The sequence below is a fragment of the Gracilinanus agilis genome, chromosome 2, assembly GCF_016433145.1.
Source record: "Gracilinanus agilis isolate LMUSP501 chromosome 2, AgileGrace, whole genome shotgun sequence".
NCBI classification, from domain to species: domain Eukaryota; kingdom Metazoa; phylum Chordata; class Mammalia; order Didelphimorphia; family Didelphidae; genus Gracilinanus; species Gracilinanus agilis.
Genome location: NC_058131.1, coordinates 158,063,205 through 158,135,293, shown reverse-complemented (window position 1 = coordinate 158,135,293; position 72,089 = coordinate 158,063,205).

Sequence of the window (72,089 nt, the reverse complement as noted above, 5' to 3'; positions counted from 1 at the left end):
ATAGATTGTTGTGGCTAATTTACATAGGATATCTCTGCCTATGAGATTGTTTGGGCATGATGGTAAAAACAAAAATTTATGATCGAATTCTATGGGACCCAACTTAATCATTTTTGGTTGAAATTTTGGTGCAGTTTGGGGTATGCCTTTTGCTCCTTTGACTATTAACTGATCCAAGCATCTCACAATCTCTAGGGAGATTCTTTAAGCAACTTATATCTGTTCCATTTATATACTCATCATTGATTTGAATTGTGATTAATGGTTCATTAGTGCTGTTGTCATGCAAAGGTAATATCTTTCTGTCTTCTTTTAGTGGCAGTGTAGTAATGGTTTCAGAATCTAATACCTCTCTATTAGGAGATATACTGTAGCCTGGTGATGAATCTACTTCCGATAAAATGGATGACCCCATGTGCACTTCCTGTTGGATGTCTGATTCTGCCCCTCCCTATTGCTGTTGGGTTTCTGTGTCTAGAATGGAAAATGACTTCTCTTGGACTACTGTTTGAGTTCTATCAGTTTCTCCCTTCACCCCAGGGCTTTGTAAGTTTCCTTTCATGGTTCCAGGGAAAGAACTAGGTCTATTTTCCTTCCCTCTCACCAGGACTTGAGGTCTCAGCCCTGTGTGTGAGGTATTTTTGAAGTTAAAAAGCCTGTCCCTCCTAGCCTCGGTTTCAAAATGTCAGCCATTTTTTCTCTCACTGGCCCCTTTGAAACTAAGGGACCCACTAGGCTTGAAACTTTCAGCCTTGGGGTTTAAGCAGAAATGTATCCCTCTTGCTGTTGTTATAATGCTCCCTGAGCTAGAGGTTTGAGTCTGAAACAGTGTTTCTCTCTTGTCCTCCATTTTGGTATCAGGTGTCAATCTTGGTAAAGTTACTTCTTTCTCCCTGGCAAAGCACTTCTCCCAGGGCTTGGCAATGTTACCAAGTCTTTCCCCTGAGCTTCTCACATTGTCCAACATAGCTTTCAATTGGCCATTTGCAAAAATGTTACTATGAACTGCTATTTGCAAAAATGTTACTATGACAGTCTAGTTCAATTTCTTCTACTCCTTCCTTTGAAGTCTGTGAAAATTCAGTGATTTCCACAAGAGAAAAATTGTCCCCATAAATATGTCTATGCAACTCTCTCAATTCCTTTTCCATCTCTAACTCAGCAGTGGACTTTTGTCTTTTCTCTAGTGTGGTGTATTGATTTCCCTCATTAATGTCTACCAATAATATTTGAGCCTCATTCTTCCCTTTGAGCTGTCCACTCTCTCTCTTTGTATTTTCCCTTGATTGGTATGTATTACAGATTAAACTTCATGTTACATTCCTAGGCCTGGCTCCCATTTTCAAATATCTTTCCATTTCATCTAGAGATGGTTTATCTGAATTTTTATAATCATGTTGGCAGCAAGCCTATAATTTTTGAGGTTTGCCGTCACATTTGCTGTTAATGTAGGTTTTCTTGTAATTATCAGTTCTATCCTTAGTAAAATCGATTTGTTTCCTAAATCTTCAGTCCTTAATTAAATGACCTGGCCTCAAACACAAATAGTATCTGGGAATTGAATTACTTGATTTCTTCTGATTGTAATAGGTGTTTTTTGGTTTATATTCTCTATTTTTAGTGATTTACAAAGAATAATTCCTAAACTCTTTGTCTCTCTCTCTCTTTGCCTCCTTCAATTTCCTCTTCAAATCTTGAATGGTCCTGTCTTTTTCTGAGTCCAGCTCATGCCTTATCTGTTGTTCCTTTTGTTTTGATTCATATATATGTAGAATGTTTCCTTATGTCCTCTAAAGATAGTTCCTCCCATTGTGGACAACTCTGCCTGAAGTAGACTTGAATTGGTACACTAGTTCCCTTGATAAATTGTCTTTTGATATAGGGTAAAGCTTCTTCTGCCTGGTCTCTATTGAATCCCAGGAGATTTTCTGAGTTTTCTACTAGCCTATCCAAGAACAAACTTGGGTGTTCGTCCTCAGCTTGCCTCATCCTTTCATATTTGTCCCACCCATTTGGTCTTTTTCCATGTATCTTTACCACCTCTAGTAGGTCTGTCCTACATTTAATCAGTTCCCTCATGTTTGCTGGTGAACTCAGGTCTATTTCTGCATGATCATGTGACCAATCCATCAAATCTCTATTAGATCTTGTTTCCTCAATAAATTTAGCCTTTTTACTTGGTGTAAAAAATTCATCTAGTATAAACTCCACGTCAGAGTATGACGGATTGAAAAGACTGAAAGTGCATTTTAATTCTTTTGCTGCTTTGTAAGGGGACAGGAACTTGGGGATCCTCCTCTTTAACACTTCTAGGTCTTGTGCCGTGAATGCTTTGTAGGTTTTCATGTTCACAGCTTTCCCACTGCCCTAAATTATGTTTGATTGATGATTGGGAACAAGGACACAGTGGCAGGTGCCATTGCTCCATTCTCTATCTGTGTAGTCTCATTTATCTCAGGTTCAGTTTATGTACCAGAATCTACCATGTTAGCCTTGGAAGTTTGTTTTGCCTTTGGTCTATAGGAGCTTTCAATGATTTCCAATTGCATAAATGTGTGATCATCTAGAGCCTGACCTTGTTTAATTTTGTTATTGATTTCAATCATCAATTTAAGTTGTTCCTTCATTAATGTGACCATATCCCCATTGTTGTTCTCGCCTTTGCCAAAGAGTAGGTGGTTTAGCTTTCTCGGTGCCATGAATCCTTGAATTATTGTTACTAATGTCACTACTATGGCTGGTAAGTAGGATATAAACTCTGCCATTGTCAGTGTAAGGTATTTGTATGTGTCATAAATCGTTAAAATCTTCATAAAATAGTCAGGAATCACATAAAACCACAGTCTAATTACTCCTTGGGTAAAGAAATATATAAACATGGAGATGGTGGTTAGGATGAAGGTTGCTCTAGCCAATCCCATTTTGCCTTTTACTATTTGAATTCTCTTTCCCTTTTGCCTAGGTTCTTTGTCTGGCTATGCCAAAAACTGTTATAAAAAAGAAGGGGTAGCTTTACTACTACTAGTTATCATATTAATCTGGGAAGCTGTTGCATTATGTCCTCCCATTGTTGACCTTCTGCCACAGAAATATCTTTGTATTCTGTGCAGCTTGCTAGAGACATCTGTTCTCTTGTGCCCAGGCTTTCAGAATTATCTACCCCACCCAGACTATGTATCTTGACATCCATCTCATAATCATTAGACCTTTTTGCTTTGGGTATCGCAGTTCATAAAGATTTAGGCTTTGTTCCCATTTGCAAATATCTCTCCATTTCTCCTAGGGATGGAGATTGGCTATATTTCTTGCATGAATGGCTACAGCACTGACCATCATGCTTATTTCCTTCAATTTTCCTGGTATTATTGTTATTGGACCATTTTGAATTGTAGTAGGTCCTCTTTGCACCTCTGTCTCTCTGGCTGAAGTTGTCATTCCTGCCAAAGTCAATTTGTTGTTTAAATCTACAAAATTTTACTATATGGCCTGACCTCCCACAAAGGTAGCAGCGAGGAGAAAAGGATTTTGGTTTTGAGACAGTAGCAGGTTGCCTGGATTGACTACGCCCCCTGCTGGCTTGGAGGGCAAAATTCTTAATTTCTTCTATTTCCTTTTCTTTCTTTGCCTGCTTGAGCTGTCTCTTAAGGTCTGCAATAACTTCATCTTTGTCTGAGTCTGACTGCTTGGTTGCCCTTGCTTCCTTTTGTTTAGAATCATGTATATAGGAAGCATGCTGTCTCACATCCTCCAGTGGCAATGATTCCCACTGGGGACAGTTCTGCCTAAAGTAGTTTTGTACAGGTATTGCTGCACCTTTCACAAATTGTCTACGGATATGGTCGATTGTTTCTGGGGCATGCACATGTTGGAGGCCTAAGATTGTTTCAGCTGCCTCTATCACTCTATCAAGGAAGCTAATGGGATGTTCTTCTTCTCCCTGCTTCATCTTTTCAAATTTTTGCCATGAATTAGGTCTCTTTGCATGTATACACATTGCTTCTAGTAGATCTGTTCTGCAATGTACTAGGTATCTCAAATTTGCATGGGCTGTAAAGTCTAGGTCCTCATGGACCATGGGTCAAGCAGTTAAGTTGGGGTTTGAGCGTGTCTCGGCTAGGAATTTTTCCTTTTCTGAGGGGGAGTAAAATTCCCCTAAAAGAAATTCCATGTCATCAAAGCTCGGGTTAAAAAGAGTAAATACCCTTTTTAATTCCTTGATACTTCTGAAAGGTTGTAGAAAAAATCTGGGGAAACGTCTTTTTAACACCTCCATGTCACTTGGTTGTATGATGGTCCTATCGACTATGGGTAAAACTGTGACTGTAGATTCAGCAGGTGGTTCGGTTAGAACTTGGGTGTCATTAGCCAGTGGTGTTTTGGTAGTGGTGGTGGTAGTGGTGCCTAAATATTTGGATTCCACAATCTTCAACTGGAGAATTGTGTGTTTGTCCAGTTCCTTTCTTTCCCTTATCTGCTTCAGGACCTGAAAGAGCAGTTTGATATTTTCCATAACTTCCCCAGAGTCAGTCAGAGTCATGTTTAGGTGTTGAGCTCGAGTCAATTAATTGCCACAAGTAAATCAGTACCCTTTTTGAAACCATTAGGAATTGCCCAAATATTAGGATTAGAGCCACAGCTGTTGGAATAAAACAAATGCATTCTGCTAAAGTCAAAGCACACCATTTATAATAGTCAAAAATTTCTAGTAGCTCCTGTATAAAATTGGGAACTTTGACAAACCAAAAATCTATAGCCCCCTGCATCATAGACCAGGTCAGAAGTGAAGGGCTAGGTAGAATGAATATAACTCTTGCTACCCCCATTTTGTTTTGTCCAGAAGATTGTAGGTTGTTCAACCTAACTATGCTCACTAGATATGCAATGGAATAAAAGGGAATATGATTTGGCTAATCAAGAGGCTTGTATTGAGGGCTCCGGGTGGTATCAACTGGGTCTTCAGGCAGGGAGGTTACCTCTTTAGTATAAGATAATTTAGGTCAGCCAGAGATTAGATGAGCCTGGCAGAAATGTTTTAAATCAGCCTTCCTACTATCTCTAAACTCCCTTGAGGGGAAAAGTAAAAGGCCCCTCCCTTCTGGAGACCCATTCCCAGCTTACAGGAAGTGAAAGCTGGTTCACTTCTTGCCCAAGATGGATGCCTGGTTTAGCCCTCAAGAAATAAAGGAAAGTTATTCTTTCTCTCTTTAGCCTTTGCCCCAGTAGTTAGTATAACGAACACTAGAAGCTCTTAGTATAAAAGCCAAAAGGGTTTATTAAAGCCAAGGGTGAGCTGAGGGAAAGGGGGTTAAGGTCTGGTAACTGCTGCTAAAGGAGAAGCTGGTTCTGGGGGAGGGTCAAAGAAGAGGGGAATCAGGCTGAGGGAACCGGCCCCTCAGCCAGGGATGAATTCACTGCCCTGATGTAGCAAGGTTTAGCATATTACTAGATGAGGGGATGGCTTGGTTTTAAGGTTGTCCCTGCCCGTCTATAGAAACTAATTCCCACATTCTCCACCCACAAAAATACCCTCCTCCCAGGGCCCAGTGGGGAGATCCAGGAATAGCAGGATGTCAAGGGAGAGGTCAAGGGAAACAGGCAAAGCCAAAAGCCCAAAAGCCAAAAGCGCCAAAAAGCCCCACAGTTGGTACTCCAGGGATATTTATAGTCCCAGGCTCCAATGATTTTGCCGTGAGACCAGAACTCTGGCTGGATCTGGCTGGATCTGGCTGGATTCTATTCCCTCCAACTACAAGGATTGCTTCAGGTGGATTTGCAAGTGCCAGAGATTCTTGCAGCAATCCTGCATTACACCTTTTACTATTTGAATTCTCTTTCCCTTTTGCCTAGGTTCTTTGTCTGGCTATGCCAAAAACTGTTATAAAAAGAAGGGGTATCTTTACTGCTAGTAGTTATTAATTAATCTGGATAATTGATCCAGATTAATATGATTTATTTTATTTTATTATAGATATTATATTATATATGTATTATATATATAATTAAATTATATATATTGTATATTATGGAGTATATATATTTTATTTATATTATTTTAATAATTAATTAAAGCTGTGCTTTGGATTCCCTTGATGGCTGGTGCAGGGACACCTGAGTCCTGCCACTCAGCTGGATGTTATAATAACTGCCCCTTCTTGATAACAGTACCCAGGCAGGATCTCTAAAGGTCAGTGGATAGGTAACTCTTTCAGGTCCCACCTGGGGTTGGATTAATTATTAGTATATTGGGCTCTATTAGCNACACACACACACACACACACACACACACACACACACACACACACACAAAACTACTCAGCTGCAAAAAAACAAAATGAAAGGGCAACTAAGTGGCTCCGTGGATAGAGAGCCAGGGCTAGAGATAGTCTTGGATTCAAAATCTGGTCTCAGACCTTTCCGAGCTGTGTGACCCTGGGCAAGTCACTTAACCCAAATTGCCCAACCCTTAACTCTCCTCTGTCTTGGAACTGATACTTAGTATCAATTCTAAGATGGAAGGTCTGTAATATAGGATTATTAACATTGCCATGTTTGCTTGGGGCAACCTGTCAGTTGCCCTGGTTGGAATGTTGACTGGCATGAATCATGTATGTATGATGCGTGTTGTCGAATTTCTTCCAAAGACAAAGTTTCCCACTGGGGACAGCTCTGCCTGAAATATGATTGTATAGTGTTATAAAAAGGAGTATCTTTACTACTAGTAGTTATTATATTAATCTGGGAAGCTGTGCTTTGGATTCCCTTGATGGCTGGTGCAGGGAAACCCGAGTCCTGCCACTCAGCTGGATGTTATAATAACTGCTCCTTCTTGATATCAGTGCCCAGGCAGGATCCCTAAAGATCAGTGGATGGGTAACCTTTTCAGGTCCCACCTGGGGTTGGATTGATTATTAGTATTGGGCTCTATTAGCCTTGGGTAACATTCATCTGACTGCATTGCTCCCTCCCAAGAATGGTGATGTAATAACTACTCAAGGAAGGTACTTAATAATCTTTATCTACAGAAGTTAATAAGGGAAAGGAATGATAAGGAACAGATTAGGGATAGGAAACCCTGTCACTACAGACTATGCCACTAATCCCTCAGGACTGTAGGCTGTTCAGTAATGCTGGAGCTCTTCTTCTTCACTTCCTCTGGCTCAGATTGGCCACAGCCAAACCAGAGTAAGCAATCTGCTTGGTTGATACAGATATTGATGATCCCTTTCAGCTTCTTACTGCTAGTTGTTATGTCAGTTCTACAGCCATCAGGAAATACCTCCCTTACCCACCCTCTGCTTCTCCTTCCCACTTCCTGGTTCCCCCCACCAACCCCTGGCCCTGGGATCCCTAAATATCTAGTGATGGTTTAGATGCCTAAATATCTAGGGGGAATTCAGAGAGAACCAGAGGATCCACAGTCAGACCCACAGGTCAATCAATGTCCAAGATCAGATTAATGTTTAAGGCAAGGGTTTCAGGCCAGGGCTCTAAACCAAAAGCCAAGGGTCTCAAAAGCCAAAAATCCCTTGTCAGAAGGCTGTCAGGGTATTTATACCCTTTGGCCAACTGCCTTTCCTCTTGTCCTCATGGCTTCTGGGAACATTCCTACATCTCCAACTGCCTTCACCTGTCAATCAAGGTGAGATTCTCAACTTCCAGAGTTTGAATATGACAATAGGCAGTGAAGCACCTTTCACGAACTGTCTCCTAATGTGATCTACTATCTCTGGGGCTCGGATGTCTCTTAATCCTAGGACTGTCTCAGCTGACTCAATGACCTTATCCAGGAAGTTACTGGGATGTTCTCCTTCCCCCTGTTTGAGCTTTTCAAATTTTAACCATGAATTGGGATGCTTAGCATGTAGCCACATTGCTTTGAGTAGGTCCATTCTACATTGGGCCAGATACTGCATATTTGCATGGGATGTTAATTCTAGGTCTTGGTGAACAGTAGGCTAGGCAGTCAAATTCGAGTTCATCCTATCCTAGTTTCATTTAAAATTTTTTCCTTTTCTAAGGGTGAATAGAATTCCCCCAGAAGAAATTCAACATCATCAAAACTGGGATTAATGTAAAAACTCTTCATTTCTTTTATCGACTTGAAAGGTGAAGTGTAGGATTTTGGAAAATGCCTACGGAGAATCTCTAGGTCATTGGGTGTGAAAGCCTTATATGATTTAACATGTATAACGCCCTTCCCAGCTGTAAAATTGTCCTATTGAAGATTGGGAGGACAGAGACGGTTTCAGTCCCTGTAGCTTTATCTTTATTACAGGTCACAGTTTAAAAAAAAATGAAGTCAGTTATGTCAAGGCAACAAACTTATTCTCATTATACAGTGGCAGAGATTTCTTTGAAGAATTTTCATGTAGAAGGAAAATACTCTGAATTTTGGGCACTAGCCTGTCAGAGACTATTTTATCAATGAAAACATACTAATTCTAAGCATTTCAGGGGAAATTCAAATTGCAGAGTTTTTCATGCTTTTGAAAATCTAGGCCATTGTAACTTGGAAATTACAATTTATAATATTTCCAAATAAAAGTATAATTCCAAAATAAGACAATCAAAGCTCAGGTAAAAGCTATTAATATTGATTTATTAAACAGATTAATAGCCACACTAAAGTGTCAGTGCATCCACATCATGGAGAATTATTTTCCTAAATATCCAATCCATGCAAAGTTAGCAATGAGTTACAACCTTTATTCAATTAAGATGTTTTTCTTAAGTCTCGTTGAGTCCCTTAAAAGTTTTATATAGTTTCCTAACAAAAAATGGTTAGGCCTTTGAAAGAAATGGGGCAGGAAAGACTTAGTGTGAGGAAATGTTTTCCTAGAAGTTTGGTTGAATACAAGGTTAATTAGGTCTGTGGCTCAAAAGTATAGTCTGTGCATCCCTTGGGAGGCTTGCAAGACCATTTCAGGGGTTCCAAATAGAATATTATTTGCCTATTAAAATACTCCCTCCTTTTCTAACTACATATCTGAATAATAGCTGATTTTCTTCTTGTGCTTCAACCAAGCAACATAAGAGATTGAATATAGAAACTGATATGAATCCAACTGCCTTCTGTTAACTGAGACGTTAAAGAGATTTGCAGAACTATGTTTTAAAAAAAGCCACTCCTATCACTGATTTTTTCAGCTTTGGAAAATAGAATTGTTTTACATTTTTAAAGTGTTCTTTTTTTCTTTTTTCTTTTTTTTGGCAATTAAATGGTTCAATGGCTAGAGTGCTGAACCTGGAGTCAGGAAGTCATGAAATATATTAGCCTCCTGGCTCTGGGCAAATCACTTGCTTTTTGTTTACTTCAGTTTCCTCATCCGTAAAATGGAGATGATAATAGAACCTGCCTCCCAGTGTTGTGAGAATCAAATAAATTAGTAGAGCACTGTGTATGCCGTAAATTGCTATATAAATGCTGATTATAACATGCAATGGGTTTATTATTTTAAAATAGATCAGTTTTGGTATCTAATATGGAAAAAATTGATAGATATATGTAAAAAAACAAAAGCTCATTGGGGTCCTCAATTTTTAAGAGCGTAAAAGGATCCTGAGAACAAAATGTTTGAGAACTGCCTACTTGGGTAAGCCTGGAAAGAATTTCTAACTGGAAAAAAAGTTACTTCTTATTATTTAAGAGAAAATGGGAGACTATTAATGTTGCTTCTAGCCTAACATACCATATTCTGTTTCCATCTAGCCTTGCAATTATTTATCTCTCTCCTCCATACCTAAGTCAGATATCAGTGTAGAAGAGCCTTATAGAGAAGTTGGGCATTTTCTATTGAAGATGAGAGGACTTTATCATGTAAGAGGGAAAAGATGTCACACTTATATTGGTAGTGATTATGATCTGTTCGTTTCTGTGCTGGAATTACATACTTGACTTGAACAAGTTTGCTGGGGTTAGTTTCAGTCAAATCTCATCCAGAATTCTCAGTTCATGAAATTTTGTCTTCGTGGTGTCCAAAGTAGTATAAGAATGAGGTCTGTCACCTCAGAAAGGCCTGGCCACGTATAAGCTATGTATGTAGGGCTACCTTTCTGGGATTTCCTGTTGTTCATCTATATTCACCAGGGACAGACTTCCATATTTAGATACAACATAGAAACATAACTATAGTATGCTTTTCCTTTGTGTTTTCTTTCTCTTTTTGGTGGAATGGACTTGTGATCTAATAGGCACAGAGGAAGTACTCCCTCTACCAATGCTGATCAGCAAGTGTTCTGCAGCTTACTTTCTCAGACAGTGCTTAAGGTCCATAGCCAATCTGGGTCAAAGGTGAGACTTGGGAGCTAGGTTTTTCTACCCCTCAGACTGGCCCTTTATCCCATATGCCAGAGCTGGCCAACTTTTTCTATGTAGGGCTGTGGTCAAATAAACTTTATAGACACTGAAATCTGAATATAATTTTCACATGTCAAGAAATGTTATTCTTCTTTTGGCTTATTTCAGCCATTCATGCAAAAACTATTCATATCTTACAGCCATCAGGCCATTATTTGCTAGCCCCTGAATTATGCCATACTATCATGTCAAAATGGGTTCATGTGAAAATGTTAAGATGCTACTATATGTGAATGGAATCCCAGTCTGCATAGTAAACTCTACAAATGAATCCTATAAGACTTTTAAAAAATCAATTATTTCATTGCTAAATCTTTCCCACTACTATTAATTCCTATAATATGAATGTCTTTGATGTATCCCTTTGTTCTCACTGTATTAAGGGGGTGATATTATGAATAGGGGTATGTAGCTGAGAACAAGGTGGAGTCTGTATAGCTATCCCCTTCTTACTCCTACCTCTTAACACTGTGAAACTAATTGAGGGCCCTCTTGAAAAACGGGGGACCCTGGGAGGATGTGCCACCCCTGGGTGTCTGAAGGAATGGTACCCCCTCAGATAATCTGATTCAGTGTTGATGCAAACTGAGGTTCACTGAAACTTCCCCCTCTTCACAGCATGTAGTCAGGTGTAAGATGGAGCACAGCCTGACTTGGCTGTTAGACTCCCTTCCTAAACAGTCTCCCAAATGGATCTAAATGCTATCTGATCTTTTCTCTTGTTTATTGAAACACAGGGTTAAAGGAATGGGTGCTGGATAATGTAGGACAGTGGGTGCGGGAGACCCTAAGATTTTCCCCCTACCAGGTCCTTCACCCAGGAGAAACTGAGTCAGTCTCAATCCTGAGTTTCACCTGCCCTTCCCCTCTAGTCCAATTGCCTATAATTCTATTCAGTATGTTAAACTATATGTGGGACTCTATATGACAAGGACCAATGAATGAGGGATTCAGGGAACTGCTCCCCAAGGAGTCCAGAATCCCTAAATGCTGGAAGGCACTTCTTGAAAATAGATGATGTCAGGCTGTTATTCACTCTCGGGTAGCAGGACTTCTATATTGATCAGGAACCTCAAAGATGTCTTCAGGTGGCCACAGAGCTCAAACCCTATGTCTTCCCTCACGTGCTCTTCACCAAAAATACCCCTTTTTAGCTCCAGAACTCCCAGAGGTCTCTCCTCTTCCAACATCATATGTACCTCTACATTGTACCCAAGTCTGGTGATTTGCTGTGTGTATTTTTTGTACCCCCACATTCATGATCATAGCATCTATCATTTTTCCTGGCATAAGAATTATTTTGATTGTATTTTGAATTGTAATAGCTATTAGAGTAAGTGTTCCTTCAGTTATTAGTGCTATTTGGGTTTTTGAAATTAATTTGTTGTTTATACTAATAATCTTTTACAAAATGGCCTCTTCTCCCACAAAGATAGCCTTCATTATGTCAGTGTTCTGTCTAGGTTGATATTGTGACCTCTTCATGTAGTTCTTAGCTTGCAGGGTTGCTAAATTTTTTATTTCCTCAATCTCTTTTTGTTTAAGTGTAGATTTTGCTTCTTTCAGTTGCTTCTTAAGGTCACTAATGATTTCATCCTTGGACTTCTCACTCTGTTTATTCTCTACCATCCCCTGTGATCCTAACTGGATATAGTTTACTATTTTCCTCATTTCCTCCAAAGGCAATTCCTCCCACCCAGGACACTGAGTCTGGAAAAAAAGACTTGATAGGTAAACTACTTCTCCTGATGAATTGTCTGTGTATGTGCTGCAAATTTCATTCCCTCAAATCAGTGAAGCTGAGAATGAGTCCCCCAGCTTCAAGGACCTGATCAAGAAAGGTATTGGGGTGTTCTCCAACGTTCTGCCTAAGTGCCTCAAACTGAATCCAGACATTTGGTCTTTTAGCTAGTTTTGCCATTCTCTCCATTAAATCTTGCCTACATTATTTCAAATAAGCATGGTTTTGTGGGTTAGATAACTCCATGTCGTCATACACATCTGGCCATGATGTCAGGTGATGATTTTCCCTGGAATCCCTAATAAATTGCTGGGCTTGGGCTGGGCTAAATAATTCTTCCATAAGGATTTCCACATCACAGTAACATGGATTGTAAATCTTGAGGGCATGCCTAAATTCTTTTAAGCATTGTTGGGGGGTTTTGAGTTCCAGTCTCCAAATCTCTTTTTTCCATCTTTAACCAGTTGTAAGAATCTATTAAATGAATGAGGTTTAATATGTAATTCGGTATAGTCTCTGTCCAAAGTCCATACAGCATAGTTCCAAAGAATATAGCATGATAGAGCTACTTAGTACCACAAACAAAATTCTTCCCATTTCCCAAGCCATGTTTCAATGTATCTGCTTAGCTAGTAAGGTTTTCTGCTTTGCTATTCTTTGCTTTTTGTCCTTGTGAGGCTTTTGTAGCTAAAGGGAGGAACTAATCCAAAATGGCTATTGTCTGACTGCTTTTCAGTATTTGGTTCAATAAAATGGCTTTTTTTTTTTTATTAAATCAGGTTCTTTGTTTGGTTTTGGCTCTCCACAAATGTATGGGGTGAGTATTGATGGTAGATGGTTGAGTATCTAGACTTCCCCCTTGTTAGCTTTCAATGGGCCAGATTAGCTATTCACTCACCCCCACCCCAGGGAAGACCTATGAGGGAATAAACTCAATGAGCTTCCCAAACTTGCAAAGCTATGATGGGGATGTTGAAGGAAGGTGTTGGGGGTTCATTTGTGACCTTAATGGATGGGATCCCACCCCCAGATACAGCCCTGTTGAGACAAGTCTTCCCCAACTCCTAAGTACAAGTAGCTTTACCCCTCAAAATGGAGTTGGGTAAAGTCCCCTCAGCCACAAGATCAGTCACCTCTCCCCTCAGTGTAATTGATCCATACTCTAAGTATCAAACTATCAGGGGTTTATTAAAGGATAAATTAAATTCAGGGTACAGAGAAAATGGTATAGGGGAATCAAGAAAGAAGGGAAAGGATGAACTTCACTCTCAGCTATGTTTTTTCCCCAAGAGAGAAGCTCTGTACTTCTTCAGTGGCTTGGTCACAGTAGCTAACTCTCTCTTTCCCCTACAGTCCCCTATCAAATATTTCTAACTAATATAAAAGGGAAGTAACAGGATCAATGAATTCAGGCAGGATCAGGGAAGGGACCCTGCTTCCTTCAAGCCCGCTCCCCCAGAAGTTCGGACTCTCCGGCTAAATTGGAGAATTGCTGTGCAATGTTGTCTTTGTTAATATTTGTGATCTCCCAATAGTCACATGTAAAAGTACAGAGGAACTCAATTCACTCAGGATCCACTCCCCAAATCCAAACATCCCAACCAAATAACCAACCCCCCAATTCCTTGTCCAGTTAGGAGAGAAGTGACAGGGCCTTCAGAATTCTTCTCTAGGGGGCAGCTGGGTAGCTCAGTGGATTGAGAGCCAGGCCTAGAGACGGGAGGTCCTAGGTTCAAATCTGACTTCAGACACTTCCCAGCTGTGTGACCCTGGACAAGTCACTTGACCGCCATTGCCTACCCTTACCACTCTTCTGCCTTGGAGCCAATACGTAGTATTGGCTCCAAGACAGAAGGTAAGGGTTAAAAAAAAAAAATTCTTCTCTAAACTCCTCTTGCTGCCGGCCCCTCCCAAACAGAATTCTGTCAGAATTCCATGGGGTCAGCTTCCAGGCCCTTTCAAGATGAGTGCTTAATTATCCTTGATTTACCCCAATTCCACACTTACACATTTGGACTCCCCTTCTACCAACATTCCGTGCCTCTTGCAACAATTCCATGCCTTGCCTTTATTCTCACATCACATAGCATTTTGCATTTCAGTGTAGCCTTATAAACATTTTATCCATGCACAAACATTTGACAGCTATTCATTTTAGTGTTTTTTAAGGCCCAGATAAATTTATTGTGAAAATGTAGCTATTTTATGAATAATCATAGTTATCTTCCCAGTTTGATTTTGTAATTACAGACTGACCTTTGCTTAGCTTTGTTATGGCTAGTTTCTGTGAGTCCTTTTTGGGTCTCAGGGAAAGTTTAACTTTGAAATTTTGAATTTGTGCAATATATCATGATACTCAACCTAGAACATTAGAGTGAGGTCTGAAGTCCCTTAGATGATGACTATTTTTTAAAAAAGAATAATATAGTAGGATCTTTAGAAAAGTCCTGATACCATCCATTTTCCTGAGGCTTCATTTTCATGATTTCCATTTGTTTTTCTTTACTTATTTGGAAATAGTTCTGCATTTAGATATGCTGTACAGAAATATCATTATGGCTTCAGCATGGTTCCCAAAGTTTCACAGATTTCACAAAATGAGTTACATTTCACAAAGTTTAACAAATATCTCTGCTTGCCAAGCCATAGTGTAGGAGGGGATTCTCAATGAGGGATGGGGTGTAACTGAACACCCCACTTGATAGATGTCAATGGCCAAAGTAGTGGAGTCCTCATCTCCCCACTTGGGAAGACCTCAAAGGGTGTAATCCTTGAAGAGACTCCCCAGAAAAGAAAGACTGTTAGTGGGGTTTTGAAGGAAGATGTTAGAAGGAAGATGAGACCCTAATGGACTGGGTCCAATCTTCAATGCTACTGATACTAGGACAAGCCCCCCCACCCCAGTGCCCTGTTCAAAAGCTTTTTTCCTTCAAGATGGAGTCTGTACTTGTCTTCCCCTCAACAAAACAAAAGTCACCTCCCACCCTCAAGATAAATGCTCCAAAATATGACTAACAAACTAACAAGGATTTATTAAAAAAAATTGAATTCAGGGTTCAAGGGAAAAGGTATTTGGGGATCAAGGTTAGAGGGGAAGGGAATAAGCTTCACTAACAACTATAGTCTTCTCCCCAAGAGAACAGCATTGGACTTTTTCTGAGGCTTGGTCTCAGTAGCTGACTTTCTTCCCACTACAATCTCCTATCATTAATCTCTAAACTAATATAAGAGGGAAGTAACTGGGATAAATGAATTAGCAGGATCTGGGAAAAATCCCCTAAGCCTGCCCCCCACCCCCTGGAGTTGGAGGGTGGGGTCAAACTGGAGCCTGCTGTGCCAAAAGTCTTCTTGGATGGTAAATTGAAGTTTGTAGAAATTGATGTAGGTAGTGGTGTTTTCCAGATAATTTCCAATATAGGGGTACAAAGGAGCAAGATTTACTCAGGATCCACCCAAAACCCAACCTCCCTTCCTCCCTGGTTCCCTGTCAGGTCAGGAGTGAAATGACAGTTGAGGAACTCCCCCTCCTCTGTGGCCCCTCATCCACATTCCAAATGTCCAACATTCTCCTAGGCTGTTTCAGAATCCATTCCATCTCCAACGGTACACTTTACCTTGGTTCCCTTTGCCAAATTCAATCCACACAGTTGCAATAGCCTACAAGGTCTTTCTCAATTCATGAACAAAAGAAAGAATGATCACCTACTCAAAAGAATCTTGAACTTGGCATTGGTGTGTCAAAGGCTTTTTTATTTCATCTTTGCAAGAATGTGTACTCAGGAGCTGATGTTACAAGCATTACAGACAGCAAGCAAATATAAAGAATGGGAGCTCCTTTTAGCTGGGTCCCTGACACAAAGATGGTTTCACCATTGGCTGGTTACTTGAAAGTTAAAATCTTATCACTACAGCTTGCTGATCAGAATGTGCAATTTAAAAAAAAAAACAACTATCCTAATTATTCAAGCAGGTTGTATAGCCTTTTATGGTATTACAAATAAAATTCATCTGGAGGCTTATTATCAGATTGATAAGTATTTATTAGTAAAGAGGGAAAAAGACATAGATAGATAGGTCTCAGCCTTTCTAACTTTAGGGAGAGATATGATTCTTTATTTAGTTGGCTCAGAAGGAAGCTTGCCAGAAATTGCCAGATCAGATAAGAACAGAGAGAGTGGCTAGCTGCCAAGACTATTAGTTCAAAGGCAGAAGAAAAAAAAAAAGAGAGACTCCATCAAGTGTCGAATTACTGGATGTGAAGGTCAGGTATGGGGGTAGAAGCCACCATTACAGCCACAATGAGAGAGTCAGCTTATAAGGAGCCTGGCTCAGAGTGAAAGAAAGAAAGGAAAAGCAGGACCCTTCATGACTGAAATGAAAGGGAACAAGTGGGAGACACACAGAACTATGATTGAAAGCTGTGGTTCCATTTATTCAGAATTAAGACTTACAATTTATAGTTTGCTCAGACAATTGAGGAAGAGTGACAATTGATCTATTCAGAGTAATTTGGGGGTTTACAGGAAGAGAGGGAAGGATGGTCTGGGTCATTTGGTCATGACACTACAAAGAACTTTTTTGGTCTTGTAATAAATGGCTATATTTGAGAGAGATAGCGTAGCAAGGAGTGATGGACCAAGATGTATGTGTCTATCAGTTCCTCTCTCAAAAACTTAAAAATAATGGTGCTAATGAAATGGTTTGAATGAATACTTGGTGCTGCTGTTAATAGTCAGAAAGCTTTGTGGGCCAGTAATTAACTAGAAACACCTGGGTAATGTACTAAGGATGGCAAATACCCCTAAGTCAGACTCAACTAAGGGATGAAACAATTCTCCCTTAGTGAGGTGTATGCCCCTTTAAGAAAGATTCCTTCAAACAAGGGAATGATTCCTATTAGTGGTTAGGAGGCCTCAGGAAGAGGTCCTTGGTATTTCCTGTCCTAAAGTAATGGAGTCTCTAAGTTCACTCCGGAATATTGAAACTATAGCCAGAACTAAAACTGAAATGAGGTAGGATACTCTAAGTTTGAACAAACTAGGGTTTATTTAACTTAATTAACTAAGGAAGGATGGATACGAGAGGGACAAGGTAAAGCTAAACTCTAGTTTACTCTTGCCTTCGGATCTAATCTCAGAAAGATGATGTGGCTTCCTGTTTGAGTCCTGGCTGACCCAAGGACCAGCCTTGGGTCAGAGATGAAAATGGACTAATTTGCTGATATAATAAATTTATCTCCTGCTGGTGAAATAATTGGTGTGTCAGAGTATTATTACAAATTGGCTTGCTATGATCTTGTTAGGGTCCGAGTGGATGACTGCCAAAGGAGCATGTGGAGACAATGCAATTCAAGCAAAAGGGAAGTCTTTATTGCTAGCATGCTAGGGGACCTCAGGGAGAGAGTTCCGGGGTAGTACAGTCAGGGTGGAGTTTATGTACCTCAGGGTTGGTGTTGTGGGGACACACGATGTTGCCCTGGAGATGGTGGAATGGTGACAGACTCAGGGGCCCTATAGTTCCTGGAGCTTCCCTCCGAACATTCTGTGGTTTGTGGTTTCAACTGATTCAGCAGATATGTAGGATGGAGGTCAGTCGGCCGGTTTTGGCCATGACCGTTTACTCTGCTATATTCCCCACTTCTGGTTGTCCATAATGAGGAATCCTCCATGGGCTACATCATCGTATGTGTCGGTGGAGACTGTGGCCAGGGGTTGATACCACTGCCGCAAGACTATGAGCTGGACAGTGTTGATGTGGACTTTAATGAACAGGACCAAGCGGTTAAGAATGCAGGGGCCAAAGGTTAATAGAAGGAGGAGGATTATTAGAGGGCCAGTCAAGGTGGAAACGAGCGTCATAAGCCAGGAGGAAGACTGGAAGATTTGCTGATACCAGGGTTTTTCTGAGGCAAGGGCCTTTTCCTGATCATCAAGGCTTTTCTTGAGCTCTGCTAGGGACTCTCGGGCTATGCCTGTGTGGTCAGCGTAGAAACGGCATTCCTCCTTCAAAGGTACACACAGGCCCCCCTCTTTGAGGAAGAGAAGGTCGAGGCCCCGCTAGTTCTGTAAAACTACCTCCGACAGGAAGTCAGGGATTTCTCTAATGCCTCCAGGGATGTCTCTATGCATTGGCGGTCGTCTCTTACTGCTGTGTGCAGGACTCGAAGGTCTACATCCTTGGTGATCAGTGAAGCTATGCCAGTGCCAAGGCCTGCGAGCCCAAATATGGTAACTAGGGTGAGAGCTACCACCGGTTCCTGAGTGAGGTGAGGGCGGAAAACCCACCGAGCCCAATTGGCACGGAACTGGTCCCCTAGGTGATAGAGAATCCTGGGTAATAGGGTCACTAAAAGACATGCCTCACTGACCTGTGTCAGTGTGGAGTTGGAAATATACAGGGTAAGGCTGGTGGTAGTGCATATCCAAGAACTCCCACGGGGGGGGGGGGGGGGGGGAAGCACCTGGGAAGCTCTGAAATGAGGTTGGGATTCCCAATGCAGGTACCCCAACCAATTATGGACTCAATAGTGATTCTGACATGCCAGTTCCCCCAGTCACAGGCTGAAGGGCTCTGCGAGGAGGTGTTATAAGTGGAGTTCAGGCCTACATCATAGTAAGGGGGCTGTGAGTTAAGGCAAAGCCAGCAGTTCTGGGTCATACTGGAAAAGGTGCAGTTAAGGGTATTGTAAGCAGCCTGTAGCATGGGCCACAAGGGGCCCTGGTTCAAGGCTATCAGGACAGGGACTGCAGGGTTTTGTGTGGGGCAAGTGGGGCAGGGGTATGGGTATGGGGAAAAATCCTGGATGATAGTAGTCAGCTGGTGAATGGGCCGTGGCCTGAGGACTGGCTTTGGGACTGGCTGTAGGGGGATTGAGCACCTTATTGGGGCCCATAGGTTGTCAGCATAAGGGGTTAGCAGCTTGGCCCTGTTGCCATTTGCAAGAAGGGTGGTCAGGTTGGAGTTTATTCTGCTCGTTGACCCAATGGTAAGGGTCAGTATTCAGGGTTTTCTGAATGGTAAGGAATGTACCCACATCAGGACCTGTTATGTATTGCCGGACTCCCCAAACTTTCCCTACCAACCATCCTGGGTCCTCTGGGGAAGCAATCATGAGCAAAAGAGGATGGCTATCACCAGCAAGATAGATTAGGGAGAGGTATGCATAGGTCTGCTTAGATCTGATTCCCGGGGTTGCTAAGGACTCGCAACCCCAGTGGGGGCAATAATATTCTCTGGGGTCTTTGCAGTTATACTGAGGGCAAAAATAGAGGTCAGGAGTGGTTCTAGTGCAGGGAAGCAATGAAGGTCCAAACAGGTCACAAGGGCGTAACCGGAACTGTGGTGCGGATGATGTTATGTACGTGGCCACGGTCCGGCCATCTGACCAGCACAGAATTACCCATTTAAAAGGTTGATGGGGGTTGGGGGTGCTGCAAAGCCAGGGCTAGGGAAAAAAGGATGAGGGGCACTACCCAAGGGATCATGCCTGCGACGTTTTGAGTGGGTGATGGCTGTGGGTTAGTCGGAGTTTCAGGGAATTATTAGGCCAGCTACAGGCAATCCAGGCAGTGGGTTCAGAATGTAATGCGAGGTGGCTAACAGAAATTTTTTGCTTCTGTAATTTATAACGGTCACAAAAAGTCAGTTAAACATCTTAGAATCTTCAGAAAGTCAGAACTTGAAACTATAAATAGAGGTGAAGTTCTAACTGATGGGGCTTTTGCCTTCTGGCTTTCGCTGTGGCTGGAGGCTTTTGCTTTGGCCTTTCAACTTGGCTTTGCTTCGGCCTTGGCCTGTACTTATCTTGTCTTGGGGAAATTTAGACCTATCTCATTTCTCTAGACCTCTCCATGATCTCTCCATCCATATCACTCCCCTCCCCCTGAATTTCCTTTGGGTTCTGGGTGGAAGGGAGGGCTTGGTGATTGGACATTGTGGGTTTTAGTTTCCATTGACAAGCAGAGTATCCTTAAATAAGTTACCCTTAGTTTTAGTGATTTAATAAGGACTTTACTTAAAAGGCAGTCAAATCTCCTGACTGGGAGAGCAGGCTCTCTCAGTCTAAACCTCTCTGTGACCCATCCCCCACCACCACCCCTCTCCCTAGCAGCAGTTTAGAAAATCCTGAACCTCTTTCCCTTTGACTAACCTGAGATTAATAAATTCCCTTGTTACCTACTCAAAGCCTCTGATGAATCATTGTATCAAAGATTGAGGCAAGGGCTAAAGAGGGAAGGAATCATTTTCCTTTTATTTCTTGAGAGAACTGGGGGCATCCATCTTGGCAGGAAGTACCTACCCAAGGCTTCCTCCAGCCATTAGTTTGACTGACAGGGAAGGGCCCTCTCAACTCCTCCCTCAAGAGACTTTAGAAACTAACAAGAGAAACCCTCCAGCCAAACCTAAACACTTCTTACTGGCCCTAATTTTCTCCCTGTATCCTCTGTCTCAAGCCTCTGGGAATAAACCTGTTTGAGCTGCCCTCTCCTACATACCCCATTTCCTTTATTTCCTATATATCTTCTCATACCTTCATTCCTCCTCCAATCACCTTATAATCACCAATATCCCTATTATCTTTCCTCATACCCAAATTGCCTTTGTTGACCCACTCAGATTACCTTATTTATTTTTTATAACAAGAATCAGGAGGATCTACAGACCACACATGAGAATGATGGACCCAGGGCCTGATCCTGTCAACCTCGAGGGCTGAAGGGGTGATGAAAAGGACAACAAACGGCCCCTTCCAGCAAGGCTGAAGGGCCCACTTCTGGTGTCTCCTGACCCATACTCAATCCCCTGGCTTATAGGAATGCAGATCATGCGGGGGAGCTAGAACCGACCTCATAGATGGGGCCAGAGATCCTGCTGCAGCTGAGAGAGAAAAAGAACAAAATCTCACAATTGTGGGGCCTGGCTGTTGTCAGGTGAGGGGAGGGATGATAGGATGGGAGATAGGGACCCGTACAATACCTCATAAGGGGATAGAGACGGGGCCCGGTATATTCCAAGCTTTAAACAGGGCTAGGGGTAGGAGTGTCACCCAATCTCTGCCAGACTCAAGGACCATTTTAGTCAAGGTTTCTTTTAGGGTCCGATTCATGCGTACCACCTGGCCAGAACTCTGGGGATTGTATTCACAGTGGAATTTCCACCTGACCCCTAGGGACTTAGTCAGGGACTGAATGACCTTGGACACAAAGGCAGGCTTGTTGTCTGAACCCAGAGAGGCAGGCACCCCAAATCTAGGAATGATTTCCTCAAGGAGCTTCTTGGAAACCACCTGAGCTGTCTTGGTCTTGGTGTGGAAAGCTTCCAGCCAGCCTGAAAAGGTGTTCATAAGAACCAGTAGGTACTGGTATCCATACTTTCCTGGTTTGACCTCCATGAAATCAACCTCCCAGTGTTCACAGAGGGCAAGTACCGCAAAGCCTGGTTCCAAGATGGGTGTCTTCTTTCACGGGTCAACTGGCAAGTCTTGTATTTCTGAGCCAATTCATCTAAAAAGTTGCTGGAGCTGTGGAACTGAACCTACCTTTCTGGAGTAGCGTTCACAATTTGGTGGCCCCCATGTGGGTAAGATGATGCAGATGGGTAGAGAGAAGCTGGCCCATAGCCTGTGGGAGAAGAAGATTGCCATCTGGGTCTTTGTACAGGGTGCCAGACCAGTGACCTGACTTAGCCCGGACCCATTCCAGGTTGGTGGGGGAATACTGAGGTGAGTCCGATGGAGGGGCGAGGATACTAATACCAGGGTCACAAGGCCCTGGTAAGTCTGTAGTAAGTGTAAGCTCACACAGTGGGGCTTGTAAAGCTGCTTCCCTGGCAGCTTCGCCGGCTTGCCAATTTCCTGTTGCCTCTAGGGACATACCTGACTGATGTCCTGGGGTACGTACCACAGCAACCACTCTGGGTTCCCAGACGGCTGCAAGGAGCTCTTGGATGTCCTGAAGGTGGGACACCAGCTTACCTGCTGAGGTGATATATCCTCGCTCCCAGTAAATTAGGGCGTGGATGTGCAAGGTGGCAAAGGCGTATCGGCTGTTGGTGTAGACTGTCAGCTACTTCCCCTTAGCCAAGCGCAGGGCCATAGTCAGGGCGACCAGTTTGGTTCACTGGGCAGAGGTCCCATTGGGAAGGGAGGCACACCACAGAGTCTTGCCAGCAGCGTTCAGGACTGCCACACTGGCCCGCCAACCAGCTGGGGTCATAAAACTGCTGCCATTGGTGAAAAGGATGAGATCTGAATTCGGCAAGGGGGTATCTTTCAAATCAGGCTGGGCGGAGATGGATTCCACAAGCACGTCCTGATAAGAGTGCATTGGGTCAGTCCCCGAGCTTGTAGGCAGAAGGGTGGTGGGGTTTAGGGCAGCCACGAACTGAAAGAAGAGTCAGCTATCGTCCAAGAGGAGGGATTGGTAGTGCGTAATATGGGTGTGGGAGATCCAGCAGGTTGGAGGTTGACAAAGGATGCTCTCTACTGCATGCGAAGTGGTAATTACCAAGGGTTGGCCATGGGTGAGTTTATCAGCATCTCTAACCAAGAGGGCTATCCCTGCTATAATCTGGAGGCAGACTGGCCAGCCAGCAGCCACAGGATCGAGGTGTTTGGACAAATACGCCACCAGTCGATCCCAGGGTCCCAATTTTTGGGTAAGGATTCCCTTGGAAATTCTGCCGGCTTCTGCCACAAAGTGTTGGAATGGCTTCTCTGGGTCAGGAAGAGCCAGAGAAAAGAGCTTCAAGCATTGCAGCACAGAGACCCTGAAAAGCAGTGTCCATGTCAGTGGTCCATGTCCAGGAGGGGGACAAGGGGGACTCACAGGTGGCCTCATACAGGGGCTTGGCTAGGGCTACAAAACCAGGTATCCACAATCTGCAATATCCCACTGCCCCCAAGAATTCTCGAACTTGGCAGGGGTTCGATGGGGTTGGAATAGAAAGGATGGTTTGGGTCATCTCCGGGGTAAGCCAACACAATCCATCTTGCAAGCCATATCCCAAGAAAGAGACTTCCGTGCGGGCAATGTGGGCCTTCTTGGCACTCACTCTGTAGCCCGCTGAGCCAAGGCAATGAAGCAGGGCTTCCATTGCAGTCTTGCAAGAGTTTTCAGTTGGAGCAGCAATAAGGAGATCATCAACATACTGTAGGAGAGTAACTTCAGGATCCTGCTCACAGAACAGCTGCAAGTCTTGGACCAAGGCATCACTGAAGAGGGAGGGGCTAAGTTTGAGACTCTGGAGCAGTCAAGTCCAAGTGAGTTGTACTGTAGACTGGACATCGGGGGAAAACCATTCAAAGGTAAAAACAGGGTGGCTGATGGGTGCGAGAGGAAGGGTAAAAAAAAGCATCTTTAATGTCCAGAGTGGTTACCAGATCAGGGAGGGGTGGATGTGCTCAGAAGTGTATATGGGGGGGGGGGGGCAGCTGGGTAGCTCAGTGGAGTGAGAGTCAGGCCTAGAGACAGGAGTTCCTAGGTTCAAATCCAGCCTCAGCCACTTCCTAGCTGTGTGACCCTGGGCAGGTCACTTGACCCCCATTGCCCACCCTTACCACTCTTCCACCTATGAGACAATACACCGAAAGTACAAGGGTTTAAAAAAAAAAAGAAGTGTATATGGGTTGGGGACAGTAGGCTATATGTCCTCAATACGCTTATTGACCTCCCTGAGGTCCTGGACTGGTCTGTAGTCTGTTCCCCCAGGTTTCTTGATAGGCAGCAGAGGGGTGTTCCACAGGGACTGACAGGGTGTTAGGATCCAAGCTTTTAAGAGGTGGGCAATATGGGGTTGGATGCCTTTGTGTGCCTCCAGGGACATGGGTTATTGTTTGACCCGCACTGGTACAGCCCCACTCTTGAGGGTTATCATGATGGGGGCTTGGTTGACAGACCCACTCTGGACTGCTCTGCCCAAACAGTAGGGAATTTTTCCACTCAGGGTAGGACATGAGGGGGGGATGCCCTCATGTGTTGGTCCAGAAAAGAGTTTATGTTCATCCTGTAGGGAGAGGGTCAGAATGTGTAGGGGGCGTCCCTGATTCATCGGTGACTGTAACTCTCCCCGTGGAAAACTGAATATGGGTTCTGATCTTGTGTAACAAGTCTCTCCCGAGGAGGGGTGCGGGTCAGTCTGGGATGACCAAGAAGGAATTGGTGACTTGTTGGGTTCCTAGGTTGACAGTACAGGAGCTGGTCCAGGGATACCGGTTGACTCCGGCCATGGCTTGTGTTATATTGAATCTCTGGGAGCCAGGAATCCACACTGTTGATTGACAGGTGGGTCCGTTGGATATCAGAATGTTCCCAGAGGGCCATGAGGACAGGGGTGAGAGCAGTTGGCCCAGGGTGGTATAAATTCCCTGGCAGCCCTGTCTGAGGGTTCCTTTCCTTCCCTTGGACTGGAGATCTGTGGATCCTGGTCTTTTGGGATTAAGACTTGCTGGGCTCAACCTTGCAAGGAACCTTGTTCCTGATAACATCATCAACCTGTACCCAGATGATCATCTTCTAATTCTACTGCCCCTAGATATTAGGAAATCAATCATCTATAGTTATCTAGGTTTCCCAGGGCCCAGGAGTGATCCGGGAAGTGTGCAGGAGAAGAAGAAGTGGGTGGAAAGGGGTGGATATCCTGAAGACTGGTTAGGCATATCATCTAGCAAAGAAGAAGCTGAAACATCAAGCAGCAATTTGCCTACTCTGGTTTGGCTGTGGCCAGGCTGGACCAGAGAAGCTAGCCATCCTGACTCAAATACCTGTCTACAGTTCTGAGGGTTTATCATCATCCAAGTAGATAGGGTTTCCCAATCCCTCTATCCAATCCCAATATCCAATCCCAATACCCCATCTTTCTTAAATACGGTCAAAGCCTTTTAAGTACCTTCCTGAAGTGGTTATTTATAGCTTCTCTGGGAAGGGAGATATGCAGTCAGAGACAAATCATTACCAAGCTAATAGAGCCCTTATACACTATAGTCAACCCCAGGTGGGACTTGAAGGGATATCATCCATTGACCTGAAGGATCCTGCCTGGGCACTGTTATAAAGGAGGGAGGTGTCATAACATATAGCCACCTATCTGGGCTATCACTATTGTCACACAATTACCAGTAGTAGTATCCAGTTTAGGTTACTCTCCCTCTCCATCTACAACATCTACATTATTTTATAACACTTGGACCCAGGATGACTTAGAGGACAACTTCCCAAAAGGGGCTGTTAGGACAGAGTGTTCTGCTCCCATGTCTACCAACATAGGGAACAACTTTCCCTCAATGTTTGCCATTACCTAGGACTCGGGGAGGGGGGCCTGAGACCCATCCCTTTCAGTCTTCTTCCACTAGTGCAAGGGCTGGTGATGGACGGGCACGCCACGGGGGCCAACATGGTCCCCCCCCCCCCCGTAGCTGAGGGCACTGTCGTTTCCAATGGTCTGGGTCCCCACAATGGAAGCAGCCTCCTGAGGCTTTGGGGCGCCCCCTGGGGAAATCTTTGGGTTGGGCAAGAGTGTTGGCCAGAATGCGGGTTGTCTGTTGTTGGCATTTTAGGAACTGTTTCCTAGATTTGTCCTCCTGAATTTGGAGGTCTTCCTGTCTCCTTTTTTCCCTTTCCTCCTCTTCCTTTTTGTGCTGTGACTGGCGCTCAAGGTCCTCCCATATGAATTGCTCTGTCCATTCTTCCGGGGTTTCCCATGAGTTAAAGACTCTTTCAGCTATTTTGAGGAAGTCAGAGAGAGAGGCTGGTTGACAAAATCATCCAGCTTTTGGAGCTTTCTCTGAATGTCTTGGGCCACCTGATTGATGAATGCCAGGAGAACCGCAGTCTGACTAGCGGGGGCCATGGGGTCCAAGGGGGAATAAATTCTAAAGGCCTCCTGGAGGTGCTCTAAAAATGCTGCTGGAGTTTCTTCGAGGCCCTGACATATGGATTCAATTTTAGCCAAATTAGTGAGCTTCCAGGCTGCAACCCGGAACCCGGCCAAGGGAGTCTGGCAGTAGGTTTGAAGACACTTCCTACCTTCCTCTGTGGCGAAATCCCAGTCTGGACAGGTGACAGGAAACACAGCAGCAAGGCGGGTTGGGTCCGCGGTGGGCCAACCATCATTGCCAAGTACCAATTTGCACCCTTCAGCATAATTGCGGTCCCACTCCTCCGAGGTAAAGAGGGTACAGAGTTGTTGGCAGTCATCCCAAGTGAGACTGTGAGTCAAGAAAATTGACTCGACCAGGTTGATTAGTTTCTGGGGTTGCTCAGAGAAAGGTGGGTTTTGATGTTTCCAATTATAAAGATCACTTGAAGTGAAGGGCCAATATTGGTGGACTAGGGGACCTCCCGGTACCATAGGGCCAACTGTATGAACTGGGAGGGAAGTAGTGGAGGAGGTGGCTTTGGGGCTGGGAACATGGCGTTTGCGGTGATTGCAGCTCAGAGTGTGGTATGCAGGGGGAGAAGGGAAATCTGCCAGAGGGGCTGCTGCCTCCACCTTGTTATCCCCTTCCTGAGGAGGTAAAGAAGGATAGGGCACGGGTGGAAACCCTGGTGCATATGGTGGTGGAGGAATGGGAGGGTCTGGAGGAGGCTCCTCTGGGGTGGGTAAAACTGGGAGCAGACTTTGAGTCTTATTGGGATCAGGAATGGGAGGCTGGCCAGCCTGCACAACCAGGACCTGAGCAGTAGCATCTCTCATGTTGGATGCCTCCACAATCAGCCAAAGCGGGGGTGGGGGTGGGGAGGTGTCTAAGGCCAGATCCTGCCAGGTCAGGATATATGACGTCTGGTCCGAATGTCCCTCTGAGCTGGGAAGGAGGACACAGACCCGGATGGCAGAAATGACTGATTTTTTTCCATGTCCCTCCTTGGGGCCATCCAACCCCAAAGGTGGGCCACTCCGAATTACAGAAGGTTTGCAGTTTCCCTTGCTTCATCATCACCCCCAAGTTGTGGACATGGGTTTTGAAATCAGGATAATGTCTCAAGACCAAATCCAGGGGGACCGACTGGTTCTGGCCCATGTTTGGCCAGAGAAGAATTACACAAAGGACAGACAGACAAAAAGACAGACAAAAGATCCTCTTTGTAGAGCCACACGGAATTTGGGTCAGGGTTGGAGCTTGCTCAGGGCTCCAGCCCATCTTTCCTGGTGTCCTTCTAAAAAGACCTAGTGTTCCTTTACTTTCCCCATTCCTGTAGTGCATTCACTATGGGGCTTCCTGGAACCTAATTCCGCCAGGAACTCTAACCCTGGACTCCCCCTTACTTCCAGGGGTACAGAAGGACTCCAACCTTCTGAAGTTCCATATTTCTGTCTCCAAGCTTTCAGACAACTCCCTTCCCACCCATCTTAATGGACTCTCTTTCTGACTTTCCCTACCTGGTCCCTTGCGAGAAACAGGAACTGCAGGAGTCACTGGTCCTCACTCAGAAACAGGTGAGGCATCAGGCCTTCACCCGGGGACTTGGCATAGGATGTCCTCATATAACCTGCGAGGCACGGAATCTCCTGTCCACTAAGCCATATGTCCAGCCAGAGCTCCAAATCCTCCCATGCACAATCATGCAACCAGTCACACTGCACAGAAACACAGCTCACCTCTGGAAAGTCGTCACGAAATCTGGGAAAGAACTTCCCCTGTCCTGGTGATCCTTAGGGGGTCGCATCCATCCCGGGCAAGCCCCCAAATGTTAGGGTCCGAGTGGATGACTGCCAAGGGAGCACACGGAGACAATGCAATTCAAACAAAAGGGAAGTCTTTATTGCTAGCATGCTAGGGGACCTCCGCGAGAGAGTTCCGGGGTAGTACAGTCAGGGTGGAGTTTATATACCTTGGGGTTGGTGTTATTGGGAAACAGAATGTTGCCCTGGAGATGGTGGGGTTATGGGGAAACAGGAAGTTGCCCTGGAGATGGTGGGGTGTTGACAGACTCAGGGGCCTATAGTTCCTGGAGCTTCCCTCCGAACATTCCGAACATTCCGTGGTTTGTGGTTTCAACTGCTTCAGCAGATATGTAGGGTGGGAGTCGGTTGACCAGTTTTGGCCATGACCATTTACTCTGCTACAATCTAAACCTGCCTGACCTAAAACCTAATTCCCACGTTCCACCAACCAACTCCCAGTTCCCAAAGGGTAGCTAAAAAGGTGAGAGGTGAAAAACCCAAGTCTCAGGTCTGCAGGGTCTTAATTACATAGTCTGGTTCTAACTGCCAGATGGCACCTGCCTACTTTGGCTCATGGTAAACTACAACATTCCAAACTGGAAAACTGACAGGATACTGTGTCGTTTGAAATTGTTATAAGCCCTGGAAGACTACAACCCCCAGGACTCTCTCTGCTACAACTTCCCCTGACAACTCCCACTTCCTTTGTGGGAGGTGTCAGGGGACGTGTAAAAGAGAAAGTTTGGCACCTTTTCACTCTCGAACCTGGAAGCTCTGCTCTCTACCCTGGAGCTCTCTCTACCCTAAGACCCTAATCACTCTCTTGGCACCTTTTTCCCTTTCTTCCTACCTCCTAGTTTTCCCTAGACCTTCTCTTTCTTAATCTAAATAAAGCCTAGCTATTCAAAACCCTAAAGTTGCACTCTGACCATTTATTGGAGCCCCTGAAGGGCTCTAATCAATTTCCTACTGCTGGGACTGGGGACCACTACCCTCATTTCTCTTCCTCTACCTTCCTCTCTCCTTTCTCCCATCCATCCTACCTCCCTACCTTCCTCCCTTCACCCCTAAGAGAATACCCTAAGGAAATATGGCAGCATTATTTTGCACATCACATGTGCCACTATTACTGGACAAACTGAAGGGATTTCTCTGAAGTGATGGCTGATAAGAGAACGGGAATGGGCATTGGTGACTAGAGGGAAGGCTCACCTAACTGCTGAGTTGGGTGAAACCCCAGGCCAAATAAACTCAGGGCCTCTTTGGACAGAAGCCTCCCCTTTCCCAATGTTGGCACCTCAATGGGTCTTTGCTCAAAATGTAGTCCAAGCTTGAACAGCTGACTCCAAGACCCCTTTCCCCTCTTTGCTCTCTTTGCCCCATGAAATGACTTTCTCCTTTGATGTGACTACGAGTTATATATTAAAAGTTAAACAAGAGGGGCAGCTGGGTAGCTCAGTGGAGTGAGAGTCAGGCCTAGAGACAGGAGGTCCTAGGTTCAAACCCGGCCTCAGCCACTTCCCAGCTGTGTGACCCTGGGCAAGTCACTTGACCCCCATTGCCCACCCTTACCACTCTTTCACCTATGAGACAATACACCGAAATCAAGGGTTAAAAAAAAAAGTTAAACAAGGTAGCTGGAGAAAGGGGGAGGATAGAGGGAATCAAGGGAAACCACTAAAAGGTCTATGCCCTCAAGGTCCTTCCCCTAGAGGAGCCAAATCTGGATCAATCCAAACGTTCACCTTCCTGTTCCCTTAAATTCTGGATTCTCATGTATGATCTAAGCCAGTGATGGGCAAACTTTTTAAAGAGGGGGCCAAAGGAAAGGAAATATTCATCTGTCAGTCTGTTTCTAAAGCAACTCTTTCGAAGTTTCATTGTATTGTATCCTACTCATTGTATTCTTCAGATTAGGTATAATGTTGCTGGGCAGAATAGAACATTTCAGGGGGCCTGCATCTGGCCTGTGGGCAATAGTTTGCCCGTCACTGATCTAAGCTATAGTAATTAATGGTAGGATCCTTTGAAAGGCAAGGTATGGGTTTAGTCTTCAGGGTCCACTCTCAGAGTCCTAGACCCCTCAGGGATCAAGAGATCTCAATCTCTTTTGATGGCAATGGATACTGGCAGGAACCAACAGGCTTTTTGGGATATCATAGTTCAAGAAACCCTTTTGTTTGGCTCTCGAATTGGTCACGAGTGAGCTTCTCCCCCTCCTTTCACCTTAAGCTCCCTAACTAAAAGCCCCTCCTTCCAGGATTCTTTCTCCTAAGGCCTTTTGCTTCCTTCAGCTGAACAATTCTTGTCACTCAGTCAGCATGCAACATCCTAAAAGGTTGCTTTCAGCCCCAACTTGCCTTTACAGTATTCAAAATAAGGAACAACTCAAAGTTTCTATAACCTTACACATTGCAAAAGTTTCCCAGAAAAGATATAGCCCAAGGCTTTATTATGGCCATATGTGGAATGCCGTGGGTAAAAGAAGGATGAGAGAAAGGTTGGGAAAAGGAATAGGGAAAGAAAGGTAGCTGGGGTAACCCCCAACCCCCTGGGGAAATCAACCCCAACCCTTCAGAGCAGAACAAAATCAGGCTAGACTATAGGGATATTAAGGTGAATTTATTTTAGGTTTAGTATAAAAAAGGTTTGAGAAAGCTAGAAGTTAGATCTTTGGGGAAAAAGACTCTGGGGAAAAGGCTTTCCGGGAAAAAGGAGCTCTCCTCCCTTCTCCAAAAAAAAGGCACCCACACCCACACTCTCTTTTTTTTTTTACTTTCTTAGACATCTTCCACAGAGGAAGTGGAATGTGTCTGAGGAAGTTAAGGTAGATAGTTCTGGGAGATGTCGTCTTCCCTGGTTCAGAGCTATTTTAAAACACACAGGAGGAAGTCTTCAGGAGTTCTTATCTGAGTTTCAGCTGTAAAGTTGAAAATACCTTGTACCCCCTTTAAAACTACATTACCCGTAATTCCTTAAGCCTTTTCCTATTGGTTGTGAGTTAAAACTACATTACCCAAACTCCTTTCCACCATACCCAGAATTCCTTTAGCCTTTTCCTATTGGTTGTGGGTTTTACGGGCTGTTTTTGATATGGTCATGGTGGGCATGGTGTCCGGGCTTTTTTTGGAGAGAAGGCGCCCTGGTGAAGGATGAGTTAGGCTTCTTCCCCAGGGCTTTAAATAAAAATCCTTATAAATATCATACTTTGGAGGCATTGAATATTAATTTCAATCTTTATAGTTGATGACTTAAATGAAGGGACTTTCGAACTCCCCGTAAAAAATAGTTCCCAGCTGCGCCTCCACCCTCTCCCACTCACCCCAGGGCAGAGCTTTCTGTGGCTTTTGCTGAGCGGCTGCCTCCCAATTTTTTTCCCCAATCTGTGCATTTTCCCACCCAGGCTCTTTCACACGCCTTCCTTACCCACTCCACCCTTGTGCTGGTTCCTCAGACCACTGCAGCCTCCCGGTGCCTCCCAAGTGCTTTTCCCGCCCCTTGACTGCCTGGCTGAGTAGGGGTTTTTTAAAACCTACTCAGCCCCAAGAGGCAGCCAGCACCAGACTTAAGCTGCTTTATTTACTATTGTGGTTTCCTGCTACTACAGACCGGACCATTTTGAGACTCTCCAGCTGACCTGCCTCCTGTGATTGGTAAGCTTCAAAACGCCCCACAGACTCTAGCCCCTTTTATCTTGCAAACACCCCTAACCTCTACCGGGCTTTTTGCCTTGGTGTGGGGAGGTCCTGACCTTTTTTCATCCACCCCAGCCTGCTTTCTGGCTTCCCTGCCCAACTGGGGTTTAAAAATAAGCAAGATAATTACTTCAAACCCCAGTTTCTGCCTGTGAAGACTTTAGAGCGAATCTGCCCTGTTTTGTAGCCATATCCTCCATTTTGGTTTCTGGCAAACATAGTCATGCCCCTTGCTTGCCACTCCTACCCTTCTCTACTGTAGTGTGACCATTTGGCCACTAGAGGTCAATAGAGAGAAAAAAAATAAATTAAAAAAAAAAATAAATTTTCCCCCCTTTTCTCTGTTTTCCACCCCCTTCTTCCTGCTGAATAACACCAAATAAGTATATACATAAATAAAGGCATTAAAAATCCTTTTTAATTAAAAAAATTTAAATTAATATAAAAAGATGTTTTTACAAATTTAATATAATTAGAAACTATATACTATAAACAAATTATAATATTTAATATACATGAATAAATTATAATTAATTTCTTCAAATGAAACCATTAAAATAATATTAATAATATACAATACCCTTTAGTTTGCCCCTAACCCCAAATTAAATAAATAAACAAATCAATATATACATTAAAACTTATTCTGTTTTCCACTTCCCTTTAATCTGTTTTTTTTTTATTATCACAATGTTCAGCAGTATAAATGCCACCCTACAAGAAACCTTTGCAGTTTTTGCCCAATTAGGAACTTATAGAGTTCCTGATTACCTCCTTGTTTCTATGTGGCTTGTAGGTTTCTTTTTATTCTTGGTTGGATGGTCACAAATGAGGAGAATGCAAGCCAATATGCAAGTTCAAATGAACCAGATAGTGTATCACTTACAAGCTAAAATGACAGAAGAGGATTCTTCCCAAAACAGGCCTGATTTTTGCATACCTGTTTCCTCTAACATAGGAATACCAGGTCCCTCTACTATTTCTCAGGTACAGAAACTCTTTTCTCGCACTCTAAACCAATTTGCTCATGCTCTGCAACTTCTGGCTAACATGGCCTACCCACAGTCAGTAAATGATTCCTGTGCAGGCCTTTTTCCCTTACAGGAAGTGTCCACAATAGCACCCAATGGGGATGTGGTCACATTGAAACAATATAAGCCTTTCATGAGCCAGGACATAAAAGATTTCAAAGAAAATTGCCCATCCTTCACGGAAGAACCTTTAACAGTACTAAAAAAATTTGAGGATATTTTCTATGATTATGAGCCCACGTATAAAGACACAGAAAAAATTGCTCCAGACTTTCCTAACGGAATGGGAAAGGACTAAAATTCTCGCCCATGCTAACAAACCCCGAGGACGTAATGCAGTAAGCTGGCCATCTGAAGATCCTAACTGGCAGTATAATGATCGCAAAGACTACTGAGACTTACGTCTTGCTAGGGGTGCCCTTCTAAGAGCAATGCGAGCATGTGCTGAGAAACCTCAAGCCTGGCCCAAATTTAAAAGCATTACACAATCTAATGATGAGACACCCTCCCAATTCATGGACAGGCTCATTGAAATGGGAAATAGATACATAGAACTTGACCTTTCTGTTGAAAAGGATGTAAGGCAAATAAAGGACAATTTGTCCATAACTCTCGTAAAGAGATTGTAGATCATTTTAAAACAAATTGTCCTACATGGCCTGAAATGGACCTTGATGAGTTAAGGAGAATTGCTGTTTATGTCTTTAACAACCATAAAGAGAAACAGGAAGAGAATAATAGTTTATTGGACATATTCAAAAAGAATATGGACATGTTTAACAAGAGACTAGACTCCTTGACTGACTCTGTTGTAAGCGATAGAACTGAAAAACAACTACAAGAGTCTGCTACTAAACCAATGGCAATTGCCCCTCTCCATGAATCTAAATCTCAGCCCCTTCTATGCCAATTTTGTGGAAGAAGGGGTCATATAATGATGAACTGTAGGATTTGGAATCAAGCATCTAGAAATAACTTCAAAAATTACAACTTTAAAAATAATTATAATTATGGAAAATAACAATTAGAGAAATAATGACTATAGAAATTATAGAAATAATAACAATTATGGAAACAATGATTTCAGGGATCGTGACTTTAGGACTAGTAACAGATCTAGGTATATGGATCAGGCAACTGATAACTCATACCAAATGACTCCAGAGCAGTATATCTTGAGTGGAGCTCGGCCCCGAACCACCCAGGGTGCTACTGCCCCTCAAGGAGGAGCCCATGGGCCCACCCAAAGATTATGAAGGTGTAAGGGGGGGGAGGTTGAGGCACAGGGATCAAAGGATACAACCTTTGATTTTCCAGACCCTGATGCCTTACTGCCTGTTGTCCCCATCCACTGCCCCCCCATACTGATGAGCCTTATGTAACATTAAAGGTTGGTAATGCCTATTATGACTGTCTTGTGGACACTGGAGCTTCCAGATCTATATTGAAGAGTACACCAGGAGAAGCTGGGTAGCTCAGTGTATTGAGAGTCAGGCCTAGAGATAGGAGGTCCTAGGTTCAAATCCGGCCTCAGGCACTTCCCAGCTGTGTGACCCTGGGCAAGTCACTTGACCCCCATTGCCTACCCTTACCACTCTTCCACCTATAAGTCAATACACAGAACTTAAGGGTTTAAAATAAAAAAAAAATATTGCAGACCCATATTGAAATTCCATAGGAGCAATAAGTGTAGTGGGGGTATCAGGAAAACCCCAAATGGTACCAAAGCTCTCCCCTAGAACAGTATCCATAGGGCCCCTAAATGTGGAGCACTCCTTCCTATTGATGCCTGGCTCTCCTATAAACCTGCTGGTGAGAGATCTCTTATGCAAGCTTAGAGCCACAATAAATTGCTCTCCAGATGGCTCTATGTCACTGGAATTGCCTGAGGAATCCTTAACTTTGCTCCCTGTGCTCCTTTCAGATAGTCATGAGATACAGAGGTCTCCCACTTTTGAAATCCCAACAGATATACCTGAGTCTCTCTGGGCCACATCACCTTCTGATGTTGGCATTCTTAAATCAGCTGTCCCTGTCCAAATTAAAACAAAATCTAGCCCACCTCCTTCCATTCCTCAGTATCCTCTCTCAAAGGAGGCAATAGATGGCATTACCCCAGTGATAAATTCACTAATTGACCAAGGCATCATAATTCCCTGTAAATCTGAATACAATACTCCAATCCTGCCTGTTAAAAAGCCAAGATTGGAGCCTGATGGCAAGCATCTCTATCGATTTGTCCAGGACTTGAGGGCAATGAACAATCATGTTATAAAGAGACACCCTGTAGTCTCCAATATAAATACTATCATTTCTTCTATTCCTAGCACAACTACATACTTTACAGTAATAGACTTGTGCTCAACCTTCTTTTCCATACCTATACATGAGGACTCCAGACATATCTTTGCTTTCACCTGGAAAGGTTCTTAGTAGACATGGGCACGTTTGCCTCAAAGGTATGTCAAAAGCCCGACCCTTTTTGCACAGATTTTGAGCCAAGACACAGACAATATTATATTTAAAAACAGCAAGTTAATTAAATATGTAGATGATTTACTCTTGGCCTCACCAGATGCCACAACATGTCAAGAAGATAGTAAACATCTTCTTTTAGAATTACATAAAAGAGGCCACAAAATCTCAAAAGAAAAGGTTCAGTGGTGTCTCCCAAAAATGCAATATTTAGGATTTATTTTAACTGCTGGGTCCCGTTTAATTTCTCCACAACGTATTGAAAGTATCCAAAACTTAAGTGATCCTACCACTAAAAAACAATTGAGGGCAATACTTGGAGCAACAGGATTTTGTCGGCAGTGGATCTCCTGCTATGGAGAAATCACTAAGTCCCTTGTAGCACTCACAAAAAACACAGTCCCTGAACCACTTAAATTGGAAAAGGAACACCGAACAGCTCTTTCAAATTTAAAACATGCTATCCTGTCTGCCCCTGCTCTTGGTATCCCAAATTATGACAAACCATTTACTTTATATGTCCATGAAAGGAAAGGAGTAGCCTCAGGTGTTCTAACTCAACTTTTGGGACCTGATCAATGCCCAGTAGCCTATTATTCAGCTCAGCTGGACCCAGTAGCTACAGGAGCACCACCATGCCTTAGAGGAGTAGCTGCCACAGCTTTATTAGTGACAAAATCTGCTGATTTGGTATTAGGATGCCCTCTGACCATAATGTGCCCGCATGAGGTAGAGGCATTGTTATTAAGACATAGAACTCAAGCATTTACTGATCAAAGGATTACGAGATATGAGATAACCCTATTGAATAATGAACATATCACATTAAAACGCCGTGGAGCTCTTAATCCTGCAACCTTGCTCCCTGACTTGCCAATTTCTGGAGAACCTTTACATGATTGCACATCTTTGATGTCCACTGTTGATAAACCTTGTAGTGATTTATTGGACACCCCTTTGGACAATCTAGATTTAATATTATTTACAGATGGTTCTTCTTTTATGAGAGAGGGTGTGTGTTATACAGGAGCTGCAGTAGTTACAGAATTGGAGACTCTATGGTCAGCTTCTTTACCCTCACATGTGAGTGCACAAGGTGCAGAACTCACAGCTTTAAAAGAGGCTTGTATCATTGCACAGAACAAAAGGGTCACAATTTACACAGACTCCCGTTAGCCATTTGGCATATGTCATGCTGTCGGCATGTTATGGCTTCAAAGGGGATTCTTAACATCAGCTGGAAAGTGTATTGCCAATGCAGACCTTATCACTGAACTTCTTTCTACCATCCAACTCCCTGAAGCCATAGCTATTGTTCACTGCTCTGCACACACAGGTGGCACTGACCCTGTCTCCAGGGGAAATGATTGAGCAGATGCTGCAGCCAAACTAGCAGCCTTAGAAGGACCTGAGTTAATTATGCCACTGACAATTACTGATAATTTGGATCTATCCCTTTCCTATAATGACAAGGAAGTGGGAAAATGGAAGCAGAGGTTTAAAGCAAAACAGATAAATGGAGTAAGGGTGTCATCTGAAGGCAAGCCCCTGCTCCCTAGAGCTTTCTATAACCAAATTTGTCATTCCATAAACACGGTCATTTTGGCACCCAAGGCATTGTAGACTCTGTTAAAAAAGTATGGATAGCTCCTGGAATAACTACAATTGCTTCCAAAATATGTACAGCTTGTCCCTCCTGCCAGGCCTTTAATCAGCACACTTTTCGAGAAAAAGCTTTTGGTGGACATCCTCTAGTTTACACACCATTTGAACATTTGCAAATTGATTTTATCTCTATGCCAAAAGCTGGACACTATAAATTTTATCTGGTCATACTCAATCAACCGACCAGGTGGCCTAAAGCTTTTCCTACGGCTCAGGCCACAGTGGCTTTTGTTGCCAAAATCCTTTTGAAAGAGATTATTCCTCGTTTTGGCCTGCCAGCATGTATTGATTCTGATAGAGGAACTCACTTTACTGACTCAGTCTTATCACAAATTTATTCATGTTTAGGGATAACTCCTAAGTTTCATACACCATATCATCCCCAGAGTTCTGGCCAGGTTGAAAGTATGAATAAGGAACTTAAAACTATGATTGGCAAATTATGCACGGAGACTCATTTGAAATGGCCTGAAATTCTACCTCTGGCCTTATTTTATCTCAGAAGCAGACCCAGAGGTGATTTACACGTCTCACCATTTGAGATGCTATTTGGACATCCACCTATTCAGGCACAACCATTCAACCCTGCCTATACTTCATTGTTAGGAGGGGATACAACCGTTGCCACTTATATCAAACAAAATTGCGAGAACTCCATGACTCTGGAGCTACTGTTCAAGCAGGCCCCTTAGACTTCTCACTTCATGATTTGAAGCCAGGTAATAGTGTGTACATAAAGAATTTCAAACGTACTTGGTCAACTGAACCTGCTTATGATGGACCATTCCAGGTCCTATTAACTACCGCCATTAAAATTGAGGAGAGGGACTCATGGATTCATTGCAGTCATGTGAAATGAGTACCCCCTATTGATAACGAATAATTCTCTGTACTAGGTGCTATTACCTGTACCTATTATATTTGACTATTGATTGTATTTGCCTATTGTGATGAGAATGCTCTATTGCTGGATTTTGCACTATTTTGTTGCACTTTGATTGATCCTTGTACTTGAACGATGCATATACTACCTCACAACAAAATATCTGTATTAGTGACCTAATTGACCTGATGTGCCTTTCAAAACATTTTATGCTCTTTGTCATTCCTTTTGTACTTTCTCGGATGTATTATTGCTTTATATGCCTCATTTGCACCCACATCACTTTGTCTACCTCATTTGCACTCACACTGTGGATCATGGCAAGTTAAGGAGGGAATGAATCTTATCTCTTGAAAATTGACCTCTATTCTTTACCTCTGTGATTGTGTAAAAACTACACTTTTTTTGTTGTTGTTGTTAGTTTTTCTTCCTACATTTGCAATACAGCATTTGATTTTTTTTTCTTTCCCTTTTCTCTCATTTTTTACATTTGGAGCACGTCACCATAGACTCTTGACTGTTTTGACTTTTGCAATAAGAATAAGCTAAGATGCCCATTTGCCTAGCATATGAATTTATTCCCAAAAAGTTTTGGACTATAGAAACCTGCCACTAGTTATTTAACTATTATGAGACTTTTGCTCGATGACTATGTCTAATCCAAGGAAAATCAGACCACAAAGGAGCACAGAGTTTTTGACCTGCAAAGTGCAAATGAGCACATAAAAGAAAGAGACTGAACTAATCCTACAGGGATTGATGACATTCTATGTAAAGACTTGATCCTGTGTGAGACTCGAGGTTGCGACGCTTAGCATATGTTAAGACGTAGGACTTCCTTGTACCGCACTTGATATCAAGTACTCAACATCGATTGTTCTGGCTCCATTATCTCTGAAGTGAAGAAAAGTATTGCACTGGAAAATGCTATTTCTCATTTGTCTCAAGATCTAGTCTCTTTTTTCCATTTCTTTTATGATGTGACAACTTACTGTAGTCCAGGCTGCTAAATTGGGCTAGCGAGTGATTGTCGTTGCAAAGCTTATGGGTCATGGATTGCTACAGGAACCTGCTTTGATTTGTGAATTTTTTTCCTTTTTCTTGTTTCTAGAATTTTTCCTTTCACACATTTTTTTAAAAATATCCTGTATTTTCCTCAGAGGTTATTTTTTTCTCTCCTTTCTTTTTCCTTTTTTCCTTTTTATTTTTTCTTTGGACTTGTTGATGTTTTGAGAATTGATTCATATACCTTATGCCTTGACCATGTATTCCTGTGTGATTCCCATGTGTATCCCTGTATTTTCCTCAAGGGGGAAATGTAAAGTTGTTCTCCCCTGGGTGACTATGTTACTTCTGTAAATTTGGACTTGAATTTGACCCTAATTTAGAACAGAAGACTACCTCCCAGAATCCAGAAGACTCCATGAAGATGCATGCAGAGACCACACACTGCTCCAAGAGATCCAGAGTGAATTTTGAGACATGGCGAATTTGAACTTTGGGGGGTTGAATGTATTTATTTTGAATGGACACTTTATGCCAGAAAAAGGGGACTGCCCCCTAAATGGCTTATTGTCAATGCATCGAACATTGTTTTTGTTCTTTCTCCCTTTTATTTTCCTTTTATCTCTGAATTATTGTAAACTTTAATTTGATTATGTTTTCATGATCCATTGGGGAGACTCGTCTCCCAAAGGATCACAGGGGGGAATGTAAAGTTGAAAATACCTTGTACCCCCTTTAAAACTACATTACCCACAATTCCTTAAGCCTTTTCCTATTGGTTGTGAGTTAAAACTACATTACCCAAACTCCTTTTCTCCATAACCAGAATTCATTTAGCCTTTTCCTATTGGTTGTGGTTTTTGCGAGCTGTTTTTGATATGGTCATGGTGGGCGTGGTGTCAGGGCTTTTTTTGGAGAGAAGGCACCGTGGTGAAGGGTGAGTTAGGCTTCTTCCCCAGGACTTTAAATAAAATCCTTATAAATATCATTCTTTGGAGGCATTGAATATTAATTTCAAACTTTACACAGCCAAACAGAAACTTGGAGCTACATATTGAGATGGCCTTGCCAGAAAATCTCAAGCATACTTATAAGCATGTCTTCATGGCTGCCTTCCTCAGTGGGTCTAAACTGTCCTGGGTGCCCCCATATCTTCCACTTTTTTTTATAAAGAAGCTGTGTTTTGGGGTATTTGTCTTAGGTCAATAACTTGAGACAGTGCCCCTCCCCACATTTCTCTCTCTTTCTGTCTCTCTCTCTCTCTCTCTCTCTCTCTCTCTCTCTCTCTCTCTCAATCAATCAATAAAGCATTATATATATTTTAAAAAGAAGGTATATTTCATGCACTAAAGTATATAATTTCTTAACATTGTTAACAGTGAGTATAATAAATCATAATAAAAGGAAAAATTATGATGATTATAACAAAAGCAGAAATAGTCTATACTAAGATCTGAGACAGATTTCCAAAAGGGTAAAGGACTTAAAAATATTGAGTATAGAATCTGCTATTGCATTTGGATTTACATTAGAAACCTTACTATCTTCAATAAAATGAGTGTATATGTACTGTTATATTGAATATATGGGAGCTTGAAGTTCACTTTTGATTGACAGATAAGTCAGTTGGATAGAATGTTCCCAGAGAGGCATGCAAGACTCAGGAGAGAGCAGTTGAGAACCCTGACAGAGGTTCTGGGGTCTTTTACCTGTCCCTGAGGCTAGAGATCAGTGTGGATCCTGGTCTTGGGAGATAGAGACTTGCAAACACTACCCTGCAAGCTCCTCCTGTGTTTTCTGTACCATTATCAATCTGTACTTGAGCACCATCTATGTTTCTACTGCCCCTAGATATTAGGAGTTTCATCATCTTAGCTATATAGGCTTCCCAGGAAGGGATCTGGGAAGTGGGCAGGAGACGAAGAAGAGGGTGGAAAGGGTGGTATCTCAACTGTTAAGGCTTAAGATCTACAGAAGAAGAAGCTGAAGATTTCACAGCAGTTTGCCTACTCTGGTTTAGCCCTGGCCAGGTTGTACCAGAGAAAAGCTATCATCTTGATTACTTCATTGCCTGCAGTTAGAGATTCATTAGTGTCAATTTAAAGTAGGGTCTCCTTTACCTCTATCCCACACCATTATCCTTCTTATCAAATATATACAAAGTTTTAAAGTACCTTCCTGAATTGGATTCCAAAGCTTATTTGGGAGGGGAGTCACGCAGTCAGATTACCAACATTACCTCAGCTGAAGTGCCCAATAATTAATACCAATTAACCCCAGGTGGGTCCTGAAGAGATAAACCAGTTTGGCCTAAAGGATCCTACATGGGCAACTGTTATAAAAAAGAAGTACCATCTTATCATCTCTCTGTACTCCAACTTCATATACATCAAATAGAGTTAGTGATCTCCTTTAATATAACAGTACACACACACACACACACACACACACACACACATATCTTGTATGTCCGTTGAAATGTTACTGGAATGCCATGCTCCTAGAAGCTGGGCTCTTGTCTTAGGCCAGCATAGTTGATCATTAGACTAATTAAAGGTAAATAAAGTGGCAAATTATAGTATATCTCTAATCTCACTTCAATGACAATTGAGTTTTCATGGTTTCTAACTCATCTCCCAGATACAACATTGATTGTTCAAGGAGATCCTTTTTGTTGGTTAAGTCCATGTCAATTCTTTCATGGATGTAAAGTGGGGTACTTCATGCAAAAAAGATCTGGACACCTAGAAGTTCAAATTTGAGGAACCTTTAATCATAGACTGGGGTGCCCTCCAGTGAAAGTCATGCCAAATAGTGGTTATATACAGAATTTATAGAGGTACAACTTGGCAGGAAATTGGTAGGTTGAAACAATTTCACGTGTATACATTTCCTTATAGGGTTTTGCAGAAGCAAGCAAGCAATATGTGTTTTAAAAAATTTGTGCCCCAGGGACTTCATCCTCCAGCATTCTCTACTATTCCTCAGGTTCCCTTTTGTTAAATCCTGGTGTGAGTTTGTCTATAAATGGGCTGATCCCACAGCGGGAGGGGTCTTTGCTGGGGTTCAAGCGTGGCAGGCTGCTGAGGCTCTGCTTTTTTGTCCTCTGCTCACTTGGCTGAAGGAACCCCTTATGTTTTTCCATTACATATTTGGCAACCTGAAGGGACTTTAGGAGGTTTAGATGAGTAGAGAACCCCTTCCCCACAGAACTCTCTTTGGAGTTTCCCAGGCTTACTGCCTATCCCTGCCTACAAAAAAAAAAACCAAAACATATCTAAAAGAAGCAGATGTCATGTCATTAGCATTACTGCATGGAGGGGTACACTTGGAGACCTTTCCTACTCACATAAATTTGACTATAAGTTATATTAAGCTCAAGCCTTCAGGGCTTCCTGGAAGGCCACAAGCTTCCTGATTTCCAAGGACTATGGGTCTTTTTCTGCCTACAGGTTTCCTGAAGCACTTCAGGCTTCTGGATTCTCCAAGACTATAGATCTCAGGCTTCTGGATTCCCTAGAACTATAGGTCTTTATCTGCATCAATCCCTCCTCTTCTTGTCCATGAGTCAAACCCTTAACTCATCAGACAAGGGAGAATAATGAGCACACGGGACTAATAACTTTATTGCCTAAAGTCACTGTCAGATGTAGTTTGTGAGGCAATTAACTAAGCAATGTCCTATTAGTAGGGCAAGGATTACCAGTAGCAGGCGTCCTGCAATGGTGGTAAGCAGTGAGGTCATCCATGGGGACCAAGAGTAAAATGTTGAATACCAGTTGGTAGATTGAGCACTTGCCTGTTCCCTTTTTTGAATCCTGCTTTGGAGCAAGGAGAGGGATTCCTGTATAACCTCTGAATGGTTAACCTAGAAGCAGCAATATTCTCCCAATGCTACAGAGAGACCACTCTGCTTGAAAAAAAGGAGGTCCAACCCCTGCCTACTTTGAAGAACCATCTCTGCCAGAGAAAACAGTGATTTTTCTAGGAAACTAATGGAATTTTCTAATTCACTAAGATCAAAATCAATTTATTGAAAGTCTGGGAATTCTGATTCTATTAACTATGGTTGCAGTACTCAGGGCAGCAGACCCTCCAATCCCAAGCACCACCAATATTGGAATAAGAATGGGTATCCTACGAAACTGGGCAAGGCCCATGAGGTGTCCACTGGTCTGAATCCCCTCAAAATATTCCCTACCTCCCTCTCCCAAATAATAGTAAAATAATATGAACCAGGATGCAAATCACTGGGTTTCCTGCAGCATCCTGTAATTTCAGAGTTTCAGGGGTAAATGAAGAAAAAAATAAACTTTTATCTTAGATCTGACAAACTTTAATTAAAAAAAAAACCACAAGCCCCAGATTTTCTCCTGCCTGAAATAGACTAACCCCACTAAACCCTGAATCCTCTCAGATTCAAAGTTCCCTCTGTGCAGTTTAAAATTATTGTAAGCCCTGGGAGACTACATCTCCCAGGGATCCTTGGTACAACTTCCCCCAACACCTCCCACTTACTTTGTGGGAGGTGTCAGAGAAAGGATTAGAGAAAGGGCTTTGGTGGCTTTTCACTCTCTTGAGTCTGGAGACTGGCTGTCTCTCTCTACCCTGCAGAGCCTTTTCCCCTTCTGTCTACCTCCTAGTTATCCCTAGACCTTTCCTTTTCTAATTTAAATAAAACCTAGCTATCTAAACCCTAAGTTGCTCTCTGATCTTTTATTTGAGCCCCAAAGGGCTCTGGTCAATTTCTCCCTGCCAGGGCTGGGGACTGCTACCTTCCTTTCCCTTCCTCTACCTTCCTCTCTCCTTTCTCCCATTCATCCTTCCTCCTACCTTCCTCCCTTCACCCCCTCACATTTATTTGGCGACCCAGATGGGACCTGAACCTACCTACCTGCCTGTCTTACTGCCTAACTGGTAAAAATGTTCCTGCCCAAAACCCAACCCAGTGGGGGTCCCTTCCCCTACTAAACCCCTGCTGGGTTCCTCTGTCTCAGCAGGGGTGCTAGATCTAAATCCCCCCCCCAACCCAGAAGCCTTAACCCTAATCCCCCTCACCTTTGCTGGGCTAAAACCCAGCAGGGGGTCTGCTGGCAAAAACCAGCTTTTTTTCTGCTGGAAAAACCCCTTTCTGCCTTCCACCCACCCCAGCCTAAATTCTCCCTACTGCCTCCTACTAGCTCCAATCTTTTCCTCTGGAGATATTTTAGCTTTTTAAGAGGCAACACTAAAAAACCCCAAATTCTAAAAAACTCCACTTATCTTAATTATCAGCCTGATGGCTTCCATTAAACCCCTTGTCGATTTCAGCTTCATCAATTTCAGCTTTAAATCCACAAATTCTCCTCCACCTGTGCTACTGAATCTTGGACACTAGAGGCCAGCACTGAGCACTCAATGTGTGCTTCCCCCTCCCTTCTTCCTACTGAGCTGCAGGGCTACCTTTATGCCACTAGAGGGCAGCACCAATAATACATAATATATAGCAAAAACAAAGAAATAATTTTTTGAGGTTTAAACTAAATCAATCAACCAGTCAAAAATCATAAATAAATAAATATACTGAACAAACAAATATATAAATAAATGGAGCTTGCTGACTAAATAAATAAATCAATAGAAGCCACTCAATATGATCACTTCTATACAGGGAAAGTTTTTGGCTTTTGCCAAATTGGGAACCTTCATGGTTTCTGAATACCTCCTACTTCTGATGCTGCTAGGGAATCCCATTTACTTAATTTTCAATATGAGAACATGAAAGGCTGCAAATAGGAAAATGCAAGCCAAAATCCAAGCAGCAGTACAAATCCAATTGGACAAATTCAAATACTCTATGCATGATGCACTGAAAAAGGAGGATCCAATTCAAATAACTGATGCAAAATTTCAGGAGTATACAATTCAAAAATATGATTCCAAATTTTGCAAGGCTGTTCCCAAAATACTCAGAAAGTCTTATTTCTCCTATTTTTCCTGAAATAGAGAAGGAGACAAATGTGAAGAATCTCCTCTCTCATCTTGTGCATATCTTGGCCAACCCTCCCTCCCCTGCAACTTCTCCTGACACTCCTGTCCCTTCTCCCAATCCACAACCAACCCCAACCAAGACTGTATCAGTTCCTACCCATGCCATGGTAAGCACACAAATACCTCAAAAGACCTGTTCTGCCTCAGTAAGCACCAAAACAACTAAAAAGAAACCAAAACCACACTATGATTCTGATTCATATGATTCTGATTTCTATGATGGCCTTTTCCCCTTAAGGGAAGTGCCTACATTAGACAGATCTGGGGATGTAATAAATTTAACACACCATACTCCATTCACTCCTCAAGTTATCAAAGAATTTTAAAAAGATGTTTTAAATTAAAATGACAAACCCATAGCTATAATGAAAAGGATGGAAGACATATTTTTCCAATAAAATCCTTCCTATAAGGATGTGGAAAAATTACTCAAGATCTTCCTGACACAGAGAGAAAGAAACAAAATCATCTCTCATGTAAATAAGACCTGAGGATGAAATGCAGTACACTGGCCACGCCAGGACCCTTGTTGGAATTACAATGACCCAGAAGAATATTTGCAGTTGAATACTGCTAGGGCTGTACTATTAAAAACAATGAAAGAATGAGCAGATTGTCCAGACAACTGGACCAAATTTGATCACCTAACTCAAAAAGATGACGAAACACCCTCTCAGTTTATGGACAGGCTTATTGAATTGGGAGCTAGATATTTGGACTTGGATTTATCAACAAAGTAAGGTATAAGACAAATAAAGCAACAATTTGTAAACAATTCTAGCAGAGTGGTCCAGAATTACTTTAAGATGCATTGTCCCAAATGATCAGAAATGGATCTGTATGAATTAAGGAGAATAGCTGTGTATGTCACTAATGGAGATGAAGAGACAAAGGTACAAACTAATGATCTAATGGATACCATACAAAAAGGACTGAAATCATTATGAAATAAAATAGAAAAACAGGAAAGAGGGCATGATGATACTACACCAATACCACTTGCCCCTCTGTGAGAGTCTAATTACCAATCTCTGACCTGCTACTTCTGTAACAAGAAGGGCCACTTAATGATGCATTGCAGGAATCTGTTACGGGCAATTAGGAATAATAACAACTACAACAATTTCAGGAACAATACTAATTTCAGAAACAATAACTATCAGAAAAATAACTATAGGAATTCCAATTTCAGGACTGATAACCAGGCAGAAAATGCACAACAAATGTCATCACAACAGTATCTTCAAAGCGGAGCTCGTCCACCCACAACTCAGGGAGCTATTGCCCCTCCACATGGGGCAGAAGGAGGTACCCCTTAAAACTCTATTTTTTGTTGCTATTAACCCTTTTCAGTTTTGTCTCCCTTAAAAATAGCAGAAGAAGAAACATAATTTTAAAATACAGTGCTTGCCTACCCCCTTACTTTATTTGTGCCATCCAGTATTTGACATATAACAACTTGCTTTGTTATTAATAATTTGGAAGACTTGTATTTTGTGTATTTGGAAGATTTGAACATATACAACCTATATTAAGAGACTTGTATTGAATTGGCTTGTTATGAATGCATTTTGTGTTTTTTTGTGAAATTTTTGTATTTTCTTAAATGTATTATTGCTTTTGTAACTCCATTGATTTACCTTATTTGCACTCACACTGCAGATCATGGCTACTAAGCTAAGAGGAAATACATCTAAATTCTTGGTTAAGAACCTTTATATTCTACCCCTCCTTAAGTGACATGAATTGCAACATGCATATATATTTTTTTCTCTCATTGTCATTGATTATAGGAGATATATATATTTGAAATTTTTAGCACATTTTTAAAAATTGCATGTGCAATTTTTGTATTTAAAGCACATGTTATCTAAATTGAAAGAGCTTTTGATTATCAGATTAACGTGGGTTTAGTTTACCCATTTGTTGTAACTGTAACTGCTATGAGGGGGGGTGAAGGGAAGGTAGATGGAAGGTTTGATGGGAGAAAAGAGAGAGGAAGGTAGAAGGGAAAGGAAGGTAGCAGTCCCCAGCCCTGTCAGGGGGAAATTGGGCAGGGGGAAATTGACCAGAGCCCTTCGGGGCTCAAATAAAAGATCAGAGAGCAACTTTAGGGTTTAGAATAGCTAGGTTTTATTTAAATTAGAAAGGGGAAGGTCTAGGAAAAACTAGGAGGTAGATAGAAAGGGGGAAAAGGCACCGAGAGAGAGATCAGGATCCAAGAGCCTCTGAGCTCAAGAATGCAGAGAGCCTCCAAGGTAGCCAGACCCATAAAAGGTACCAAACTCTCTCTTTTATACTTTCTCCAACACCTCCCACAAAGGAAGTGGGAGTTGTAGGGGGAAGTTGTAGCAGGGATCCCTGGGAGATGTAGTCTTCCATGGCTTAGAGTAATTATAAACTTCACACTGCCTGCCCAAAAAGCCTTAGGCTACTGAAACTGCCATTGGTATTTTGCTATTATGGGAGTCTGCACATATGTCTGATTCAAAGAAATGGGATCAACAAAGGAACACAGATACAGTGCCAAAGAAACACAGATACCACACAGTGCCAAAGCATCACATACCTAACTTGCATGATGCCAAACGAGCACACAGGTCAAATAGAGAAACTAAACCTACTAGGATTGCTGAGACTTCTACGCCAATAAAAAGGACTTGAACCTAGTGTGAGAATCGAGGTTGCGACGCTTAACATACATTAATATGTAGGGCTCCTTGAACTACACTGCTTGTGAAAATTTATATGTCAAGTACCTAACAATTGGCTCAAGTTCCCTCTGTGCAGTTTAAAATTATTGTAAGCCCTGGGAGACTCCATCTTCCAGGGATCCCTGCTACAACTTCCCCCAAAGCCTCCCACCTCTGACACCTTCCTTTGTGGGAGGTGTCAGAGAAACGATAAGAGAGAGGGCTTTGGCACCTTTTTGCTCTCTTGAGTCTGGAGGCTGGCTGACTCTCTCTACCCTGCAGAGCCTTCTTCCCTTCTCTCTACTTCCTAGTTATCCCTAGGCCTTCCCTTGACTAATTTAAATAAAACTTAGCTATTCTAAACCCTAAGTTACTCTCTGATCTTTTATTTGAGCCCCAAAGGGCTTTGGTCAATTTCCCCCTGCCGGGGCTGGGGACCACTATCTTCCTTTCCCTTCCTCTACCTTCTTCTCTCCTTTCTCCCATTCATCCTTCCTCCTACCTTCCTCCCTCACACCTCTTTGGCTCAGGATTGATCCTTATATAAGCCAATCCCATGCCCAGAAGTAGTAGGGAAGCACGCTGGGGGATGTGGTTCCCCTGGCCACAGTATTTTAAAACTCACAGGTGCCAAGCAGGGAATAATACCATTGGTGCAGGTGAACCATATACTGGGGGGTGCCTTATAATACCAAATATCTGAGGGATCAGTGTTGGAGGCACTGACAGTACCTGAACAATAAAGAGCAAGAAGCGAGCGGCTGAGGTCTGACCTTGGGTCCAGAAAACAGGTGCCATTGCCCTATAGATCTCCCAGGGTGAGGATCAGCTCATGTCCCCACTTGCACTGGGTTTTGGCCTTGTAGTAAAAAAATACTTTTTTTTTTTATTTTGAACTTAATAGACTTTAATAGGAGTGAGAAAGAAAAAGGTTTTGGCTGAGTTTGCAAAGGAAAAAGCAGTGAGCCCTTCCAGCCTTCTGCAGGAGGTGGGTATTGATAATGTATGAGGTATTTATTTGGACCCCTCAATCAATAGTTATCACTGGGTCAAAGTAGCTAATACCTCACCCCCCTCTGAGAAGATCTATGAGGGTATAATTCTCAAGGGGGCTCCCCAAATCAGAAAGGCCATAGTGGGGAGGTTGAAGGAAGATGTTGGGGTTCAATTGAGACACCCAAAGGTCTGGGTCCAATCTTCAGTGCCACTAATATTGGGTCAAGCCCCCCAATCCTCAGTGAAAATGGCTTTTTTCCTTCAAGATGGAGTTGGTATTAGTCTTCCCCTCAGCCACCCAACAAGGTAACAGCTTGAAACTACAACTAATAAAACTCATAAAGTTTTATTACAAGGATAAACGAATTCAGGGTACAAAGGAAAGGGTTATTAGGGAATTTGAGGAAGGTGGGAATAGGGGTAAGCTTCACTAACAACTAGGAACCTCTCTACAAAAGAGCAGTGCTAGATTTCTTCTGTAGCTTGGTCTCAGAAACTGTCTCCCTCTCCTCACAATCTCCTAATTCATATCTCTAAGCAACATACAGGGGAATAACAGGAATGACATGATACAAGTTGGATCAGAGAAGGGTCTCGCAAGTGCCAGCTCCCTCTGGAGTCTGGGCCCTATGGCCAGTCTGGAGTACAACTGTCTCAGATCCTTCTTCGTTGGCAATGAAGTCTGTAGAATGATTTTAGACATTGTAATCTCCAAAATGCCACCAAATTTGAGGTTCAGCAAAGTGAGTTTCTCCCCAGATCTCCCAACTACCCTCAACACCTCCCAATCCCCAGAAAGAGAGTTTGTAGATAATATGGAAGCTGGAAACTTCCCCTCAAACTCCTCTTCCACCGGCCCCTCCCAAATGTTCCATCTTCAAGATTCCACAGGGCCACTTCCAATTCCATTTCCAAGATGTATGCTTGCTTGTTTCCTCAATTTAAACTCCAAGACATCTCTTACACTTCTGTGCTCCATATGATCAAAGTCCAATTCCAAATTCCCTCCCTAGCATTTATGGACCAATCCGACACCAGGACATAGGGGGAAGGGAACCCTGGGAGGTACAAGGCATGCTAAGGGATGTAATTCCCCAGCATATAGTCTTTTTTCTCAAACATCCATTCCCCCCAGGATCCATTGGGAGACCAGTCTCCCCAATGGATTGTGTATGGGAAATTAGGAGGGAAGAGGTAGAGAAAAAGGAGGGAAGGGAAGGTAGCTGGGGGGGGGGCCCTCTAGCCACTCCTGCTGGCTCACAGTAGGGAAATTGACCAGGGTCTTCTTATCATCAGGCTAGGGAATTAAATTAAATCAAACCAGACTCTAGAGGTAGTTAGGTCTATTTTGGGTTTAGGAAAAGAAAGATTTGGGAAAACTAAAGAAATCTTGATCTCCATCAGCTACCCAGGAACCAAAGCTCTCCACCTTGGTTCATGGAAAAAGGCACCAAAACCCATGCTTCTCTCTTATTTATTCTCCTTTTGACACCTCCCACAAAGGAAGTGGGATATGTCAGAGGAAGTTGCAGTAGAGAGTCCTGGGAGATGTAGCCTCCCAGGGTTTCCAAAATGCACAGGATCCTGCAAACACAACCAAACATATGATTTTAACTAAAGATACATGCAGTTTCTTAAGGGGAAAATACAGCAACCTGGGGGACAATAAAGAAACAAAAGAGAAAAAGAACAAAACCAATTAGGGGGCAGTCCCCTTTGGCACAACAATGTACATACAAAACAAATGCATTCAAACCTCCAAAGTTCAACCTAGCACATCCAAAAGTTTGCTCAGGATCTCTTGGAGCAGCATATGGTCTCTGCAGGCATCTTTATGACATGTTCTGCGAGTTCACTTTTTGGATTTCTGGAGGCAGCAAGTTTCTTACCCTAAAATCACTTTTAAAAGAACTTAAATGTTTCATTATAACACATCCCCCCCACCCCAAGGAGGATATAGAGAAACATAGAAATCACATGGGGATACAAGGGTGAGGTATAAGGTACATGAATCAATGCCAAAGAAAAATATCAGAAACATCACAAAAATCCAAATAAAAGAGAAAAAAGTAACTACTGGATGAATATAAAAATCCAAATCTCATATGCAAAAACCCTAAGTAAGGAAAAATAAAATTATAACAGGTCCTTGAATCAGGGCCTGATTAAAGTGATTCATATCCAATAAGCCTGTAATTGCAATCATGCACTTACCCACATTAGCCATTTTGTTCAAGTGGCCATTTTCCTACAAGCAACATCAAGTTGGGATTCAGAATTAGAACCCCAAAGAAGCCAGGAGTCAGTTAAAAGACCATTGGGGCAGCACTATATAAGGAGGTGGATCCCAGGCAAACCAGCTGAGCATGGGTGAGAGGGTGAAGGGAGGCTTTGGGTATTCTCCATTGAACCCCTGAAATCTACTTCAGGATTGAGATTAGCCTTAATCCTCTGAGCTATATCCAGCTATTCCGGTCTATTTTCTATTACAACCTGCATTCTGTAGCTTATATATTTAATCAATCAATTGCCATCAAGTTCTACAAATCATCTCTGAAGAAATATAGCCGCTTAACATCATCTGATCAAATTAGCCCTATCATCTTCAAGCTAGAGAGCAGAAGTTGTAGCCAAGCTGAGTGTGGAACCTCACCAGAGGCTTTCCCTGAAAGGGGGATTGCCTAGTTCCCAGTCTATTAGATTTAGTATTAGTTTTCCTTGAAACCTCTGTCCTTCCCCCACCTTTCCTAAGTTCCCAACATCCTCTGTTAATATCCTCCTTAGTTAATTAAAGAATTTGCCAGTTATAAGAAGTAGTTGCCATCTTACTGTTTAGACCAGTGATGAGCAAACTATGGCCCATGGGCCAGACGTGGCCCCCTGAAATGTTCTATCTGGCCCATACAACATTATTCCTAATCTGATGAATATAATGAGTAGGATACAATACAATGAGACTTCAAAAGAGTTGCCATAGAAACAGACTGACAGATGAGCATTTCCTTTCCTTTGGCCCTCTCTTTAAAAAGTTTGCCCATCACTTTTAAACTATCTTCACTCTGTCTTTACTCAGCAGCCAGGACTATAGTAAATTACAATTACCACAGTATGAAAGCTAGAAAAAGGACTCGATTTTCAAAGCTAATGGGAAATATCATTCCCTGGCCTGATCTTTCCTCATCTCTCAGGGATAGCAAAGCCAGAACAGCCAATGTTAGGCACTTGATAGAAGGTATTGTACAAGGAGTATAGTACAAGGTGTCCTGCACCTAACATATGTCAAATGCCACAACATCGAGTCTCACAAAAACTTCAAGTCCTTTCGTATTGGAGCAGAATCTCTTCAATCCTATAAGGATTGGTTTGTCTCTTTGACCTATGTGCTCATTTGGCATTATTCAGGTTAAGTCTGTGCTTCCTTGGCACTGTTCAGGTGAAGTCTGCTCCTTTTTGATCTTCTTTCCTGGAATCAGACACATTCATGAAGCAAAGCCCCATAATAGTTAAACAACCAGTGGCAGTTTCCACAGCCTAAGGCTTTTGGGCATGCATTTACATTTAGGGCTAATGGACATTCTAAACCTATACTAATGAAAATCAAAAAAATCTTTTAATATTGGTGACATGTGCTTCAAATACAAAAAATGGGAGAAAGAAAAAAGAAAAACTCCAATACTTTATTGCACATGCAAGGAAAAACAATAATAAAAATGTATTAAAAATTAAAAAAAATTACAATCAGTAACACACTGTGTCACTCAAGGAGAGGTAGAATACAAAAGTTTTTTACCCAAAAAATAAGATCCATTTTCTTTTTAACTTAGCCATGATCCACAATGTGAGTGCAATTTCTTTTTACAAAATAACAGCTTTATAAAATAGTAGTACAATAGGTAATGCACATTCAAAGAAAGTACCAAAATTCTCAAAATTCACAATAAGCACATCAACTTATCCAAAAGATTACAAGTTTTGTCCAACTAGTTTATAGACTTTTATAAAGTTGTTTTTCCAAGCTTAAGGATAGTATGGTACAAATAAAGGCAGTACAACAGAATACATATCCAATAGCAAAATTACAATAGCTAAAAATGACATAATGTAACAACAATATATATCTCAAAGCAAACAATTACTCATCATCTACAGAAGGTTCTCTCTTTACATGGGAGCAACGAATCCAAGAGTCCTTTTCTTCAACCTTAATGGCTGTTGGAGTAGTCAACAGGACTTGGAATGGACCGTCATAGGCAGTTTGAGTTGCCTCAGTGTGCTGGAAGTTCTTTATGTAAACTTTGTTACCTGGGCATAAGTCATGGAGTGAGAAGTTTATAGGACCTGCCTATATAGCAGCTCCAGATTCATGGAGCTCTAACAATTTGATCTGTAAATTTCATATGTATGTAATAGGGGGGTAAACTGGAGGGAGAGAGATGACCAGAAAGATGGGCCATTGAGTCAGTGTCTCTCAGCTTCCCTTTTCTGTGACTCCCCTACTACTGTGGCAACCAAGGGGCTTCTCCACTAATGATGATGGTTTGGAGGTGGGTGCCAACTCCCAGTAGACCGAGGGAACCCTTCCTTACAATGTTAGATAAGGAGGAACCCCAGGCAGTGAGGCAGGGGACCCTAATACCGACACGCCTCCCCTCTATCAGTGCTGCTGCACCTCAGGGGGTCTGACAGCCGCTCTGGATGTGAGACTGCTCCCAGACCCCTTGCTCCTCTTTGCCCTTAAGATGTGACTAGTCTTTGATGCCTGTAATCTGTCTACTAAATGGTTTATTGAGAAGAACAGGGAGGCAGGTGCAGGAATGGGATAGAGGATTTAGGAATCCCTACCTACTTGATCCTGTCCACCAAGGTCCTTCCTTATGTGAAGCCAGGGGTCTGGCTATTTCTCACAAGTTCTCCTCCCCTTCCCAAACAAGTCTTTCACTATCCTATGTAATCCTATTAAGTTTATGAAAGGTAGGGTCCTTTGTAGAGAAAGGATAAGGATTTTGGAGAAGTTTGGGATCCACTCCTGGACTGGAGCCCAAATCCCTTAGGATCCAGTGATCCTGGCTCTGGGTGATGGCATAGTTGATGGTAGAGATCTCAAGTTCTTAGGAAATGCCTGAATCCTGTCACAACCCAGATCTTGGCCATTTGGCAGTCTCCAGCAAGCTTATCTGCTTCCTCTCCTCTCTCCCTCTCCTCCAAACAGCCCCCTCCCCCTGGGTTCTTTTTCCCAAGTTCCCTTTCAGTCTTCCAACCAATGTTCTGTTTCCACTGCAGCTCCAACATTCTATTTTCAAAAAAATGTTTCTCTCAGCCCTTACTCTTTATATGTATGAGGCAATAGAAGTATCTCCCCCTAGTAATGATGTATCTGTGGGGGGAGAAAGGCTTAGATTGTATAGGAGGATGTCTGAAAAGCATCTGTTATGGTGGTTAAGGTCCTGTTATTTATTAATACAGTGGAGCACTGATACTCAACCAAGTTGTGGACAGAGGAGTACTTCCCACAACTGCCTGATAAAGCTCCACTGAAAGATGATGGAATTCTGTGAAAGGCCCTAGTAACAGTTCCCTTAGGAATCAGTTGGCATTGATGATCTAGGAAGATGATCTTGACTTTCTGTGACCTTATTAGTGTTTATAATCCAAGCACAAGCTTGATCTTGAAGTGATTGTATCAGCTAGGCTTCATTCCAAGATCTGACTACATTATCAAAGAGATGATGACTTTGTCCTCAACAAAGTAGACTACCATCTTAATAAGTAAAGGCTATTAGAGGCTTGTAGATTTAACAGGGCTTATTGGATGAGTTGAAGGAAAGGGAAACTGGGAGATGGGTGAGAGGGAAACGAGTGAATCCTATAGAGCTTTTAACCTATAATAAGTATAATAAATTAGGATAATATATAAATAGAGATTTGGCCTAGGTGTTGAGTCCAGGGGATTTTGAGAGTCTCCTCTGGCTCAGAAACTATTATAGATTTTGGAGATATTGATGATGAAATGTTGATGAATAATCTTGTTAGATGATTAAGGCTCAGCTGCCTTATTGATATGAAGTGATTGATATAATTAGCAAAGTAGTCTGAACCCTGCCTGCCTATACCAATCTACCCTCCTCCTGAGGCCTGGACAGTAGACAACCTCCTGCTTCCCTAATCCAGAGAAAAGAGAGCCCAGGGGCTGTTCAGCTCTCAGTCTTTATAGCGGATCACCAACCGAAAATTTGGCATGTGCCACCTCCTGCCAGCTGGCTGGGTTTTTTGTTTCGTGGTTGGTAAACTGTTGTTTGCAAATTCAAGATGGCTGTAATCCTGCCAGGCATCACACATCTCAAATGGTGAGATGTGTAGATCTCCTCTGGGCCTGGTTCTAAGGTAAAATAGGACCAGAAGGAGAACTTTAGGCCATTTTAAATGCATCTTAAAGCACAATTTCCAATCATAAATTTTAGTTCTTTATTCGTTCTTTCAATTTGGCCTGAGCTCTGGGAGATGGTATGGCATTTAGGAGTTATCCCCAAACATGAAAAATTTGAAATGGGATTGAATCAGTAAATTAGTGCCTCTATCTGAATCAATCCATACTGATAGGCCAAAGTGAAGAATAATTTCTTTTGAAATCACTTTGGCAACAAAAGCCACTGTGGCTCGAGCAGTAGGAAATGCTTCAGGCCATCTGGTCAGCTGATCTACTTTGACCAGACAAAATTAATACTTTCCAGCTTTTGGCATAGTAATAAAGTCAATTTGGAGATGTTCAAAAGGTGTGTAAGCCAGAGAACGCCCATGAAAACCTTTTCCACCAAAGACATGCTAATTGAATGCTTGGCAGGTAAGGCAGACTGTACACACTTTAAAGGTTATGGTAGTTATAGCTATCCATAGTCTTTTCACTGAATCCACAATGCCCTGGGTACTGTGTCATTTAAAATTACTCTAAGACCTGGGAGACTATGTCTCCCAGGGCTCCCTGATACAACTTCCCCCAACACCTCCCACTTCCTTTGTGGGAGGTGTCAGAGAAAGGATAAGAGAGAGAGTTTTTGTCTCCTTTTCGCTCTCTCCAGCCCAGAGGCTCTCTAGGATCCTGGGAGAGTTCTTGCTAGTGGCTTTCTCTCTTGGCACCTTTTTTCCCTTCTATCTACCTTCTAGTTATCCCTAGACCTTCCCTTTTCTAATTTAAATAAAACTTAGCTATTCTAAACCCTAAATTGCTACATGATCTTTTATTTGAGCCCAGAAGGGCTCTGGTCAATATTCTCCTGCCTGGGCTGGGGACAGCTACCTCCCTTTCCCTTCCTATACCTTCCTCTCTTCTTTCTCCCACTCATCCTTCTTCCTACCTTCCTCCCTTCACCCTTACATTTTATGGTGACCTCTAGATGGGACCTGAACCTGCCTGCCTGCCTATCCTGCCTGCCTTACTGCCTACAGGTAAGTGAAGTTGTTTTCCCACTCAAAACCCAGCCCATTGGGGTCACTTCCCCTACTAAACCTCTGCTGGGCTTCTCTACCTCAGCAGGGGTTCTAGATCTAAATACCACCCCCCCAGCCCAGAAGCCTTAACCTAACCTTCCTTTACCCCTGCTGGGGTAAAACCCAGCAGGGGGTCTGCCGGAAAAAACCATCAGGGGTCCAGAAAAACCCCAGTGCTCTCTGACTTTCAAACTCCCTACTGCCCCCTACTAGCTCCAATCTCTCCCTCTGGGGAGATTTTGGTGTTTTAAAAGGCAATACTAAAAAACCCCAAATAAATAAAACTCCACTTGTCTTGATTTTCAGCCCCAACCATTTCCATTACAATCCCCTCTGTTCATTTTGGTTTAAGTCCACCCTAGTCCCACTTCTAGTCCCACCCCTAGTCCTACCTCTAATTCTCCTCCCTGTCTGTTACTGAATCTTGGCCACTAGAGGACAGCAAGGAGCACTCAGTGTGCTCCCCCTCCCTTTTTCCTACTGAGCTGCAGGGCTATCTTGGCCACTAGAGGCCAGCATGGAGCACTCAATGTGCTCCCCCTCCCTTTTTTTCTGCTAAGCTGCAGTGCTGCCTTTTTTGGCACTGGGGGCAGCACTAATAATACATAATATATGGCAAAACCAAGTGAAAAAATAAATAAATTTTTGGCAGCTGAAACTAAGTAAATGAATATACCAAACAAACAAATAAAGAAAGAATTGGACCTGGCTAAATCAATCAATCAATCAATAGAAGCTGCTCAATATGATTGCTTCTATGCAGGAAAACCTTTTGGCTTGAGGGGGCAGCTGGGTAGCTCAGTGGATTGAGAGCCAGGCCTAGAGACGGGAGGTCCTAGGTTCAAATCCCGCCTCAGACACTTCCCAGCTGTGTGACCCTGGGCAAGTCACTTGACCCGCATTGCCTACCCTTACCACTCTTCCACCTATAAGTCAATACACAGAAGTTAAGGGTTTAAAATAAAAAAAAATTAAAAAAAAAAAGAACCTTTTGGCTTTTGCCAAATGGGAAACCTTTACAGTTTCCGAATGCCTCCTCCTTTTGATGCTGCTGGGAAATTTTCTTTTTTTAAATTTCCAATAGCATGCAGAAGGTTACAAATAGGAAACTGCAGGCCCAGATCCAAGCAGCAGTGCAAATCCAATTAGGCAATTTCAAATACTCTCTGCATGATGTACTGAAAAAGGAAGATCCAATTCAAATATCTGATTCAAAATTTTGTGAGACTGTTCCCAAAATACTCAGAGAGGAAAGTCTTATTTCTCCTATTTTTCCTGAAATAGAGAAGGAGACAAATGTGAAGAATCTCCTCTCTCATCTTGTGCATCTCCTGGCTAACCCTCCCTCCCCTCCTCCTTCTCCTGACACTCCTGTCCCTTCTCCCAATCCACAACCAACCCCAACTGAGACTGTTGGTATGTATCATATACCCTAAGCAGCTCCATAAGCAATTAGGGTATTAAAATCACCCACAAATTATAAAATTCTTTCCATAAACTGTAAAGCAATAATGAGCTACTCCCCACTGTGATTAGCATCCTATTTAGGGAATTAGCCATTATGTAACCCACTTCTGGTTCAAAAATCCTAGGCTGCCTGGCCAAACTGTTGGATTGACTCAGATTTGCAATGGTTGATAATGGAGTCAGAGCAAACAGGATGCTGCTGTCCTACTGGAGGGTGGGGGTAGGAGTGGATAGAATTCCCCCTCTTGAAACAGTTACACAGAAGGAATAACTGTTAACTGAATCCCCTTTAGGTCAAGTAATGGAGACTGAATAGGCTTGACTAATTCAGGGCTAAGTTGGTTGATAGACAGGAATCGATCCCACTGAGATTAGCAACTTCCACTATTTAAAGATTATTCCCTAAACCCTGAGATAGATAAAAGATTCAAGTTGTCTTCTCAAACAGCAGAACTGCTCTCTGGTCAACAGCTGTTCCAGTACTTACTTAGATGAAGGTTTTGCATAGGTAACGTATGTTGGTGGTAAGTATAACTTGATATAGCCTCACAAAGCTCTTAAATTAAACTAGGAAAGGGATTTATTAACTTCAGGGAAACAGGGAGAGGGGAGGTGGTTTTAAGGAATGAGGAGGAGGTAAGCTATCTAATATCTCCAATAAACTTACTGGCTTTGAATAACTTGACTCTATCTCACTCACTAACTAACCTTTCTCCTAATCTAAAGTTACTAAGTTTAAAATGGTGAAGGTGAAGGTAAACTTGATTGAAGATAGTTGAGATCTTATAAGTGAAGTAATACTTTCCAGTTGTTATATTGAAGCTCTGGGAGCTGAGAGTCCCACCTTGATTGAAGGGTGAAGACCGTTGGACCTCAGAATGTTCCCAGAGGCTATGAGGACAGGGGAGAAAGCGTTTGGCCGGCGGGGTATAAATACCCTGGCAGCCCCTGACAAGGGGTTCTTTCCTTTCTTTTGGGACCTTGGATTTGTGGACCCTGGTCTATTGGGAACTGAGGCTTGCTTGGTTTAGTCTTGCAAGAACTCCTGTCTAAACCCCACTGACATTGACCAACCTGTATCCAGACCGTGAATCCTCTGATTCTTCTGTCCCCTAGATATTTAGGCATCCAAACCATCCTTAGATATCTAGGTATCCCAGGGCCCGGGAGGGATCCGGGAAGTGGGCAGGAGAAGAAGAAGAGGGTGGAAATGGTGGTTCCTAAAGGCTATAGAAAGGCATAACATCTGGCAAGAAGAAGAAGCTGAGAGACATCATCCAACTGCCTGCTTGCTCTGGTTTGGCTGTGGCCAGGCTAAGCCATAGGAGCTTAAGAATCATTAACCAGCCTACAGTCCTGAGGGATTAGTATTGTCAAAGATTATTGTTAGGGTTTTCCTATTCCTCTTCCCATTTCCTACACATTCCTTATTTGCCAAAAATATACATAAACTCATCAAGTACCTTCCTGGAGTGGTTGTTTCATCACTTCTCTGGGAAGGGAGCAAATGCAGTCAGATAAATGTGTTCAAGGCTAATAGAACCCAACACCCACTATTGATCAACCCCAGGTGGGACCTGAAAGGGATATCCATCCACTGACCTGAGGGATCCTGCCTGGGCACTGTTATAAAGGAGGGAGTTGTTACAACATCCAGCTAGGTGGCAAGACTCAGGTGATCTTGCACTAACCACATATCTATACAACCACTACTGTCACTGAATTAATAGTGGTGGTATCCAGTGTACCCTCTTATTTTATAACACAGTGCTTTCAGCCTGGTATAGTCTTTATGGAGTAAACAAGCAAAGTAACACTCTGCTCCCTGAGGTCAAAGATGAGTTAATGAAAAGCAATGCTACACTTCTTCCCAGCCTCCCTTGAATCCAAAAAGCAGTGTCCAAAGTGTCCTTGCAAGTTGGGTGTCTTAGCTTTTTATACCCAGGTTCTTAACTGCCCCAACTGCCCCCTTTCCTGGAGTTCTGGGGGGCACTATGGAATTCTGTTAGACACCCTTAACAACTGCCTACAAAATCCTGTTGCTCCAAGAATTGCCCTCAATTGCTTCTTAGTGAAGGGTGTGCTCAATTTTTGAATATCCTCAATGCACTTAGGAGAAATAGAACTGGAACCAGCAGTTGAAATGAACCCATAATATATGGCTTTGGGGAGACACCACTGAACTTTTACCTTTGAGACCTTGTGGCCTCTCTCATGCAGCTTTAAAAAAAGATGGTTGCTATCCTCTTGGCACACTTTGGCATTTGATGAGGCCAAGAGCAAATCATCCATATGTTGAATCAAACTATTATGATCAAATTTAATAGTGTCTGTGTCTTCACTCAGAAATTGGGAAAACAATGTAGGGCTGTCCATAAACCCTTATGGCAAACAAGCCCAGGTCTATGGGAATCTCTCCATGTAAAGGCAAATATATGCCTGGAATCCTCATGAACTGGAACGGAAAAGAATGCGGAATACAAGTCTACTACAGTAAAGTATGTAGCTATGCTAGGAATATTAGAGAGAATTGAATTTAGGTTTGAAATGACAGGATGTCTTTTAATGAAGTGATTGTTTATGGCTCTGAAGTCCTAGATGAATCTATAGACAGGTTTTCTATTGGGGCCTGATTCTGGCTTTTTTACCAGTAGGATGAGTGTATTATATGCAGATTTGTAGGAAACTATTATGCTTTGTTCAATTAATAAATTTATTACTGGGATAATTCCCTCAATTGCTTCCTTTGAGAGAGGGTACTGAGGAATGGAAGGAGGTGGGCCAGATTTTGTCTGAATTTTAACAGGAAAAACTAATTTTAATAGGCCAACATGAGAAGATGATGTTGCCCAGAGAGATTCAAGAATATTAGCTGGGATTGTGAAAATTGGGTTCCTTCATCTCCTGACTGCTTGAAAGAAGTATCAGGAGCAAATTTAAAGATTCCTCAGATAATTCCAGTGATATACAGCCATCTGGGGAGCAAGTTATTGTGGCTCTAAGTTTGCATAAAAGATCTCTCCCCAGGAGATTTATTGAGGAGCTAGCCATTAGAAGGAAAGAATGTTCCACTTCTAAGGGTCCTAAGACACCATCTGAAGGGAAAGATTTGGGACCTTTAGGGATGGCCTTGATACCCCCTTTACATGTAGTGAGCCAATGGAACTACAATCAGAATCAGGTGTACTCATCAACACAGATCTTGTTGGGTTGAAAGAAGGGAGGAAGGAGGATTGGAGAAAGGAAGGGAATAAAAGGTAGGGAAGCCAGAGGAAGGGAATGAAGGTAGCCAGGGTAACCCCCAGCCCTAGTGGGAAATTGACCTGAGCCTTTTGGAGGGTAGGCTAGGATCTTGAGGTAGAAAAAAGTCAGGCTAGTCTCTGGGGTATTTAATTGGGTTTTATTTAGATAGGAAAGAAAGGTTAGGAAAATTAGGCTCTTTGGAATCTCTCCTCCATCCTTGCGGAGAAAGGCACTCTGGGGGAAAAAGGTACCAAACACTCTTGCTCTCTCTTCTTCTTATACTTTCCTCAGACACCTCCCACAAAGGAAGTGGGATGTGTCTGAGGAAGTTATGGCAGAGAGTCCTAGGAGATGTAGTCTCCCAGGACTTAGAGCCATTTTAAAATGCACATTCCTCCCTTTGATCCTTTGAGAGAGACCAGTCTCCCCAATGGATCATAACAAACAAATTTCCAATCACAATAAAATAAAGGGTATATACATCAATAAAAGGCAGGAAATGGCAACAATTTTTTCAACAAAAGAAAACGAAATACTTGGTGCTTTTTTACAAAAAAATCAGGGGAGAGTCCCCTTCTTTCACAAATATATATATATTTAACAAATCCATTTAAACAAAACAAATGAATTTTTAACAATACAAATGAATTGTTAAACCCCCAAAGTCCCCTTTTTCCACAACAAAATAGACACATACATAAAACAAATTCATTTAAACAAAACAGGTGAATTTAACAAAACAAATAAATTTTAAAACACACAAATCAATTTAAAACCAAACAAAGAAATTTAAAACCCCCTAAAGTTCAAAATTTTTCACATCTGGTTGCTCTCTTAGGATCCTGGATCATGCTTTCTCCATGTGGTCTTCTTGGGCATCTCCATTTCGATTCCAGGAGGCAGTAAACTTCTTTTCTAAAACAACCTAAATTCTCCATATGAAATAAAAACACATTCCCCCCCTGAGGAGGATAAAAAGAAACACTGGAATCACAGAGGGATAACATGGCTGAGGCATGAGGCATATGTATCAATGCGAATCAAATTCATCAGAAAATTTAGCACAAAAACCAAATAAGTAGCGGATGAAAAATTTTAAATATCCAATCCTAAAATTTCACATGGAAAAAAATTCTAGATAAGAAAAAAAATAGAAAATCACAGTAAGCCTTTGAATAATGTCCAATTAAAGTAACCCATGTCCGATATCATACACTTACCCACTTAGCAGCCAGTACCACAGTCAACCACCATAGCAAGAAAGCTAGGAAAAAGGACTAGATTTGTATTTATTGGTTATATATTACATCGTTTCTTCTTTTCTTCTTTTGTCATTTCTTCTCAGGGATCTAATATGGAGCCAGAACAGTCAATTTTTAGGTACTTGACATATAAATTTTTACCAACAGTGTGGTTCGAAGAGTCCTATGTCTTAACCTATGTTAAGCATTGCAACCTCGATGCTCACACTAAGTTCAAGTCCTTTTTATTGGCATAGAAGTCTTAGCAATCCTAGTAGAATCGGTTTCTCTGTTTGACCTGTGTGCTCTTTTGGCATCATACAGGTATGTGCTTCTTTGGTGATTGATGAAATTGACGAAATCTGTACTCCTTTGTTGATCCCATTTCGTTGAATCAGACATATGTACTAAGTCCCATAATAGCAAAATACCAAAGGCAATTTCAATAGTCTAAGGCTTTTGGGCAGGCAGTAACAGAACAAATGGATATACTAAACCCACACTAATCTAATAATAAAAAAACTCTTTCAATTTAGATAAATGACATGTGCTTAGGACAAATACAAAAATTGCACATGTAATTATAAAAATGTGCTAAAATTTCTAAAATATATATCCCCTATAATCAGTGACAATGAGGAAAAAAATGTGTACATATGTTGCAATTCATGTCACTTAAGGAGGGATAGAATATAAAGGTTCTTACCCAAGAATTTAGATGCATTTCCTCTTATCTTAGCCATGATCCACAATGTGAGTGCAAATAAGGTAAAACAATGGAGTTATAAAAGCAATAATACATTTAAGAAAATACACAAATTTCACAAAAAGCAAAAATTTGAATTAATTCAATACAATACAGATTTCCTAATACAGGTAATATATGTTCAAATCTTTCAAATACACAAAATACAAGTCTTCCAAATTATCAATATAAAATCACATGTCAAATACCAGATGGCACAAATAAAGATAAGGGGGTAGACAAGGACTCTATTGTAAAATTCTGTTTCATCTTCTTTTGCTATTTTTAAAAGGAAACAAAACTGAAAAGGGTTAATAGCAACAAAACAACAAAAACAATAGAGTCTTAAGGGGCACCTCCTTCTGCCCCATGTGGAGGAGCAGTAGCACCTTGAGTTGTCCGTGGATGAGCTCCAACTTGAAGATACTGCTTGGGGGTCATTTGTGCCTGATTATCAGTCGTGAAATTGTGATTCCTATAGCTATTGTTCTGATAATTTTTGTTTCTGAAATTAGTATTATTTCTGTAGTTATTATTGTTATTCCTATTCCTGAAATTGTTGTAGTTGTTATTATTATTCCTAATTATCCATAACAAATTCCTGCAATTAATCATTAAGTGGTCCTTCTTGTTAAAGTAGTGGCAGGTCAGAGATTGATAATTAGACTTTTGGAGAGGGGCAAGTGTTATTGGTATAGTATCATACCCTCTTTCCTGTTTTTCTATTTTATTTCGTAATGATTTGAGTTATTTTTGTATGGTATCTAATAGGTCATTAGTTTGTACCTTTGTTTCTTCATGTCCTTTAGTGACATATACAGCTACTTTCCTTAATTCATCCAGATTCATTTCTGGCCATTTGGGACAATGCATCTTAAAGTAATCCTGGACCACTCTGCTAGAATTGTTTACAAACTGTTGCCTTATTTTTCATATGCCTTGTTATGTTCATAAATCCAAGTCCAAATATCTAGCTCCCAATTCAATAAGCCTGTCCATAAACTGAGAGGGAGATTCATCATTATTTTGCATTAGGCGATCAAATTTGGTCCATTGTCTGGACATTCTGCATATTCTTTCATTGCTTTTAATATTGTAGCCCTTGCAGTATTGAGCTGCAAATATTCCTTAGGATCATTGTAATTCCAACAAAGGTCCTCATGTGGCCAGTGTACTGCATTTCATCCTCAGGCATTATTTACATGAGAGATGATTTTGTTTCTTTCTCTCTGTGTCAGGAAGATCTTGAGTAATTTTTCCACATCCTTATAGGAAGGATTGTATTGGAAAAATATGTCTTCCATCCTTTTCATCACAGCTATGGGTTCATCATTATAATTTAGAATATCTTTTTTTTTTAATTCTTTGATATTGGGGCAGCTGGGTAGCTCAGTGGAGTGAGAGTCAGGCCTAGAGACAGGAGGTCCTAGGTTCAAACCTGGCCTCAGCCACTTCCCAGCTGTGTGACCCTGGGCAAGTCACTTGACCCCCATTGCCCACCCTTACCAATCTTCCACCTATGAGACAATACACCAAAGTACAAGGGTTTAAAAAAAATTCTTTGATATCTTGAGGAGTGAATAGAGTATGGTGTGTTAAATTATCACATCCCCAGATCTGTCTAATGTAGGCACTTCCCTTAAGGGGAAAAGGCCATCATAGAAATCAGAATCATATGAATCAGAATCATAGTGTGGTTTTGGTTTCTTTTTAGTTGTTTTGGTGCTTACTGAGGCAGAACAGATCTTTTTAGGTGTTTGCGTGCTTACCATGGCATTATGTGTCTTTTGAGTTGTTTGTGTGTTTGTCTCAGCAACATTGGTAGGAATCGGTATGGTCTGGACTGGGCTTGGTTGTGGGTTGGGAGAAGGGACAGGAGAGGTAGCAGGGGAGGGAGGGTTGTCCAGGAGATGCAGAACATAAGAGAGAAGTTTTGTTACAGCTGTCTCCTTTATTTCAGAAGAAATAGGAGAAATAGGACTTTCCTCTCTGAGTGTTTCAGGAACAGCCTCGCTAAATTTGGAATCAGATTTTTGAATTGGATCCTCCTTTTCCAGTGCATTGTGCATAATGTATTTGAAATTGTCCAGTTGGATTTGTACTGCTGCTTGGATGTTGGCTTGCATTTTCCTATTTGCAGCCTTTTGTGTCATCATATTGAAAATTAAGAAAACAAAATTCCCTAGTAGCATCAGAAGAAGGAGGCAGTCCAATTTGACAAAAGCCAAAAGATTTTCCTGTATAGAAGCAAACATATTGGGAGGCTTCTATTTAGCCTTTATTTATTCAGTTTGCTTTAATTCTAATTCTTTTGTATTTAACTGTTTGTTCTTAGTTACATATTTATTTGTTTGTTTTTCAGCTGGAAAAATTATTATTATTCATTATTTTTTTATTATTATTTAATATATTATTATCAGTGCTGTCTTTGGTGCTGCCCTCCAATGGCAGAAAGGTAGCACTGCAGCTTAGCAGAAAAAAGGGAGGGGGGAGCACACTCCGTGATCAGTGCTGTCCTCTAGTGGCCAAGGTAGTACTGCAGCTCAGTAAGGTGAAGGGAGGGGGGAGCAGTGAAATGGATGAAAGCACAGTGACAGTCATCAGGCTGATAAGCAAGGTAAGTGAGGTTTTTTAATGTTAGGGATTTTAGTATTGCCTTTTAAAAGGCAAAATCTCTCCAAAGGGAGATATTAAAGCTAGTAGGGGGATAGAAGATAGAGAGGGATCTGGGTTTTCCCACCAGTGGACTGCTGGAGGCAGATTTTGCTTTCACACCACTGGCAGACCCCCTGCTGGGTCTTTTGCCACTGGCTGGGTTTCTCCTAGGGGACTATGGATTTTTCAGGCTGGTGAGGGATGTTATAAATAAAGGAGAGGGTAAATTGGATACTACCACTCTTAATTGGGTGACAGTAGTGGTAGTTCAGATATGTGGCTAGTGCAAGATCACCTGAGTCCTGCTTCCTAGCTAGATGTTGTAACACCTCCCTCCTTTATAACAGTGCCCAGGCAGGATCCCTCAGGTCAGTGGATGGATATCCCTTTCAGGTCCCACCTGGGGTTGATTAATAATAGATATTGGGCTCTATTAGCTTTGGACACGTTTATCTGACTGCATTTTCTCCCTTCCCAGAGAAGTGATGACACAGCTACTCCAGGAAGGTACTTAAAGAGTTTATATAATTTTGGCAAGGAAGGAATATTTAGGAAATGGGAAGAGGAATAGGAAACCCTAAACTAATCTTTGATAATACTAATCCCTCAAAGCTGTAGGCAGGTGAGTGATTCTGGCTTGTTATTAGCTCCTCTGGGTCAGCCTGGCCACAGCCAAACCAGAGCAAGCAAGCTGTTGTATGATGTCTCTCAGCTTCTTCTTCCTGCCAGATGTTATGCCTTTCACAGCCTTTAGGAACCACCCTTTCCACCCTCTTCTTTTTTATCCTGCCCACTTCCCAGATCCCTCCCGGGCTCCAGGATACCTAGATACCTAAAGATGGTTTGAATTCCTAAATATCTAGGGGACAGAAGGATATGAGGATTCACGGTCTAGATACAGGTTGGCAAATGTCAGTGAGCTCAGACAGGAGTTCTTGCAAGGTTGAGCCAAGCAAGCCTCAGATCCCAATAGACCAGGGTCTACGGATCCCAGGTCCAAAGGAAAAGGAAAAGACCCCCTGTTAGGGGCTGCCAGGGTATTTATACCCCCCTGGCCAACCTCTTTCTCCCCTGTCCTCATGGATTCTGGGAACATTCTGAGGTCCAACGGTATTCACCTGTGAATCAAGGTTGGGACTCTCAGCTTCCAAAGTTTCAATATGACAGGGATTGGGGCTTGGATGATGGATTTGGATCCCCTGCATAGGCTCTAGGCACAAGTGTTCAGCAGGGGACGAGTAGGGGAAGAGTCCGTTTTTGTTTTGTTTTGTTTTGTTTTGTTTTTCCAACCCACTGGGTTTTCCAAAGAGACCCCCTGCTGGGTTTTAGCCTTGCAGGGGTAAGGGGGATTAGGGTTTAGGCTCTTAGGCTGGAGTTGGGGGGGATTTAGGGATTTAGATTTTAGGAGAGGCAGGGGTTTAGTAGGGGAAGGGATCCCCCACTGGGCTGGGTTTGGGTGGGAAAATTTTTTACTTACCCTTGGGCAGTAAGGCAGGCAGGATAGTCAACAGGCAGTCAGGTAGGCAGGTTCAGGTCTTTCTGAAGGTCGCCATAAAATGTGTGGTGAAAGTGAAGGGAGGAAGGGAGGAAGGTAGGATGGATGGGAGAAAGGAGAGAGGAAGGTAGAGGAAGGGAAAGGAAGGGAAAGGAAGGTAGAGGTCCCCAGTCCCTGGTGGGGAAATTGACCAGAGCCCTCACATGAATGATCAGAGAGCAACTTTAGGGTTTGAATAGCTAGGTTTTATTTTAATTAGAAAGGGAAAGGTCTAGGGAAATCTAGGAGGTGGGAAGAAAGGAAAAAAGATGCCAAGAGAGAGATCAGGGTCTCAGGGTAGAGAGCAGGGCTTCCAGCATAGAGTACTGCTTCCAGGGTCAAGAGAGCTAGCCCGCCTCTAAGGTCAGAGAGCAGACCCATCTGGGTAGAGAGAGAGAAAAGGCTCCAAACTTTCCCTTTTATACTTTCTCTGACACCTCCCACAAAGGAAGTGGGAGGTGTCAGGGGAAGTTGTAGCAGAAAGAGTCCTGGGAATTATAGTCTCCCAGGGCTTAAGATAATTCCAAATGACACAATATTGCAATTCGTGTCACTTACGGAGGGGTGGAATATGAAGGTTCTTACTCAAGAATTTAGATGCATTTCCTCTTAACTTAGCCATGGTCCATAGTGCAAGTGCAAATGAGGTAGATAAAAGAAAATACAAAAATTTGACAAAAAGCACAAAATACAAATCAAGTCAATACAGGTCATTAATACAGGTAATATATGTTCAAATCTTCAAAATACACAAAATACAAGTTCAAAGATTGATCAAATATAGTGCAACAACAACAACAAAAATAGTACAGCAACAGATATAGCAATAAGAAAGTCACAAATACAATCAATAGTCAATTACAGAATGGTACAGTCATACACATATTCAGTATCAACAGAAGGTACTCATTTTACATGGCTACAATGAATCCATGAGTCTTTCTCCCCAATTTTAATAGCTCTTGGTGTAGACAATAGGACATGGAATGATCCATCATGAGCAGGTTCAGTCAATCCAGTATGTTTGAAGTTCTTTATATACACACTATCACCTGGGTTTAGATCATAAAGCATGAAGTCTATGGATCCTGCCTGAACAGCAGCCATAGACTCATGTAGTTCTTGCAAATTTTTTTTGTAATTGTTTGATGTATGTGTCAATGGTTGTATCTGTATCCCCTCCTAACAATGACATATAGGCAGTGGTAAATGGTTGAGCCTGAATAGATGGATGTCTGAATAGCATCTCAAATAGTGAGATGCATAAATCACCTCTGGGTTGGCTTCTGAGATAAAATAGGTCCAGAGGGAGAATTTTGGGCCATTTTAGATGAGTCTCCATGTGCAATTGGCCAATCATAGTTTTAAGTTCTTTATTCATCCTTTCAACTTGGCCAGAGCTCTGGGTATGATAAGGTGTATGAAATTTAGGAGTTATCCCCAAACATGAATAAATTTGTGATAAGACCAAATCAGTAAAATAGGTTCCTCTATCCAAATCAATATGTGCTGGCAGGCCAAAATGAGGAATGGTCTCTTTTAGAAGGATTTTGGCAACAAAAGCTGCTGTGGCCCAAGCATTAGGAAAGGCTTCAGGACATCTGGTCAGCTGATTGACTATGACCAGGCAAAATTTATACTGTCCAGCTTTTGGCATAGTAATAAAGGTAATTTGGAAATGACCATGTTTATGAATGGAGTGACAAATTTGGGTATAGAAATTTCTAGGGAGTAGGGGTTTGCCATCTGATGATAGCCATACTCCATTAATTTGTTTGGCTTTAAATTTCTTCTTCCATTGTCCCACTTCCTTGTTAGTATAGGAAAGGGATAGATCCAAATCATCAGTGATTGTCAGTGCTAAAATTAGCTCAGGTTCTTCCAAGGCCACTAGCTTCACTGCAACATCTCCTCAATCATTTCCCCTGGAGACAGGGTTAGTACCACGTGTGTGGGCAGAGCAGTGAATGACAGCTATGGCTTTGGGGAGCTGGAGGGCAGAAAGAAGGTCAGTAATAAGGTCTGTATTGGCAATACATTTTCCAGCTGATGTTAGGAATCCCCTCTAAAGCTATAACATGCCAATGGTGTGATATATGCTGAATGTGTAACAGGAGTCTGTGTAAAACTTGGCCCTCTTATCCTTCACAATAATACAGGCATGTTTTAAAGCTGTGAGTTCTGTACCTTGTGCACTTACATTTGAGGGTAAAGAGGCTGACCACAGAGTGGCAAAATCAGTAACTACCACAGCTCTTGTATAGCATATGCCATCCCTCATAAAGTAAGAACCATCTGTAAATAATATTAAATCAGAATCATCCAAAGGAGTGACCAGTAAATCATTACAAGGTTTATCAGCAATGGACAAGAGGTACACTCATGTAAAGGTTCTCCAGAAGTTGGCAAATTGGGGAGCAAGGTTGCAGGATTAAGAACTTCATAGTGTTTTAAGGTGATATGTTCATTGTTCAATAGGGTTATCTCGTATCTTATAATCCTTTGATCTGTAAATGTCTGTGTTCTGTGTCTTAATAACAATGCCTCAACCTCATGTGTGCACATTATGGTCAGAGGGCATCCTAATACTAGGTTGGCAGTTTTAGTCACTAATAAAGCAGTAGCAGCTACTCCTCTAAGGTATGGTGGTGCTCCTGAAGCTACTGGGTCCAGCTGGGCCAAATAATAGGCCATTAGGTGTTGAGCAGGTTCCAAAATTGAGTCATAACACCTGAAGCAAACCCTCTCTGTTCATGGACATATAATGTAAATGACTTATCATAATTTGGGATGCCTAGAGCATGTGCAGAAAAGATAGCATGTTTTAAATTTGAAAGAAATGTCCGGTGTTCTCTTTCCAATTTAAGTGGTTTAAAGACCAAATTTTTTGTAAGTGATACAAGGGGCTTAGTGATTTCCCTATAGCAAGGGATCCACTGCCAACAGAATCCCATTGCTCCAAGAATCACCTTAATTGTTTTTTAGTGGTAGGAGCCCTTAATTTTTGGATACTTTCAATATATTTTTTGGAGAATTAAGATGGGACCCAGCAGTTAAAATGAAACCCAAATATTGGACTTTGAGGATACACCACTGAACTTTGTCTTTGGAGACCTTATGGCTTTTCTTATATAGCTTGAAAAAGAGGTGGTTGCTATCCTCCTAACACGCTTTAGCACTTGGTGAAACCAAGAGCAAATCATCCATATGTTGGATTAAGCTGCAGTTTGAATATAATGGCATCTGTATCTGCATTCAAGAATTGCATAACGTAGGGCTGTCCATGAACCCTTGGGGCAATTGAGTTCAGGATCCCTCTGAACCTTTCCAGGTGAAAGCAAAGATATGTCTGGAATCCCCATGTACAGGTATAGAAAAGAAAGTAGAGCACAAGTCTATGACAGTAAAGTGTGTAGCTGTGGTAGGAATAGAAAAAATAATGGTATTTGGGTTGGAAACTACAGGGTGTCTATTTATTACATGGTTATTCACAGCCCTCAAATCCTGGACAAATCCATAGAGATACTTGCCATCGGGCCCCAATTTTGTTTTTTTAACAGGCAGGATGGGCGTATTGTATTCTGATTTGCAAGGAATAATGATATCCTGGTCAATCAGTGAATTTATTTGCCTCCTTTGAGAGAGGGTCCTGAAGAATGGAAGGAGGGGGCTAGATTTTGTTTTACTTTGGACAGGGACAGCCAATTTAAGTAGACCAAATGAGAAGACAATGTGGCCCAAAGAGACTTAGGAATATCAGTGGGGATTTGAAAAGTAAGAGGTTCTTGTACATCTGAAAGGAGGACCAGGAGCAAAGTTAAGGTTTCCTCTAATAAGTCTAATGAGATAGAGCCACTAGGCGAGCAAACCTCTAATTTTACATAATAAATCCCTCCCCAGAAGATTTATAGGGGAGGCAGGCATTAAGAGGGAAGAATGCTCGACTGACAAGGGTCCTACAGATACCATCCTAGGGGAAAGCTTTTGAACCTTTTGGGGTGTCCCCAATACTCCCACTACATTTATTGAGCTGATGAAATTTCAAGCTGAATCAGGTGTGCTCCTCAATACAGACCTGGAAGCAACAGTGTCCAAAAGATAATCATAACAGGTGTCACCAACTTTTAATGTTAGATGGGGCTCCTCAGTATGGAATGGGCAGTGGATAGGGACAATGAACTGCAAGACATCAGGGTCCAGAAAAATTAAAGGTAGTATCCTCTGATTCCCATGCCTCAACCCCCTCCCCCCTCACACTTTTATAATTTTTGGTAGTTTCTTGGGCTTCCCCCTCTCCCGAGGGGCATTAGCACCCTGAGTAGTTCATTGTCAAGCTCCAATTAAAAGATACTGTTATGGGGTCATTTGGTGTGGGATCATTTCGTTTGAGTTATCTGCCTGATTTATGGTCCTAGAATTATCATTCCTAAAATTGCGATTTCTATAGTTATTGTTCTGATAGTTGTTGCTGAAATTATTGTTTCTATAGTTGCTATTCTTGAAATTATTGTAGTTGTTATTGTTATTATTATTATTATTATTATTATTCCTGATTGCCTGTAATAGATTTCTACAATTCATCATTACAAGGCCCTTCTCACAGAAGTGGCAGGTCAAGGATCGATAATTTGATTCTCAGAGAGGGGTAAGTGGTATTGGTGTAGTATTATGCCTTCTTTCCTGTTTATCTATTTTATCACATAAAGATTTCACGTCCTTTTGTGTTGTTTCCAATAAATCATTTTTGTGCTATTTTCTCTGCATGTCCTTTTGAGATATACCCAGCAGTACTTCTCAATTCTTCAACATCCATCTTAGGCCATTTTGGGCAATGCATTTTAAAATAGTCTTGGACCACCACCCTGCAAGAATTATTAAAGAACTGACACCATATTTGTCTGATATCTTTTTTGTTAGAAAGATCAATGTCTAGGTACCTACCTGCCAGCTCAATGAGCCTATCCACAAATTTGGAGAGTGTCTCATCATCATTTTGGGTAAGGTGGTCCAATTTTGTCCAAACATTTGGTCTTTCAGCACATTCTTGCATTGCTTTGAGAATGGCAATTCTAGCATTGTTTAATTGTAAATATTCCCTGGAAACATTATAGTCCCATTGAGGATCTTGAGGTGACCAGTGTGCTGCATCGCACCCTCAGGCTTTATTCACATGAGAGATGATTTTATTTCTCTCACATTCCATCAGAAAGGCCTGAAGTAATTTTTCAATGTCCTTATAAGAAGGATCATATTGGAAGAATATGTTGGCCATCTTTTTTGATACAGCAATGGGATCATCTTGGAAACTGGGAGTATCTTTTTTTTAAATTCTTTAACATCCTGGAGTGAAAGGAGTATGATGTCTTAAGTTTATCACATCTCCAGTTCGTCCTATTGTGGGCACTTCCATTAAGGGGGAAAGGAATCAGAGTCAGTCTGCGGTTTTTGTTTTTTCTGAGTCATTTGCATGCTGTTATAATGGCATAGAGAT